The 72,089-nt window shown below is 41.6% G+C and overlaps 2 protein-coding genes across 2 annotated transcripts in view; both read left to right on the top strand.

The window, feature by feature from the left end:
- Window positions 1-32,186, top strand: part of dner (delta/notch-like EGF repeat containing) — a 38,484-nt gene extending 6,298 nt beyond the window's left edge. Inside the window, exons 2-13 of the mRNA XM_030765184.1 lie at window positions 15,186-15,509; window positions 15,632-15,726; window positions 16,779-16,942; window positions 19,009-19,157; window positions 19,596-19,749; window positions 20,478-20,591; window positions 26,408-26,638; window positions 27,575-27,697; window positions 27,806-27,919; window positions 29,060-29,191; window positions 29,548-29,794; window positions 32,075-32,186. Of these exons, the coding sequence (XP_030621044.1) occupies window positions 15,186-15,509; window positions 15,632-15,726; window positions 16,779-16,942; window positions 19,009-19,157; window positions 19,596-19,749; window positions 20,478-20,591; window positions 26,408-26,638; window positions 27,575-27,697; window positions 27,806-27,919; window positions 29,060-29,191; window positions 29,548-29,794; window positions 32,075-32,186 (1,959 nt within the window). The remainder of the gene's footprint in view (window positions 1-15,185; window positions 15,510-15,631; window positions 15,727-16,778; window positions 16,943-19,008; window positions 19,158-19,595; window positions 19,750-20,477; window positions 20,592-26,407; window positions 26,639-27,574; window positions 27,698-27,805; window positions 27,920-29,059; window positions 29,192-29,547; window positions 29,795-32,074) is intronic.
- A 5,686-nt stretch (window positions 32,187-37,872) lies between these two features.
- pid1 (phosphotyrosine interaction domain containing 1) lies at window positions 37,873-64,409 on the top strand. The gene is made up of 3 exons (XM_030766716.1): window positions 37,873-38,022; window positions 46,603-46,749; window positions 62,612-64,409. The coding sequence occupies exons 1-3, from the start codon at window positions 37,993-37,995 to the stop codon at window positions 63,089-63,091; spliced, it is 657 nt and encodes a 218-aa protein (XP_030622576.1). The 5' UTR covers window positions 37,873-37,992; the 3' UTR covers window positions 63,092-64,409.
- Window positions 64,410-72,089: the final 7,680 nt, after the last annotated feature.

Genomic DNA, 72,089 nt, shown 5'->3' with positions numbered 1-72,089 from the left:
GCATGATTTTATCTCACCTGGCTGGTCCTTGAACCTCCGTTTAATTAATAAAAATCACTGGGGGACTGGGCTGAACGCTACTGTGGCACTGTAACACATTATGGTGAGGAGCTGTTGCCATGGCGACGTATTCTCTGGTACTAAAATAGTGACATTAAGAAAGCCGGCAATGAAACGGCAACGTTTGGCTGATCCACGGGGCGCCACATCCTGTCAGTCTCTCCTTTTGTCCTCTGGTAAAAATGGAGAGGAGAGGAACATTCTGGAAGGGCCCTTGGGGAACTGACTGTGTACATCATTTTGTCACACAGCAGACACTTTTTACTGTTCTCTCTTCTCTTGTAGTCTGTTTATCTCTCTATTTTTTCTGTCTCCTCTTTATTCCCAGTGTCTCTTCTTTCCCAGTCACATCTCTTTCCTCTGAACAGCATATTTATTCTCTGAGCTTTATAGATTACTGTTTGATGTAGGTGTTTTTCTAAAAGACATCTGAGACTGACGTCATTATTTATGGCAACCTAAAATTTTTGCATTTTGCCTCTTTGTGCTTTTCAGAGCCCAAACAAACTCAAATCGATTCATGACTCATAATTTTTTCATAGTCCCAAGTGATCGTTGTTTGAGCGCAGATGTTTAATGCTTTGATAGTTGAGGCACCAAAGCTCTTCTGAGGGCAATAATTTCCACACAGAAGCCACGCTGGCTTTGAAATGACTCTCTGTATTCAAGGATATTAGCAAGCGTTTTGAGCAAAGGTAGCATCTGTTTCAAAATGAAAGACAGTCGATACTATTACCATGATAAACTGTCTGTTTGGTATTCACGATGATCACTTTGGCTTAATTTGGCATCTACTTGGGGAAAGGTAGAAGCTGCAGGCCATTCGGGAGACTCATTTCCATGTCAGTGTGCAGCTGCCCTTTCATGTCTGTGAAACAGTGTGTTAATACAGAGCTCTGGTATTAAAATAGCCCTGTCTGTGTTCCATTTATTCCTCTATCAAAGACAATCTCCACCAGCTAAAGCCTGGAATATATCCGTTGCCTTCATCCAATAGTTTGATCATGGTGGTGGTATTTCTGTGATCAGACTGTGAACGGTCTCTCTCAGCTCTGAGCTGTGAGCAGCTATTTTGGGGGCCAAATTCTGTGAGATTCACACACACACAGTCTGAGAGGAAAGAGGAGAAACAGATAGTCCTGATGAGATGTGGTCATGGAGGAATAGGAGAAAGGTTTAGGAATGGAGGGACTGATGAGGAAGATCTGAAAACTATAAAAAAGACAATGGAAAAATGTCAGTGAATCCAATGCTGATACCCCCATCGAAACAATGACTTGCTGTTAATGCAGGAGCTAAAATGTTGTAATCCATGTGGAAATATTCTAATTGCTACTCTGTAACAATAGCACAATAACACAGTTCATACTGTGAAACATCTTATACTGCTGAAATTCATTTAGATTAATTGTACCTCCTTATTCAGTTCAGTTTCAGCCTGTGCTCTGTGGTCAGTTTTGTTCCTGTTTTTTTGTGTTTATTTCTTACATGTGAGTTAAAGAATGGTGAAGAACTCATTTCTATTGTGGGACTTTATTCACTCGCCTACACCATCAAAAACTCAAGTACGATAATGAGCATATATTACACTAATTACTCTCTACTGACTTGTGTACCATTCTGGAGAATGTGGCTCTTTGTTTCCAGAGCTGTTACTTGACTAATAAGTATTTACGCCTTTAAAGGATCACTTTAAAAAGCTATCCAGACTGATGGATGTGTGCCTGGCCTGTTCTCTTTTCTCAGGGCTGTTTTTACATCTGTCCTAAATTTTATTTTTATCATTTTAGGGCCCCGGGGCTAAGGGGGCTGCATCAGCGTAGACACTAGAGATGAGGCACTGCAGTCTTCTCTCTTATTCAGCAGTGGTGCTGTCTGTTCTTCTGCCCTGCAGACAAAAGCTCTGAGTGCAGTCATTTTGTGTGCTAGCACTGCCATGCTGTGGGTGTGAAGCCCATGGAGAAACTGGTAGGATGTTCGGAGAATCATTAGTTTTTGTGAGATGGAGAGAAAACTGGAGGATGGTTCACATGTGTTCAACGTCAGAGGAGATTGAGTTTGTCTGTGTGAGTGTGAGTGTGTGTGTGTGTATGTGTATGTGTATGTGTGTGTTTGGTTATGATATTGTTAATAAATTAGGTCTAAAAAGTTCTGTCCCCATTATACACATACATTTGATTGTGTATGTGTGTGTGTATGAATGTGGGTGAGTATGTGTCTGTGTGTATGTTTACACATTAGATATAAATGAAGATCGTGTCTGTCTGGTTGCTAAGATACAATCTCTCCAGGGAGAGAAGTGAAGGGCAAAAGGACAAATGTGTTTAGTGCTGAACCTCTGACCTGATTCTAATCGTCTGCACATGTGCACAGGCACAGGCACATACACACTCACACTCACACACACATCCACACACACACACACACACACCTTCTGACTGGTGTAAAAAACCATAATCCGTGTGTGTAGGAGCCATTACTTTATCTTGATTTATAATAAGAACCCCTACCAAAATTAAGAAATTTATTTATTCTGTTCTACATTTAAGTTGAAATGATAATGGAATTTATCTTGCATTTATTGTTTATTGTTTAGTGTGTATTCATTATTTCATGAGTGGGTCTGTCTATCGGAGAAGCGGGAATAAAATTGATTTAAGATGGTGCGGTGACGCGGGCCAGGCGGAATAGACAGGTGCGAGCGGAAACGGTCTTTGACCATGTTTGCACAACCAAGTGGAACCTGTGAAACTTTTGGATGGAATTTATTTTTGCAGTTTTATCTTCATTCTATTTTGCAAATAAATTCAACAAGAGGAACAACAATAATGCATTTTTATTTTCATTATAACACACGTCAGACAATTGCACCCGACTCCCAATGAAGAGGATAAAAGTGGGAAAGTTTAATGGAACATAGGAAACAAAAGGAACAAACCTGTTTTTACCACTCTACAGTGTGAGTGTGTGTGAACTGCTGTAATTCAGCACATTGTGTTCTCTCTCTCTCTACTTCCTCACACACTCAGTGAGGTGTTACAGGGTATCTCAGAAGACACACTCAGTGAGGTGTTACAGGGTATCTCAGAAGACACACTCAGTGAGGTGTTACAGGGTATCTCAGAAGACACACTCAGTGAGGTGTTACAGGGTATCTCAGAAGACACACTCAGTGAGGTGTTACAGGGTATCTCAGAAGATACACTCAGTGAGGTGTTACAGGGTATCTCAGAAGATACACTCAGTGAGGTGTTACAGGGTATCTCAGAAGATACACTCAGTGAGGTGTTACAGGGTATCTCAGAAGACACACTCAGTGAGGTGTTACAGGGTATCTCAGAAGACACACAAGAAGTGAGGATGTGTCTTTCAGCCTTAAAAGTTACACTGGTCTTTTTCTCCACCTGCTTCTCTTTCTCTTTCTCACATCATCCTCTCTTCCAACACACACACATAGCACACAAATATATGCACTAATGTAGAGAGTAGGCGTAAATCACCTATAGAAAATATCTATCTTAATAATGTGTATGTGTTGTAAGAGTGGCTCCCTTCCCTTGGAAGTACAGTTTGATTTCCTTTTCTTTTCACCATTACATGCTATTTATATACTGTGTATAATTCATAGATCTACATGCGAGAGAGAGAGAGAGAGAGAGAGAGAGAGAGAGAGAGAGAGAGAGACCCGTTATGCACTTTTCTGCACTTTTCCTCATTGGAGTCATTAGAACATAAATTTCAAAATTGAAAATATTTAAAAATAATTAAAAAGAAAAAGAAGAAAAAACCCCCCAGCATAATCAGTCATGATCCACAGACACATGACAATCCCCTGTTCATCAATGCAGGTTCTGTCTGACATTTCCTTTCAAAACTGGTTAAGTGTTTTATGGACAACCAAAAATATATATCTGGACACGTTATGCATAAAGGACACTGTACAGAAATGAGCATGTGTAGACGCCCAGTTACTGTGGGTGACCAAATCTCTAGTCAATTCACACTCTGCCCCCCACCCCAGCACCCACTAGGACCACATATTATGAGTATTAACTGTGTGTGTTACTCAAAATAAACTCATTTGCGTAATGTGTCAGCATTAACCTGCTTACTCTTTAACACTGTACTCTGTCTAATACAAGGGTTTACTCTTTAACACTGTACTCTGTCTAATACAAGGGTTTACTCTTTAACACTGTACTCTGTCTAATACAAGGGTTTACTCTTTAACACTTTACTCTGTCTAATACAAGGGTTTACTCTTTAACACTGTACTCTGTCTAATACAAGGGTTTACTCTTTAACACTGTACTCTGTCTAATACAAGGGTTTACTCTTTAACACTGTACTCTGTCTAATACAAGGGTTTACTCTTTAACACTGTACTCTGTCTAATACAAGGGTTTACTCTTTAACATTTTACGCTGTCTAATACAAGGGTTTACTCTTTAACATTTTACTCTGTCTAATACAAGGGTTTACTCTTTAACATTTTACTCTGTCTAATACAAGGGTTTACTCTTTAAGACTGTACTCTGTCTAATATAAGGGTTTGCTCTTTAACATTGTACTCTGCCTAATACAAGGGTTTACTCTTTAACATTTTACTCTGTCTAATACAAGGGTTTACTCTTTAACATTTTACTCTGTCTAATACAAGGGTTTTAAGTCCATTAGTGTTCCTCTGGGTATTACACCTGCCACAGGGTTTTATTATTTCCCCATTTTTGTGAGTGCGTGAGCGTTTGAACGTGTGTGTGTGTGTATGTGTGTGTGCACGCACTGGTGCATGCGCCTATATGAACACTGGGTTAAAATTGGGAACAGAATGTTCTGGGGTGCGCGTTGCCATGACATCAAGCTGTTCTGTGTCAGAGCATTTTGGGAGCTTTAATCCTGCCATCCCATCTTCCCATCTCTCGCTTCTTTCTTTCTTTCTTTCTTTCTTACTCTCTCTCTCTCTCTCTCTCTTTCTTTCTCTGCAGACCTCACCTGGTACTGTAAGTGGGTCACATGTTGTGGGCACCTCATGTGTCATCAAACTGCACAAAATCAATCAACTCTGCTGTCCCTGAACATTCAGAGGCCTCTCTCTTTCTCACTCCCTTTTTCTCTCTCCCTCATGTGTGTACATGTGAGTCTGTGTGTGTGCGTGTGTTTGATGTAAGGGCCAGATCTTTGATGTGTTGGAGCAGTTCAGATTGGAGCCTGATGACTCTGCTCACTGGCCTTCATAAAACTACACTCATCTCTGTCCTCTCTGATCACACTCCTCAATGCTGCGCTTAACCTTGGACACCCTGTAAAACACACACACACACACACACACACACAGACACACACACACACACACAGAGACACAAATACGCACACACGCACTCATTCAAACAAAGAAGATGGGCCCTTGTGGGTGATTTGTGTTTGGACATGCATTAAAGATGATAGATGTCAGGACTAATCACAGTCACACTCTGATCTCTAAAACTGATCTCATGTCAGAGTTTTTTCTTTTTTAAAGTGAGAACCAAAATAACGCCTGAGCTAACATTTACAGAAGTCTCAAATGAAAAGGATACTCACCACTAATGGACAGTATCTGAGGGTTATAGCATTCACTTACTTTTATTTAATGTAAACTCTGTGTGTGTGTGTACCTGGACTAATACACCATGCTTATTAACCTATTAAAATCAACATGTCACACTGAAATATAGAAGGTCATTAGCGGTGCACTATCTGCTCACTGAAGCGATGTGACACCAGTAGGAGATGATTTTTCTCTCTTCAACACACACACTTCGCTGGCCAAGCTGTCCTGCCACAGATGAGAGTCAGTCGCTGTCCCCCTCCTCCCTACGGAGTAGGGAGATGAGAGGCTGTGGCTTTCAGAGCCTTCATGGTGGCTTTTCAGGCAGGCTTCTCTGACTGTAGGAGTGATGGACTGTGGTAATGAGCGGCTTGGCTCTGCTCTGCTGTCTACCTGACAGAGCCAATAAATCACATCATGTAACAACAGGCTCTCTCAGCACGCACACACACACACACACACACACACACACACACACACATGCACACGCATACATACATACACACACACACTGCCTCATCCCCCTCAGTTCTGGGAAATAAGTGATTTTATAACAGTCAGATTTGCTTCAGTCTACAGTTGATAGATCAGATGTCTAAACTATGGGTTCTGACACTGGGAATTAGCTAGCGCAAGGGGAGCTCATCTTAAAAGACAAATTAGTGCCTTTCTTTTAGCTCCCTGTACCCAGAAAGCTTTGAGCCAGTGGATTCAGAGCTCATGACCTTCACTTCATGTTTCTCTTAGGAAGGTTCACGGTCGCTTAAAACTTTCCGTTTGTCACATCAAATTTTAATGCGCATCAGTGGCCTGGCCAAGTACAGCTTAGGTTTGGTGGTCATGTTAGACAGAAAATGTAGTCAGAATTTGAGGTTGTTTCCTGCCCTTTTCAGCCTCAATGTTCCTCAGTAGCATTTGTGGTGCAATTCCATCCAGAGGCTGACTGCTAAACTTTCGGCAGAACTAAGGTAAGTCATTTATCAACTCCCCTTATATGAGGGGAAATGCTAGCAGGAGGTTTTAAACTTTTCTTTGGTTAGTTTCTTTTGTGAAGTCTCGTTGCAGACATTTTAAAGTTCTTTCACTTGACAGTGTAGCCAAGTAACACGTTATGAATGTGTCTTACTACATCTGTTTTCTTTCCCCTCTGTTGTCAGGTCTCTTTTCTATCACTGCCTCCTTCCCTTCCCTTCCCTTCCCTTCACACACACACACACACACACACACACACACACACACACACAGAGGCATCCTGTGTGCTAATGTTGATGTTTCTGTTTCCACAGCAGTCCTCAGACTGTTTTGATTGGCTTAGAGTGTGATGTGTTTTAATTGGCCAGGAGACGAATCATTAATCTGGCCCTGTGGTTCTGTGTGTTGACGCTAATATGCAAACCAAACAAGGCTGACCTGCCAGAGGAACAGAGTCGTGTGTGTGGAACGCATTCTAAATTAGTCTATTAAAGTTTCTCTCTCTCCCTCTTTCTCTCTCATATGGCTGCTATTTCCATTCAACATTTCCTGCATCACACAGTTTAAATTAAAAAGGAGAGAAGAAGCAGAAGACTCCACCTGCACACAGAAGAAACTCACGGTGTATGTGTGTGTTTGTGTGTGTGTGTGTGTGTGTGTGTGTGTGTGTGTGGAGGGAAGGAGGCAGTGATAGAAAAGAAAGCTGAGACCAGAGGCTAAAGAAAACAGGTGTAGTGTGTCTGTATTTGTTGGAGACCGTGCACACGTGTGTGTGTGTGTGTGTGTGTGTGTGTGTGTGTGTGTGTGCGCGCGTGCCTAGGCCTTTGTATGTCGTGCTGTGGTTCTAGAGAATGTTAAATGTATTACTGTACCCCTGTCACAAACATCTAATGTAAACAACAATGTGCGAAATGTTCTAGTTTGACTGAGTCATCCCTATTGTCATCCATCTCTTTATCCCTCTTTCTCTGCCTCTCACTGCCTGTTCAGCACCTCTGCACAGCTTAGGATTTGGGGAGGACACAAAAGGCTGAGCTGCTGGAGTGAGAGAGGTGTAATGTGTTGGGTAGTGCAGCACAGGGAGCGATACCAGTACATCAGTAAGCTTTCTTTAACATTGGTGGATCAGGATTGAACTTTCATACCTTAACATTCATCAGTGTAATTGTTGCTTTTCTTATAGACAGCCAGCAGGGATACCATAAGTGCATATAAGACAAGACAGATAAGAGTACATGCACAGCATAGCCAAAAACATGTTCAGTAGTACACTCATTCTGCTATCCGAAGCATGGCTCACCAAGCCATTTAGCTATTAGGAGACATTAGGGTAGGAATCGAAAATTGGCTTGAATATGTAGTAGACTGGACTCTTTTGTGAGTATTAGGGATGTGATGGAATGTATTTGTATGTGTGTGTGTGGGGGTGTGTGTGTCTGTGTGTGTGTGGGTGTCTTTTTGCACTCTTTTCTGTTCCTTTCCCTGCCTCCATTACAAATGTAAAGATTTGCTTTGTTTTCTTCTCTCCTCTCTCTCTCTCACTCTCTCTCTCTCTCTCTCTCTCTGTCCCTCAGCCCTTTCTTTTATCTCTACTCAAAAGGTAACAGAGACTGTCGTTTTCATCTGTAGATTTTTTTCCCAGACGTGTTTGATTTTCTTTTCTCTTTCTTCTTTCTCTGTCTTTCCACCTGTCTGTCCTTTGCCAGAATTTCCCCTCCCCTCAACTCCCTCACCTCTCAATTATTCCTCTTGTCTTTCCTCTTGTCTTCCCTCGCTCTTTTGAAAAAAGAACTCTACACCTTCTTTCACTTTCACATCTCTCTCACTGGTGCCAAAGCTGCTATTTCAACCATAGGTGTGTATGTGGGTTGGTGGAAAGCTGTACCTGTGCTCCACTCACACTCCAGCTCTTGTTTTCTCCTCTACAAAGCGTTTATCATTCCAGTAGGCAGTATTCTTAATTGTGACTCACTGTCTGTGACTCTGACTCTGACTCTGTGTTTGTAGGTCTCATCGTTTAGTTATGATTGTGGCAGTTTAAAATTAATTACATAACAAGCTTATGTGACAGTGGCCCAGGGTTCTGTTTGGATCCATATCCTGTTTATGAACAGACAACTCGGACTGTGTCAAACACATATTGAGCCCTGCCATCAGGAAAAGAATTTATAGATCTCATGATTAAACAGATACACAAACTGAACTGATACTAATTGGAAGGGGTTTTGCAGATGCTTAAAAAAACGAAAACCTAAATTTTGCAGATTTTACTTGACTAGAATGCCCTTTGACCCAGTTCCCGTGGTATATGATTAAAGCTGTCTCACTGAGACACTATATTTCTTCAGTGCTATGTGTGATTGGGAGATTTAAATGAAGCCAGGGTTATTATGCAAACTGCTTATACAACCTCATTATAAAAGGAAAGATTCATTTCTCTACCTATGCCATCCTCAGGAGGCTTTCTCTCTCTCTCTCTCTCTCTCTCTCTCTCTCTCTCTCTTTCTCTCTCTCTCTCTTTCTGTCTCTGTCCTACCGCATTCTCATTAATTTGCTGTAGAATTTGCTCTGTTCGTGATTGGAATAACCCCTCTTACACAAAAGGTATTGCTCCTCCATACTGATGCAGAGCCAAAAAGGATGTTCTGCTTTACACCTTCCGATGGTGAAAGCTTTTAATTGCCTTGCTGCATAAAGACATCAGTTAGACAGCTTTCCTCTCATTCTCTGTCTCTCTCTAAGACACAATAACATTCAAGCAGGCTTGTCATGTAGAGAATGGCCACGTATGGTGGCAACAGGTCCCAAAGCTTCAAACCACACTTTGCAGCATGTTTATAAGTTCAAAATTTAATAAAGACTAATGAAATATATGTGTTTACAATTATGTTATTGCATAATCTATGAGAAAAGGAATGAATCATGAAGATGTTATCCCAGGCAAAAGAAGAGATGTATTTTTTATATGATCAAAGAGTTCCTCTGTTGACTGAATGATTAAAAAGAGAGCATGCACGAGAAGGAAGGGTAGAGGAGAAAGGATGAGGGTCGTTATATCATCACTCCCTCTGCAGACTCGCGTAATAACATCTTATCAGCTCCAATGAATGCTTTAGTTCCCCTGACAAAACTTTCATTTGATGTTTCTCTTGGGAGAGTTATGTAAATAGAGGGTAATGTGATCTAACTCCTCCCACTCATTCCTTATATGGTCAGTGTAGCTTCTGGTGATACTGACATAAGCCTATATAAGCATTCCTTCAGGATCACTCTTCTTAAGATGAACTTAAAAGATGAAAGAATCTAGTGCAGTCCATCATAAGGGCCACTGGCAAAAAGATCTGAAAGGGGTCTCTCTCTAAAATATTTGTGATCCCAATTAATGCAGTGTGTGTGTGTGTGTTAGTACACATGTAGGTGTGTAGCAAGGAAGTACACACCTATTTCAGAATTTATACTCACACAAAGGAACCAATCTACTTACATGTGAGCAAAAAAGCACAAATAAATTTTGTGTCAACAATCATTCGCTTTTTCATCCATCACACCCACCTGTACAGTCACACACACACACACACACACACACACACACACACACACACACACACACACACACACACACACACACACACACATCATACAAATTCATCCACACACACAAACACACCCACATGGAAGGTTCCCTCAGTGCTGAGTAATTGCTTTAAAGTTAGCTAGCTATGGTAGCCATGGAAACACAGCTTTTCCAATCATTCTGAGATGGTTTCAGAGCCCCACAGTGACAGTAATGTCCTTCCAGCCTGAATCTCCCTTTGACGTTTGTCTAATGAAATAAAGTCAATCCATATCTCCCTGCAACGTTTCATATCTAATGAAATAAAATTTGCATGAGAACAAGCTCCTGGAGAAAGTCCAACAGGCTTAACCACAAAGGCATGGGAAAGCATTAGACGTCTTACTTTATCCGGCTACTCCTCCATTCCAGACCTGCGTACATTGGATCTGACCTGTACCACACTTCATGTTAGTGCATGTCAAAGTGCTGCCATTTGGAACAGTGTCCAATTCCCATCTTCCTGCTTAAGCTGGAGCCCTTTACTGTGGTCAAGCCGGTTGTCTTGAGTGTGTGTGTGTGTGTGTGGGTGAGTGTGTGTAGGTGGATGAATAAGTCACTCTCTCCCACCCATTTACCCAGAGGAATCATTTCCCATAAACCTTTACTGTGGAATAAACTGCCTCACTGGGCCTGGCACAATTATACACCATCACCAAGCTGCTGAGGCCACTGGATTTGGGCCAACGCACGACCCCACAACATCTGCCCCAGTGATGAGTCAATACATACACAGGCACCGTCACCATCCTTCTTTGTTCTGACGAGGATGGTTGGGTCCAGACGACAAACAGAAAGATGAATGCCACATTGATTTTCTACTGAATGTTAGCCTTGAACGTCTGCCCAGCGTGCATGTAATGGTGTTGTTGCAAGGTCTGATTTTTCCCTCTTTGTTGACAACAAACACTGTATAAACATCGAAAATGCAAAAAGACAGAAATGAATCCCTGGAGAAGCCTTAATGTTTGTTAACATAGTTATTGTAACAATATTTATAAGAGAGAATGATTATATCAGTATTAAAATTACTTCAGTCTTATGGTCCTACATTGCGACTGATACTGTAGACTAGGAGATACAGAAAGAAATGGAGGAGGGAGAAAAAAGGGGGTTCTAGAAGAGTAGAGCTGGACTCAGGCCAGATTCCCAGTCTGCTCACTCCAGTCTCACATTGATGGCTGTGATACATTTAATGGCATTCCAGACCCCCCTACCAATTCGGATCGATCCCTGTTCACTCCCGGAAAATTGCTCCAAATGAGTAAATGGATTATCTCAACTGTAAAATGCCATTTGTCAAACATCGAGAGCAGCCGCGTTTGAGAGATTTTGATCATACTACACATATATGCTGAATTAGCTCAGCACCTGTTGATTTTACAGAGTATTTCATTTTTTAAATCATCTGCTTTGCTGGTACTTTTGATTGGCTCTGATTTAGTCCGTACATCTGTCTCTGCTGTCTACTGCATTGAGAGTTGAACAGACAGGAGCCCATGTCCCTTTGCAATACCTGGTACATTACAACTGATTATTATACATAGTGATGCAATGCCTGTACGCATGCGAGGACTTCAGTCTGAACTCAGAATTATGTAAAAAATATCTAATTGCACTGTGTGTAGTGCGTGAAGTTTCACCCAGGGTATGTGTGTTTTTATTTCCACCATACTCCCTACTGTTGTGGGAATGGTTGGGAGTAGGTTGGTGCTGCACACTTAGAGAGAGAGAGAGAGAGAGAGAGAGAGAGAGAGAGAGAGAGAGAGAGAGAGTTAATGAACTGTGAATGGTTGAAGAGGGGAGTCATTTATGCTCTATTTAGACGCACTTCATTTGTTGTACTGTCATAGAAGGATTGCTAACCACACACACACGCACACACACACACACACACACACACACACACACACACACACACACACACTTACATATACTCATTCATACACTTGCAAAGTACAAAATCTGCAAGTACAATATTATTGCAGTTATTACAATTTCTTTTTCTTAGTGTAATATAAATACATTCACTGGCCACTTTAGAAGCACCTTCCTTGCAGTTAGAGGCTACGGTTAGGGGCTATGGCCCATCTGTTGCCATGCACAGTTTATATTAGCCATCCTCTAGCCCTTCATCAACAGTCAATTTCTGACCATAGGATTACTGTTGTCTAGATATGTTTGGGTAGAGGAACACTCTCAAACCAACAGTCACACTGAGAAAACAAAAAATCCAAAAAGTCAAAATAAAAGCCAATTCAGAAAAACATTTCATAATAAAAGATCTACTTTTTTGGGGGAAAAAGACATGCCTCTTCTTCAAAGCTGGCCACAGCTTTGTACGTTTTACCGGTAAGGTAGGTATAGGCCTACCCCATAAAGTGACCAGTGAGTAAAAAGTGGGCGGTGTATAATTTGATGTGTGTGTGAGGGTATGTGTTGATATCACTTCCAGTTTTGTCATTTGAATGAGTTTTTATATCTGCGTATTATTATTCTGCTTATCAATAATTGTAGATGGCAAACTGGCTATTTGTTTGGGCAACCCATTAGATAAGTATGCTGGAACAAGTCTGAAACAATTCAGCTGAGATGCTGATGCTGATATGCTCTTGGTGAGTTACTTTGACTTTATTTTGAGGTGAGTTAATTAACTTTCATTAAGCCAGTTCAGTTAGGCTATGTTCTGTTACATTATTAGCTTTTTGATTCCACTTAATACTAAGCTGTATGTAAACTTAAGTGTTGTCAATGTTGAGTGATCGCTAATCATATGCTGATTATCACTTTATATTTATATTGTTGTGTGTGAGTAAACTTTACTTTTGATAGAAGATGAGGTAATTGATCTTGCTTGTGGCATTATAATTTCCTGAATGTTGGTGCTGACTATGTAAGTCACAAGCCTCCTAGGTCATTTGTAATATTACAACTGTAGCTATTCATATCTGTAGTTATTGTATGTTGATGATCTGAACCATGATTACACATATAAATTTAAAAGAAAGAGGATCAATGTATGACAAGATGAAATTAATATTCACTGGAATCAACTCTGATGTAGTGTATATTTTTTGCTAAAGTTTCATAACTTTGCTGCTCTTAAAGTGGTAAAAGTGCATTTGCTGAGAATTGATTATTGTAAGCCTTGTTTTATAACAGAAGTTAGGTTCTTGTTTGTTTGTTTGTTTGTTTGTTTTGGTGTGATTGGATTTTCTGAGGAGATGGTGAACCACACAGACTAGGAAGGAAATTGCATGTCAAGAAGAAATGCTTCATTTAAGCATCCCTTGGAGCCACCAGCTGAACTTTGAACTGTGTTGTGTGTTATGCCTCTGTGGTCCACACACAGGACACACACACACATACACACAGGCATAGACACACACACACACACACACACACACACACATACACACACACACACACTCATGCATCTTAATGGTGCACCCAACATGTCAGCTGTCTACTGATATTTAAATTGTGCTGAACATTTGATTGTGATATGATACTTCATGTGTTTTGTTATTTGTCTTCGTGGAATAGTACTCTTATAAGTTTCATTATTTATCCATTTCATTTACTTATTTAATTTATTTGATAACCAAATTTCTCAATAACATTATTTAGCCAGTTAAACAAAACAACCCTTTCATTACAGAGCACTGGTGTCTGCTCCATTTCTTCCACTGGGCCAGGATGTGTAATTACTGTAGCGGGTTACATTTGCATGTTCAAAAATACAGACAGTGGAGTTGTATAGAGTCCAGGGATAACGAAAATAAACCAAAAAATTAAAAAAAAAACCCATCACTTATTAACAGTGATTTCTGTGTGTTTTAGGCAAAGCATGTGAGGATTTATGAGATACTGAGCAGAAAAAATATATGCGTGTGTGCATGGATGGATGGGTAGTGAGTTCATTGATGGTGTTTAACACAATGCTGTTAAATGAGAGATGGTGCAGGTGCTCACCTTGCTGTCCTTCATTTCGCTCTGAAAAATCTTCAAAATCTTTTCTCGACATATAAACAAATATCTGCCAGTACTCTCTCTCTCTCTCTCTCTCTCTCTCTTGCTCTCTTTCTGCCTTTTTCTCATACATGCACAAATATTCTGTCTCTCTCGTCTCTTATCACTCTAAGTCAGTCATTCAGTGTGTGTGTTATTGTGAAGGTCAGTAGAAACTGTGTTTGTGTAGAGTAGATTACCACAACATGAATGGTTTACACGTGTACTTCTTCTCAAGCCTTCTTTTTTCAATATGTGTTTACCTCAGTGTTGTGCTTGTACCATCTGAGGGTTTTTTCTTTTCTTTTTTTTGTTCATTTTCATTTGCATGTTTGTTATATTGTGGATCTTGTAGAATATGTCTGCAATTTGGTGGGAAGCCTAATAATTACAAAAGACAGTTCATTTTAAACATACTCACAACAAGATACCCTAAAAGAAAGTTGTTTATTTCCCTTTTTATGCGAAGAAAAAGAGAAGATAAATGCTAAAAGCATGAGAAGAAGATTGGGGAAGATGAAGTGAGGGCTGAAAACTTAAATTTAGCATTGGTCCACTGTTTAGGTCTGTGCAGTGTAAGCAGGTTGAGAGAATCTGAGAGGTAATAAAGAACAGAGGATGAGTAATGGCAGAGGCCAGAACAGCTCTTACCACAGGGGACTTTACCTCAACGCTCACCTGAACACCACTTCACCAGCTTCGGTCCCTCTCTCTGCTTGAGTCTACCCACAAGAGTCCTTTACTGTTCCCAATGCAAAAAAAAAGAAAAAAAACTGCCATTACTGTCCCCTAATTGGTGTGGAGACTGTGGGAGGACAGACTGACAGCAGTCTTTACTTTTTTTTTTTTTTTTTCCAAAGTAGTATTCTTGTCTGCACTCTGATTGGTGCAATAGAAGAGCCTTATTTACTCCACTTTTATATTTTGTTCTTTTGTTTTCAGTTCTTTGCAGATCCCTGTTCTAGCAGCCCCTGTCTCCATGGCAACTGTAGTCATAGTGATGAGGGTGAGGGCTTCATCTGTGAGTGCAGTGAGGGATTTGGAGGTGAGAGGTGTGACCAAGCCATTTTTGACCTCGCTGAGCCCAGCTGGGATCTAGCAGAGAGCCCTGCCCCTGAACATGCCACTCCAGCTACTCCTGCAACTGCCACTCAACCCTCTCAGCCAACCACCATCCCCACTACCACAGAAGCCCCACCCACACTGCAGCCATGGCAACCCAAACCTGGGCAGAGAGTTGCGGAGGTTGAGTGGGAGGAAGAACAGGTAAAGTTGTGTGGGCCTCTGTGTGTGTGTGTTTGTGTGTTTTTTGTGTGCATGAGTGTGTATGAGCTGTAGATAGTTGACTGTGTGTAACTGTATGAACCATTCCTTGGTGTGTATGTTAGGTCACTGAGGGATCAGACTGCGTGACTTCTGCTGGCAGTGAGACGTTCAGAATGATGACTGTTTCTATGGAGGTTGCTGAGGAAACTGCTGTCAAGTAAGACTCTCAGTCTTCTCGCTTCAGCCTCTTATCTCTGCACCTTTTCCAGCTCAGCTGTGTCTCACTCCAGTCTCTGCATCCTTACATGAGTCATCCCTCTTCTCAACCACAATACCAGTAGAGCAGATTACTGTGACGGAATAAATCCACACAAATAAAAAATGTACACCACAGTTCCCTTCCGGTACTCACTTATATTTCAGGTGCCTGGTACAAAAAATGAGATAAACGTTAACACTCATTTATTCCTGCCACTCTATAGTGTGTAATTATTCTGTTTGATTTGGCATTTGCCTTCATATAAACATTACCTTGTTAACACAATCATGATCATATGTGGACGGAAAAAAATATATTAAAGTTTAGTGCAGTAATTAAAGCTATATTTAAGCTGTGAGGATCACATAGTGTGTGTGTGTGTGTGTGTGTGTGTGTGTGTGTGTGTGTATGTGTGTGTGCATGTGCGTGCGCACATTGAAGTTCAAATGTGTCTCTAATGCCTCCTCTCTGCTTGTGTGCAGTTCCATTTCTAATTGACACACGCAGTCTGAGATGAGTAATGGATCAGCTCCATGTTCAACATGATTAATTTACCTGACCTATGATTTTAATGAGTTAGAGAGAGAGGGAGAAGGAATGAAAAAGGAAGAAAGAAAGTGAGGGGGGCAGAGGGAGGGAGCGGTGGGGAAGGAAGCAGAGAGACAGAGAAGGAGAGAGAGAGGGTGGAGTACAGTGGCAGGATGAAACACAAATATTAGACGGAGAATGTCAATAAGTACAGTCCCAGGTTAGGATCAGTTAAGGTTACTGTGACAGATGTTAATGAGTACAGTCCTAGGGTTAGGATCAGTTAATGTTACTGTGACAGGTGGATAATCCACTATCTCCACCGTCCCTCCTATTTGATCTTCTGCTTCCCCCGTTTGATCATCTCATCTTTCCCATAGTGCTCTGCCTCCATTTGGATCACCCATTTCTAATGCTCCCTACTCCTTCCATCTCTGCCTTTTTATCTGACTCTCTCTCTCTCTCTCTCTCTCTCTCTTCAGGCTACTGGTGAACGTGAGTGGGGCTCCAGTATTATGGCGTGTAGGTAATGCTGGCTTTCAGCAGTGCTCCGTGGCAGACGGCACCATCATCTGGTTCCAGCAGGCTGCAGACGGACTTGTCGTCCCTGACCAGTCCCTCCCTCTCGGTCACAACTACTTCATCAGTAAGCCACACTCACTACCCCCCCCCCCCCCACCCCCCCCCCCGTGTCTATGTGTGTGTGAGGACGGCCAGGATATACTACAGAAACACTGATAACATACTAAGAATAAGGTCAAAGCACTGAGGTTGTCTGTGGACGAGCTTGTTTCAGTTGTGTCCGCCGTGCCTATGTTGTGCTGCAGTGCTAATGCAGTTGGCTGATGTTAAAAACACCAACACCTGTGTCCTCATGGTAAGAGACATGAGAGAAAAAACAGCTATGTTTCAATTCATCAACTCCCCCATAACATCACATGAAACTACCCTCTATGTATTCAGCACAACTCTGTTACAAAGTTGTCACAAACATCTCACTGAAACAGTATCACAATACTGCATTGTTGCCATTTCCTGCCCGTGAACCGATTTCAAATGGCCTGCAAATCAGTGTTCTATTTTGTATTCACATCTTGAATTCCAGGTGAGCCACAGTCCTCAAACGATATTTCAACTCTGTTGATGAGTGAGACAGCAGTACCTGACTGTTAGGGTCCTGCTCCTGGCTGTCAGCCATTCAGTCAATGTGTTAGTTAGCAACAATGGCCAACAGAAAGCACAGTAAAGTAAATAACAAAAACTGGCTGTTCTATCCTAAATGAATGGAAAAAATGTGTAATTATTTGATAATTTACTATCATTACTGTGTAATTACAACTACTGGGCCTGGACCTCCTATTATTGTCCAGGAGTGGCCCTGGGCCTCAACACTCTGAGTATCGGTGCACTGCTCTGTCATAACACATAACACAAACAGATGAACAAGGGTGGCAGAGCAATGGAAGAGTATAGCTGCTCTGTGATTGGGGAGGCCTCCAGTTACACTGGTGTCAGGAGCTGACATGAATGTGAGTGACATGGAATTATATTCAATGTAATGCCCTGGGATATTGATGCATTTTGGCTGTACTATTTAAAGTATTAAGATTTTTTTTTTTTGAAGCTTAGAATTGTATGTCTAAAGCAAACCCACCAACTATCCTGTGGGAATGGAGATGAGGACACAAAGTGTTTTTAGTTTTCATCAGGAAAAAAAAGATTCTTTGCATCTTTGGATGTTTGTTTAAGCAGCTGTTTGGGGAGATGGGGAAAATAAAAATGCAGTAACACTCTACCCTATGAAAGAAGATGTGAAAACATAATTATAGAGATGCCAATCAAATGGTGCCATAATATTTAGGTTTAATGCACTCTTGATTTTCATATGCATGCAAACAAAATGAAAACTGTTTTACTAAGAAAAACATGTTTCTTGAGAACCATACATTTTAAAGTTATTTTAAATGCTGTGGAGATGGGCAATTTAGAAAAGAGGAGGAAAAAAAACCCCCAACAAAATGGTGTTACAGGCCATTTATAGTGCTGAGCAGAATCCTTCTGGTTTATGGCGCAGTGTGTGGATGGTGCTCTGTGCACTGCCTCCCCTGTCCAGTTCACACCTCATTGGCTCAGATCACAGCTCTGTTAGAAGCTGTTCATCTTCATTTGGGCCTGTTTCTATTTTTAGACCACAGAGACACACCAGCTGAATGATAATTATACACATAAATATGATCACAGCTGCATCAACACTTCACAATCAGTATCATTAATATCTTTACATGTTTTTCCCCTTAATGCTGTTTTTGCACAGTAGGTCATCTAAATACTAAATTACCACAGAGAGGAACCTCAGATGTGCATTGAGACCCCCTCAGAGATACAGTTACACTCTAGTATATCAGTCAGTGTGTCTTTCCCATTGTTCCATTTAGTCATTTACAATTGTCTTATGATGCCTCTCACAGAGGCTGAACATGCTTGATCTCTCTCGGGACTGTGTGATGCTGTGAGACTCCAGGAGCAGGGTTGGGAAACAGTGGATTACAACACAGTCTGTGATCCTGATGCAGGCTTTAATTTTTTCTCTTCTAATTATTCCAACACTATTTTATTTAGACATAGAGTCATGCACACAGAAAATGTTTTTATCAAGTGCTTTATCACATTAGTTTATTTAAAATGTTGTATCTTTATTTCTTCCTCTGTTAGGTGTGTTGCATTTTGGTGCCCCTGTTGGCCTGGAGGTCACATTGCGCCTTCATCTCACAGTGAAGGCCAGCAGCTGTGTGGAGCCGGGCAGTCGCTTCAGTGACCCACAGTGCTCTGGGAAAGGAAAATGCATCACTCAACCATCAGTGGTAAGGGGCCTCTCTCTCCCTCTCTCTCTCTGCTCTCTCTTGCTCCCTTGGGATTTTCAGTGCTGTGCTGCTCTGACAGATATGCAGGTGATTTTGCTTTGCCTCAAGAGCATCACTGAGAGAAGGAGAGAGAGAGAGATGGTCTAACAGTAGAGAATAAAATAGAGAGAGGCTATTAATCTGAGGAACAAATAAAGAGACAGGAAAAGCAGAAGCTACAGAGAGAAGAAAAAATCACATACCTATTGAGAAAGTATGAGGAGTGACTGTTTATTACAAGCTCTGAATGTAAAAAGTGTTTCTGAATAATTGCTAATTTTGTGGACTTCACAATGTAATAAATGTTAAAGCCTTTTTCTGAATACTAGCTTGCAAATAAACTTGATGAGTATGTGTTTGCCATGGTCCTGACTGTAACCCTCATGTTCTGAACTGTAGAGTACATTTTACTGCCAGTGTGAGGAGGGCTATTCTGGAATCTTCTGCGAGGAGTATGATGCATGCCACCTGAGACCCTGCGACAACAACGGCACCTGCAGTGATCTGAAACAGGGAGACGACGGTCGCAACTACACCTGTTCCTGCTTGCCAGGTGTGTGTGTGTGTGTGTTTCTCTGTGTGTTTGTGTGTGTGTGTTTGAGTGTTTGCATGTCTTTTTATGTGTTAAGGGTTAAGGAGACAGTGTTTGTAGTGATAACTGTGGAAGAATTGCAGTTTTGACCAAAGTTCACCGGATTTCAGTGGGATGTTCAGTCATTAAGATCAGTGGGCAGAGGAGGAAGATATATGGATAGACAGACAGACAGAGAGAGATGTAACACTTCCATTGTAATCTCACAGTAACTGAAACGAGGCAGTTTTGTTTCTTGTTTCCTCCAGGACATGTGGGAGCTCATTTTGTGGCACCAGTCTATCTTTCTCTCTCTCTCTCACACACACGCACACACACACACACACACACACACACACACACACACACACATACACACACATGCACACACTGCTACTTACTTATCAGCCTGTTTCTCTAATATGGTATGTGAAGGTGACAGAGACTAGAAATGATTGATGTCAGTGGGTTGGCTGAGGGCAGAGAATTGGATAGTGATTGGCTAGACTGCCTTCTTAGAGTGGTAGTGATTGTATTGTGCAGGAAGTGTGGATTTGTTTATATGTGTTTTTGTTTTCTGTGTTCAGTGAACTTTTAAACACATAAACAGACTGTTGTGTGTTGTACTGTTCAGATGTGTGCGTTTCTGTGCTCATACCTGTGTTTGTAATAAAGTATGTGTGTATAATAAGAACAATGTTGTGTGATAGGTTTTGAGGGAGATCGGTGCCAGACTCTGGTGGATCATTGTCTCTCTGAGCCCTGCAGGAATGGAGCCTCCTGTACCAGCACCCTGGACGGACCACACTGCTTCTGCCCAGAGGGTATGTGTACACACACACACACATGTTTCCATCTTTCTCTCCTTCTCTCTCCCACACATTTTTGTAAAATTATTTAGCATCATTATGCTACATATTGTCAAAGTCAAAAGACATTTTATTCCATTAATTTGGCATATTTTGACGTCATGACAAAGCAAAGTGATTTAGCAGGAAGAGGAAAAATATAAACATATTTTATGTAATGTGCATTTCTGCTCTCATAGACTGTGGTTTGTGAGATTAAAACAGGCTGTTTAACTGAGTTTTGAGTGATGTCCACTCTCTTACACTGTGACTGAGTAGAGTGATTAAGCGGAAGGAAAAACATACATTTTTCTTAAATATATGGGTACCAGAGTCTTTCAATCATTTTGAATCATATAGTTATTTTCTACATGTGCAAGAGCAGGAAAAACATTTTGTGTGAAAATGTATATAAATGAATTGACAGTAAGAACCAGTATGCCGGTACCTGAAACATTCAGCCTGAAACAGCTGATCCAGCCATCCCATAATAACATCCCTCAGTTTCTGCCTTTTTACTCTATATGGTTTTTAACAAGTTTGTACATAGTCAGAACTGTAACAATTCATCATAATTAATGTGTATGGTGTGGTTTTAACATATCTACAGAACCACAGTTATTGTGATCTCACTGTAAGTCACAAATCTTCACTGTTGAGTTATAATTACACCAAAACCCAGGATAAAGGGGTTTAGTGAATGTGGTCTGGACTCTGTGTAGGAGGGTCACTGTGTCAGAGACACTGTAGAGGGACAGAGTTCCTGCACTATAATCCACATAGACTCCTATTCTGGAGGTGCTGCAGACTGCAGGGATTTGAGTAGATTTATTATTGTGCCAGAAATAGTACTTGTTATTACAGTATTCCAGTGTCCAGGACTGGTCATTACACCGTCTCTTTACCTGTACCATTTCTCTCAATGTTTTTATATGAAACTGCTATGGAAACTCCAGACCCAGTCCATTCAACTTCCCAGTAACACTGATCAGACACACTCTGTCTGCACAGCACCTGTGCCCATGTTTCAAATCTCTCTGGGTGATCAGGATATGACTGAAACTGCCTAGTCGCTGTAGCCTTAGTGTTCCCCTCAGACAGCTGTAGTTTTCTGTGTGCTGTGCTGGGATCAAGTGTGAGTTGGCAGGATTCTGATGTGGTCAGACATTACTTACAAAGCATTCAAATGAAAAAATGCTAATTTCATGACTGTTGTCTGTAACATGATGAATTCACATGAGCTGAGTGTGATGTGGTAGAGTTTGGTTGGTTTAGAACAGGATGAGCTGTGAGTGCTCTAGGCTCAGACATTAAAACTGTATTGGCATTGTATAATTGCATAAATGTATTAAACAGACCCTAAAAACACATACCCAAAACAAACTCAGACAGGAATCTGATTCATATGTATATGATCATATGTATAATTATCATAGCCACATTCATAGCAAATACCACAGGTATGAGAGATCATGGCATTAGATGTATCAGTCTGGATTATTTACACATCAGCACTGAGACAATAGAGATGAACCACTATGTGTGAAGTGGAGACTGGTGTGTCATATTTGCGCTGATTTGCTTCTGATTTTAAGTGGAAACATGTTTATGAAATGAAGGATAACTGTACTGCTTTTGTATCTTATTACTGGAGTTGAATTACATCAGTGTGCATCAGTCTGATTTCTGTCTGATTGTCTTATTTTCTGTGATTGACTCTGAGTTCTGTTAGCAAGGATATTAATAGATGGTGACACACCTCTCCTATACATTTCAGTGTATTTGGGTATCCGTGTGTGTGTGCACGCACGCACATGTGTCTGTATAGGAACTCACATGTTAAGAAGTCTTCTCTGTTCATGGGTTGAATGGTAATGGTAATGGTTGAATGACATTAAGAGCTCGTACTGCAGAGATAAACACACAGAAGTTTTCCCCTAATTAGCATAGAACTTATAGAATCTCATGAAATACAGTATCCACAGTTTTACAAAAAAGGTAAAAAAAAAAAAAAAAGTGTGCTCCCATTTTCTCTTAATTTGCAATTCCCAGTTACCTTCTGTTAAGTCTGCCTTCTGTCAGCTGTTGCCTCAGTAAATGAGATTCACATTCTCTCCATCCATTGTGTTGGAAGCCAGTTACACATTTTCCCATATTGTGTCATGCAATGTAATATACTAATTTATAAGCCCTGTTTGTCTGATTCTGCCTGCAACAACAGAGAAGCCTCTGTCAGTGATCACGACTGAGTTAGAGAGGGACTCTGTGTCATATCTAATGAACATAGACAACTGTGTTCTCATAGACTCTGGACCACAACTGACAACTGTTGCGCAGGTGACCACACATATTTCACAAACCTTCTCCTTTTATCGTAATGATGTCCTGGTGGTAGAGATTATCCAGGTGTTCTTTCAGTTTAGCGATGTGATCGATGACTTTCTCATAAGTGAAGCGTGGATTAATGGTGATCCTGGACAAATCCTGACATTCAGTAGAACCAAAGACAGACTGGAAAGCCTGTACCAGAGGGGGCAAAAAACAGAGATGGAGCTCAAACACACAAGGACAGTTTAGAGCAGTCATGAAAACTTTTTGAGAGATGGCTCTTTTTAAAACATGGTCACAGAGACAATATTACCTGGATGGATGTGATCCTGGATGTGATCCTCTGTGTGTGAAAACTGCTCTAAATCTGTGTTTTTCTTCCTCAGATCAGCAATCTCCTGCTCCAGTTGCTTTAGGTATCTTTCAGTCTGATTCACTGCAGCCTTTTCCTGAGCTCTGATCAGCTCTGTCACCTCAGAGCGTTTCCTCTCAATAGAGGAGATCAGCTCAGTAAAGATCCTCTCACTGTCCTCCACTGCTGCTTGTGCAGACTTCTGTTCATAGACAATAAGAAAAGAGAGGGGTCCCTATGAGGCAGCTCACATACACACTCTTATGTGGAGTCCAGACAGAGCAAAGAGGGTAAACAAAGACTCCCAACGCAGTCCCTCTCAGAGCTTGAGTGGGGAACAGCCTTGACTGAACTCTGAAGATGTCTGAAACAGCTCTTCTAACCAGCTGTTCTCTTCTCCTCTAACTGATACTTACCTTGTGAGATACTAAAGCCTCTCTCAGTTCCTGAAGCTTCTTCTCTCCCTCCTGGATTCTCTGCCTGAGTTTGCGTTGTGTGTCCCCAAAACCTTTCTGAGAACAATTCATGAAATTTCATCCTTAGCAAAAACGCAATTTAGTGACAGAGTAGTTCAGTGTCAGTACAAAACAACTTAAACCTGGGGCAGATTTGATTATAAGGATGTAATATTTTACAGTTCTATGGTATCGGTGTTTACTGGTCAAAGTCTACCTTCGGTTGCATCTTTCTTTTCACTTTTAGATGAAGACTGTGTTACTTAGTGCATTTTCAATTTTTATTTTATTTTAAAGTGTTGTTGCAGTAGTTACTGTATGTGATTAACTAGTGTCCAGGTAGAACCCAACCTAACTATCATCCTAAAGTAGTCCAGACTGGACCCACTTATAGCCATGGGTAATCAAATGTTGTCTCCAAAGTATGTTTCAACTCTCTTTCTCTCTCTCTCTCTCTCTCTTTGTGTGCGCATATGTGTTTGCCTTTAGCCTGAATTAACTGCAGTCCCATATCTTAAACTGTGTCACTGTGTAGCCTATATTAAACTTCTCCTAGTTGTTCCAATTAATCCTGGGGACCTTGCAACCCTCTCTGCATCCCTGAGGACGCAACAACACCAAACACATATCTGTTTCATTATGATGACAACGTAGACACCAAAATCAGCTCAAACAAACCTAGGCATCGTACGTACTGAATTATTGAGAACAAAGGTGCTAATTTTGGACCAATTACGTCTTTCATAACCCTAGTTAGTATCATTATGTATAGCATAGACCAGCACTTTAACGCATAGATGCTCATACAAGTACATCTGAACCCGAGATTTATACCTCTCTTTGTTTCTTGTGGAATTCCCTTCAGGATTGAGTCAGGATGAAGTATGCTGTTAATAATTCTTGCCAAGTTGAATTTTTAATCTAGGTTAGTTGGACTCCCAATCTGCTGCTGTTGTCTATCACAGTGGGAATGAAATGTGGCAAGAATATGAGATGAAAGCTACTTTTGTGCTCTCCAATTAGTGTGGTGACATTGTAGATAATGGTTCTACGTTAAATATTTTATTAACCTCATTAGAAAGTCCCAAATTTCTCCGAGGTTACTGGAGAACTGGAGATGCACATACTCCAGATTATGAAAACTGGTTGCCAGCACTAAACAGGCTGGAGCACAAAAAGTCTTGCTACAAACTGTTAAAAAGAAAAAAAGAAAAAGAATACATTAAGGTGTCACACAGTTTAGCTTCAGAGGGAAAACAGATAGCAAAACCGCTTCATTGTTTGAGGTGGAAAAGTCAATTATAGCACTACAGCACCAAATAAAGTGACACAAAGATGTTCTTAGTGGACATCTCAAGATCAATAGTCAGTTATGACCAAGCATCCCATGATCTGCTATGCTGTTCTTCATACAGCCCCAGCACTTGGGTCTCCTCTGTCCGCTCCTTGAACCAGCCACTAAAGAAGCCAACCACATTTAAGTTAAGAAGGTGCAGAGTGCAGGTATATCACACAGCCTAGTACTGCCCCATAGAACACAGCAGGACCTGATCTCTGAAGATGTACGCATGCACGAGTACACACACATGCACACAGAATTTTTCACTGTGTTATAAAATGTAAGGACTGCTAACTTTACACTGTAATATTTCTCTTTGCTGATCAGTATTGCCAAGCAGAGCCCTCTTAATAAGCACAAAGAGTGAGAGGAGGAGAGAGAGTGACAAAAAAAGAGGAGGAATAGTGCTCAAGGAGAAAAAAACAGGATGAGGACAAACGAGAAAAGGAAGTGACCCATGCTCTTTGGAGAGGGGAGGAGTGTGGACAGAGATAATGAGGAAGTATTTAGTGTTTAGAAGTGTTTAGTTATGAAGAGACTGCTATATTTGAACACCCTCTAGTGGTGACTCCAGCACCCATTAATGTGTCTGTTAGATTAGCCAGTACAGTTTTTGACTGTCAGTCATGGAACATGTAGGAGCTTGATCACATACACATACAGACACATACATACATACATACATGTGTACATGTAAAAATACAGACCCACATTCTTTACTATGTGACAAGTACTCACCCGGCATGAAGCCTTGATCAGGTTCCTGAGGGCTGGAGTATTCTGATGGGCTCTGTCTGAACACTCAGCTGGACTCCTCCATCATGACTCGCAGTCACAGGAGGACAGAAACAGAGCAAGATAGCAAAAAAAAAAAAAAAAAAATACAGAGGGAGAGATGCTAAGAGCTATCTGTTATCTGTACATCCTCTTTGTTAATCATGAAATATAGCCATGTTGACTCTGGCAGCTTGTGTGAGTTTCATCTGGCTAATGCACAAAGGAGCTCCCAGAGGATAACTGGGATGGGTGGAGTCATGGGCAGAGTCTGTAATTCACCCTCAGTGACTGACATTTATAACGTGGCAAATGGGAAAACTGCGGGGGTCTGCTAGGTCCTGCATGTTTCTGAGAGAGGAGACTGTAACTCACAAACTTACACACACACACACACACTGCAATACACCAGAGAGACAGTGAAGGGTCTGACTGTGGTTATACTGTATCATTGTGAGGGACTGTTTCTGAATGGATTTTATAAATGAATGTAGGAGGTAAGAGCAAGTAGTAAATCCTCTCTCTCTCTCTCTCTCTCTCTCAGGGTACCAGGGCAGTTTGTGTGAACAGAAAGTGGATCCCTGTGCCTCCAGTCCATGTCAGAATAATGGGACCTGCTACCCTCAGGGTACAGGCCTCGGCTTTGGCTGCTCATGCACCTCTGGCTTCACCGGGCCAACCTGTGCCCAGCTAGTGGACTTCTGTGCCCTGAACCCGTGTGCCCATGGCATCTGCCGCAGTGTGGGCACCAGCTACAGGTGTCTCTGTGTGCCAGGTGAGAGCACTGCGTAATGTGGTTTGGTGTGTCTTCTGCTGTTGTAAATGTGAATATCTCCCTCTCTCCTGTATCATTATAAAGGAAAACCATGGAAATACAGTAATGCACAAGTGATATAAACACATACACACACACACACACAGATAAACACTCTTCTCTCATCATTTTTCATGCTTCTCTCCACTTCTGTCTGGTTGCTATGGCGACCATCCGTCTTGCCTTGTGTGATCAGACACATTTCTGTCTGTGAGCTGTGAATGCAGCAGCTGTGCGCTCTGATGATACTGTACAATAAGGTCACTGCATTCAGACGAACCTTATCCAAAAATGGTGTGTCTGTGTGTGTGTGTAAAAGCAAGTGATATTTCAGGTTTCACGCCTATTTTCTGTCCGCCTTGGGGAAAAGCCACTGCAGGCATATGCCTCTGAGAGCACTTGACATTTTAAACACACACACACACACACACACACACACACACACACACACACACACACACACACACACACACACAAACACACACACACACACACACACACACACACACACACAGATTTGTCCATTGCATGCCCTTGGTCTTCTAAATGGAAAAACCCACTGAGAAAAAGTGTAACCATCCAGAGGACCAGTCTTAATGTATTGCTGCCATCCAGTGGCTTGTGTAATGCACTGCACCCAATTAAAAAGAGACATAAACATGTAACATGTTCATACAATGGATACACCTTGGTTTTCTTTTACAGGTGAATAGTTGTCCTGGAATTTCTTTGTGTATGTAGATCTTCAGATTTGTCTGTCTTCTTATCCCTTGTGGGCGATGTTTTTGCATATGAGGGATTGAAAGAAATGAACAAAGCTGTCTCTTATACTTTCTCTCTCTCCCCCTCTCTCTCTCCCACTTCCTTTCTCTTTCTCTCTCTCTCTCTCTCTCTCAGGTTATCACGGTTTGTATTGTGAGGAGGAGTATAATGAGTGTCTTTCTGCTCCGTGTCAGAACTACGCCACCTGCAGGGACCTCATCAATGCCTATGAGTGTGTGTGCGCACCACAATATGAAGGTCTGTATGTGTTTCTGAATGTGTGTTTGAAATTAGAGATTTTGACGCCTTGACGGCCTCGACCCGTGCCGGCATTATGTTAATGAGGTGTGTATGTGTGTGTTCAAGGACGTCACTGTGAGATATATAAGGATCCATGTCTGAAGGTTCACTGTGAGAATGGTGGACGCTGTGAGAGTGGAGGGAGAAATGCATCCTGTGTGTGCCCACAGGGATATGTGGGTGAGTACACATACTGTGTGTGTGTGTGTAAATACACTCAACAAAAATATAAACGCAACACTTTTGTTCTCACTCCCATTTTTCATGAGTTGAAGTTACAGATCTAAGATTTCTTCTATGCACACAAAAGGCTTATTTCTCTCAAATTTTGTTCACTAATTTGTTAAAATTCGTGTTAGTGAGCACTTCACCTCTGCTAAGATAATCCATCCACCTGACAGGTGTGGCATATCAAGATGCTGATTAAACAGCATGATTATTGCACAGGTGTGCCTTGGACCAGCCTCACAACCGCAGACCACATGTAATCACGCCAGCCCAGGAGTGCCACATCCAGCTTCTTCACCTGAGAGATCGTCTGAGAACAGCCACCCAGACAGCCGATGCAATAGCTGGTGTGCACAACCGCAGAATCTCTGCACAAATGCTCAGAAACTTTCTCAGGGAAGCTCATCTGAGTGCTCGTCGGCCTCACCAGGGTCTTGACCTGACTGCAGAAGCTGGATGTGGTGGTCCTGGGCTGGCATGATTACACGTGGTCTGCGTTTGTGAGGCCGGTTGGATGTACTACCAAATTCTCGGAAACCACGTTGGAGACGGCTTTTGGTAGTGAAATGAACATTTGGTTCATGGGCAACATTCGGTTCATGGGTAGTGAACAATCGGTTCATGGGCAACAGCTCTGGTCGACGTTCCTGCAGTTAGCATGCCAATTGCACGCTCCCTCAAAACATCTGGCGTCTGTGGCATTGTGTTGTGTGATAAAACTGCACATTTTAGACTGGCCTTTTATTGTGACCAGTCCAAGGCACACCTGTGCAATAATCATGCTGTTTAATCAGCATCTTGATATGCCACACCTGTCAGGTGGATGGATTATCTTAGCAGAGGTGAAGTGCTCACTAACACGAATTTTAACAAATTTGAGAACAAAATCTGAGAGAAATAAGCCCTTTGTTTGCATAGAAGAAATCTCACATCTTTTTCTTCCATTCATGAAAATGGGAGTGAAAACAAGAGTTGCGTTTATATTTTTGTTGAGTGTAAATTACAAAGCATTATGGCTGACTCTTTTCCGGTCTCTTCTCCTGCACATAGCTAGAATGATTTTTTTTTTTTTTTACTCACAACTTTCCCAAGGTGAAAACTGCGAGGTTGATGTAAATGAATGTGAAAGCAACCCCTGTCATCATGGTGGCACCTGCATCGACCAATCAAATGGCTACACTTGTCACTGCCCACCTGGATGGGTAGGAGGGAGTTGTGAAATCCGTGAGTTCACCTTTGACCTTTTTGCCTTACCAGCTGCTACTCTACTCTACGCTGCTATTTAAAGACATTGTTTGATGTTTGTATGTGTGAAACGTGACTTAAAGAGAAAGAGGAAGTGTGTGTGAATGTGAAATAGAGACAGAGAGAAAACAGGTAAACTCAATGGCAAGCTATTGTTTTTCCTCCATGTGTTAGAACTACTTTGCTTGCTTTGTTATTGTTACTTTACTTGGTGACAGTGGCTTTGTGTTTGTGCTCCTTGCCTGAAGAAGCCAAGAACACAGTGTTTAATTTTTTCTTTCTCTTTCCCCTCTCTCTCCTCCCCTCATTTGACACGCTCTAATTTCCTCTCTCAGACCTTCAGTGGAAGATGGCTCACCCAGTGGACACTCTCACTAACATGCCGCGTCACTCCCTCTACATCATCATTGGAGCTCTGTGTGTGGCCTTTGTCCTTATGCTCATCATCCTCATCGTGGGAATCTGCCGCATCAGTCGGATTGAGTATCAGGGCTCATCTCGCCATGCCTACCAAGAGTTCTATAACTGCCGCAGCATAGACAGCGACTTCAGCAATGCCATAGCATCCATACGTCATGCTAGGTACCCACATCTGTGCACTGTCAATACACCTACAGTGCCCTCCAGAATTATTGGCACCCTTGCTAAAGATGGTTGAAAAGGCTTATAAAAAATTGACTCTATCAGTTATTCATATTATATTGAAAATAGGAAAAAGAGAAAAATCTTACCTTTATTTGAGGTAAGTTTAGTCTTAAAATTAAGCAACCATTAGTGAAAGAGAAATTTTTAAAACAAAATCACATTTACTGGTACCTCAGGAAATAGGAATTAAGGAAATGTACATGAAATATGATCCCATGCGTATTTAACTAATTTTAAGTTGGCCTAAGTGTTTAGGGAATTTTAGGCAGTCATCAATGATTTCCTGTTTCACTGGGGTATAAAAATGAGGTGACACAGGGCCCAAATCCCTTAGTCATCCATCACCACGGGAAAGATTCAAGAGCATTGCATTGCGAGAAGGCAAAAGTATGTTGACTTGCACAAATCAGGGAATGGATACAAGAAAATAGCTGCTCGACTTAAAATGCCCATATCAACAGTTAGGGCAATCATTAAGAAGTTTAATAAATTCAATCCTATCATGAACCCACCTGGAAGCGGACACAAGGCTAGTTTGTCAGCAGCCACAGTGAGGAGGATGGTCAAATAAGTAAAAAAAAATCTCCAAAGACCACAGTTTCAGAATTACAGAGTTTGGTAGCATTTTGGGGTCACCATGTCACCAGATCTACCATAAGATGTGATGCATTCTGTCAGCGCCAACAATTGGAGAAGGACCAGGGAGGCGAAATCAAGGACATGAAGTTTATTTCAGTGTACAACCTGTGCAGGGAGCCACCTCAAGCATAGGATCAAGAAGTGACTGCCTGACAGTCAAAAAGGCATTGTATGTATACCAGACAGACAGTACAGTCAGCATAAATCAGTAAGTCAAGATGTAGACAGAGATGAATAACTTCTACACAGATAGTTACATTGATGATGCCGGAAACTCTAATCTAAAACACAGAACAGACAGTGTTGGGTTGTTTTTACTTTATGGCTGTCCCCTTCCTGAGAACTAGATGAGCCCTTGTGACGTCATCCCCGGGACAGATGGGGATGCCTGTGGAGGTGATAAGGCAGCTGGAGAGGGCATTACTTCTGTACTTTGTAACAAGGGAAAGTATCTATGGCAAGAGGCTATTTTCTGGGGTACAACAAAGCACTTCAGTTTCACAGGTGGCATAAACAGGAAAACAGGGTTCCATCAGATGTCACCTCCATGCCAACAAACTGTTTGGAAGGTATGCCAGAAAGAATCCTTTCCTATCTTTTCGCCTCAAGCAAAAGCCCTTGGAGTTTGCCAGATGCCACTGGAACTTTAACTAGGACAAGGTGCTGTGCTCAGGCGAAACAAAAATTGAGATCTTTGACTCTACACGCTCAAGTTGGGTTTGGCATAGAAAGAAAGATGACTACAGAGAAAAGCACCTAGTACCAAAGGCCCTGGCAGTATTGTTCACATATATGGCATTATGAATTGCAGGAGATACCAGTTGATTTTAAATCAAAATTTGGCTGCCTCTGCCAAGAAGCTAAAACTTGGTTGTGGTTGAATCTTCCAGCAGGACAACGATCCAAAACACACATCAAAATCCACTCAAAAATGGTTCAATGAACACAAAATCAACCTTTTGCCATGGCCATCCCAGTCCCCTGACCTAAATCCAATTGAAAACCTGTGGGTTGAACTCAAGAAGAGAGTGCACAAGAGAAGAGAAGATTTTGCATTGAGGGATGGTTGAAAATCCCTTCCCTTCTGCTCTCAGGTCTTATAAAATGATCCTAGAGAAGATTCAGCACTGTTCTGTTGGCAAAAGGGGGTTGCACCAAATACTAAATGAGGGAGTGCCAATAATTGCGACACACGTTTTTCAGAATAAAATTTATTTTGTGAAATTTTATTCTGAAATTTTACCTGTGACTTTTTTCTTGGTAATGGGCTCATATGGAATTTATGTATTTTCTTTATTTGCTGAGTAAAGGTGTCATTTGATAAGTAGTAAGGGGAATTTTCATCAGCCTTATTCACTCATGTTAAATAAGGGTGCCAATAATTCTGGAGGACACTGTACATCCGAATCTACAGTTATACACTCATTCAGCCTGTCCACAGAGATTAGTACCACTATTTGGAGCAGGGAAACCCATTTAGTACAAAGTACTATGTTAGTTCTCACAGGCTGTCAGCAGTCTGACAAACTGGTTGTTGTTCAACACTCTGAAATGCTGTGTATTCCTGGTGTGTTTCAGGTTTGGGAAAAAATCCAGACCTGCCATGTACGATGCCACGCCAATCACCTACGAAGACTACAGCGCCGATGACAAGCCCCTCGTGACCCTCATCAAAACTAAAGATTTATAAAGCACAGGACGACAACACTCACACAATGTGTACATAAACACACTCATTCAACAGTATCAACAAACACACATCACTCACACAAACATTCTGCCTTTCCAGTTTATCAGTGTTGACCACTCAGTATATTTCTTTACATTAAATAGTGGGCAAAAACATCAAACTGTAAAAAGTAAACCAAAACTGAAAGAATGATAAAACGTTAATACAAAATAGGTTTATCTTAACATTAAAGTTCACAACAGTATTAATGGGCAGCCAGCTGTAGGAATTTCACAGTGAATATGCATTTTATTGATCACTGATGGGTTAAATTGCCTAGTCTGAAACCCCAACTATTTCTTTGGAATAGGAAACATCAGGAGAAGAGTGTATGGAGTATCCCAGTTTAACACTCCCTTGCTGGTAAAACCAGAGTTTTTAGTGTAAATCACAGTGCAGAGCTGATAGCCGTGCTAGCAGATGTTGTAGAAATAGAAACACTCACCATAGTGCAGTAATGATGCATAACTCTGTATTTAAGAAAAAAAAATTAAGATAATCTGCTGTAGGTTGCCTTAACTGGTGCATGGGTAGGTTTGATGGTTTCACCATTAATTTCAGAAACTCTCTGTACATTGATGTTTCTTTAGTGTTTGTCATAGGAGTTTTGTGCCATATTATTGGTGGTAGAAGAGTCTTAAAACGCCACTATATTGTGGAAGCAGTTTTAAAAAAGTGCATTTGAAAATAATATTTGGTTGTTTTGTTTCATTACGTTAATGCAAGTAACTACTGTAGAAGAAGCGATATAGGTTTCACAGTGTTACGTGGTCCTTTGTTAGGAGGACGCTCAACGTGTTCCAAAACTCACACACAGATCTCTCTCCTACTCTCCCTTCTTTTCAACAAAAGAATGCATCAAATAACGTAAGGATCGACTGAAAAAAAGCCAGAGTTAAGCTTGATCCGACTGGGAATAATTTCTTTAACAAAAATCTGAATTCTCACTTAACCCTATATCACAGCATCAGCTGACTTGTTTGGTGCGTAGTTTTTACAGTTAGTCTGTATTTGTTGGTGAGTGAGGAGCATGCAGGACTGGGTAAGGAGAGAAAGCTGTATTTGAGTATTGGAACTTTGCCCTTGTCTGTGCCAGGCCTAAGTGATGGGTGGTCCGGTCTGTCCGCTGTACAGTGCGTGTGCTTCTGTGTCCCGGTGTGGTGGTCTCTCAGGGTCAGCTCTTTCTTTCCATTTCCTGTCTGGGGGCTTGACCTCACCGACTACTTTCCTGGTCATGTTCCTTTTTTATGTGAAGGAGAATCCCCATGTGATTATCTATGTTCAAATGTGTATCAATAAAGGCTGAAGTGACCCTTCCTCATCGGAGTTATGTGTGATAATATTATCTGAAAGTTTCCTTTGTTTTCATGCTGTTTCCACTGTTTGATTTGTGTGCGTATTAAAATTGTACCACACAGAATACTGTGTTAGAATACTCACAGTATTCACTACTCAAAACACTGGGATTTGTACTAGAGTTGACTGACTCCATGAGGCCAGAAGGACTATACTGTTTTGTGAAATCTGATTTGAGGGTTTTCTTTTAAAGGCCATTAAAATTCTTTTTCTGTGAAATTAGGCTCACTTCAGTACCTGTGAAGCCAAAGACACATCTGTGCTAATTGCATATCTTTCCCTCTCTCACACATAATTCTTTATTTGAATCCCCCAATCACATTTTCCAACATAAAGGATTCAAATACCTCTAGAGATAGTATACACTCTTTGACAGTTAAGGGTACAAAAAACATCACCTGTGCCACACAGTTACAGCTGAGATAGAGCAAAATTTTGCCAGCTGTCTGGCCCTTTTCTCAGGTAGGCCTGTTAATCTAAGGCCAGTTACTGTCAGTTCCTGGACATGCCCAAGGCTGCCAAACATCAGGATCACCAGTCTCCATTTGAAACCTAGCTCACGGATATTTGAAACTACAGGCTTGTACTTGGCTAGCTTGTCAGAGAAGGCTATGTCCATATAGAGGTCAAAGACGCAACCTATCTCTAAGACTATCACTTCTTTTTGACTGTCATCTACAAAAACAACATCAGGCATGTTAGGGATATTACAAAACACATCATGAGAGCTGTTGAATCAATCAGGCATTATATGGGAATGTTTATGCACAGATACATCTCTTGGTAGCACATCACTAACAGCAGTGGTAATTAAGTCAACAATATGGTCATGACGTGCAGTATAAAGTGCTTTATACGCTCTACATCCATTCATAGTATGAGCAACTGATTGTAGGTGGCGTTCAGAGTCAGGGTGCATTAAACATTGTGGTTGGTGGTTATCAGGGTACCATAAAGCAAGGTTGTATTTGGTTGGTAACACCTGCAGTCTAGCCTTAACAGTGAAGCAGAGAATGTCTTCCCCCATCGCTGCCTTTCTGTACATGGAATGTGATACAGAGTGGTCGGCAAAATCAAAGGATGCAAGCATTCCCTGCATCCTCAGTCCAGCCCAGCGTTGTTTTGTTTCAGTCTGTTTTGCACTGAGGGGTACTCTGCGTAATGATGTCTTTTGGAGTGTGTGGTATGTTCTGCACAAGTCATTAAGGTCAGGCCAGTCTGACAGGACTCCAAAGCCTGCATCATGAGTGTCAAGTTTTCAGTTTGCTTTCCTCCTGAAGCCCAAGATGTTGTCCTGGTTGTCTGAGGCCAGTGGGACCTTTCTCCTGCGCAGATCCAGTAGGACGGAAGCCCTGGCTAGCTCTCGTACCGTGGTATCATCACTACTGAGCATGTAAATGAGATGGGTCAGCCTTGTGGCAGTATAAATCCACTCTAGATTCGGGACACCCAACCCCCTTCTTTGTGGTTCAGGAAAATAATGTCCTGTAGAGTGAGCGTTCAGATCCAGCCACTTCCTGACAACCTGAACAGTTGTATTGTTCATATCATGAGGTACATGCTGTGGGATGTGCACATTAGCAAAAAGGTGTTGAATCTTTGCTACGGCCACTTCTCTTATGGCCTCTAATTTCATGACTATAGGCAGGGGAGATGAGTTGATTAGATCGATTCTGTTTTTATATTCTTTGGTCAGTTCCGGTACCTGTTCCTCCCACTCACCAGCAATATTAAATTTGTGACCTAAATAGCAGTATGTCTCATGACGGGAGTAAACTCTGTATGGGTTTTTCATTCTTGAGAATGACGGCTTGTCAAATCTAGATTTATACCAGCTGTTGCCAACACTGCGTCTTTCGTACAAGACTGCGCATTTGGTGTGTCTAACTCCTAGGTTTGACCATCGTAGCAACTCATCTGTTCGGGTCAGCATGTTCTTTATAACACTCTCATCTCTAGAGGAGAACTGGACATCATCAGCATACCTCAAACAGGGTTTGGAGATCTTACATGTGGTGGGGCACACTGACAAAGCCATTTCAGCCACTGGTTGATTGCTAGAATGAAATTCATGGCACTCCAGGGGCAGCCTGTTCCGATGCCCTACTTTGAGTGGTACAGGTTCTGTAAGCTTATTCCCACAGATGACTTGGAGAAATGGAGATGAGCCACAACCTTATTTACTTAATCAGTACTGAAATCGTCAATGGATGGGTAATAGTCTGGTACTACTGCCTCAAAGCTGTTAAACCAAGGGGGCATGGTCAGAAGATCAGAGGAGGAGGCTTGACATTTAGCCAGGTAATATTTATGTACATTGCTGACATTATTAAGGCTGGGTGGGGGACAGGAAAAAAGCTGTTGTTTAGAATTATATCAATAGCCTTAGACTTATGATGTTGCCATAGGTAAGCTAGTTTTTCTCTGTGTACTCTTCTCCGCTGCCTGTGGTGCTCCTCCGCGCCGCTTGTGTCGAGTGAGGGTTGGATGTTGTCCCTCACAAACTGTAGTTGCTTCTCAATCCAGGAGGTAAGGGTGGCAGATGTAATCACATCTGGGTATTCCTCACTCAAAGGAGGCTTTTTTAAAACTCTCCATATGTATTTCAAGAGTGGTAATCCAAAGGGTTTCCCACTGGCGTGCGTTGCGTGGAATACTCCATTCTGATAAAAGGTTCCGATTAGGATAGGTGCAACTGTACTCCAACTCCAAAGATCCCCAGAGCAAACAAAACATGTGTTTTCTTGAAGAAGTTTGGTATCCAGTCTTTTCCTGAAGGCTCTCTCTTTTGGCACAGAGCTGCTGTACCCGTGCGTGCACACACACACACACACACACACACACACACACACACACACACATTTGAGGGTTTGGTTTGATTTGAGGGTTTTCTTTTAAAGGCCATTAAAATTCTTTTTCTATGAAATTAGGATCACTTCAGTACCTGTAAAGCAAAAGACACATCTGTGCTAATTCCATATCTTTCTCTCTCTCTCTCTCTCTCTCTCTCTCTCACACACACACACACGTACTGCACCGTACCACATTCCAGTCAGCACACAAGCAAACAACACGTCTGTAAAACCATTCAGAAAAAAGCTAACTCTGTTCTCAGAATGAGAAATGCACAAAAACAGTCCTGACTCTCTGGCAGGTTTTCTCAAACATTCTGGCAGAAGACAGACAGACAGAGAGACAGACAGAACTTCCACTCTCCTGTGGGAGAATCTGTTTTTCACACACAGGATGACTTTGAAGACTTGCACATGGAGTGCACCCCCCCTCCTCAACCCACCCAACCCCCCACCCCCCAAGATGGCTATGCCCATATAAGGAGTCTAAATGCAGTGTTGAAACCTACAATGACCTTGTGTGGAATCCAGATGTTCAGAGCATAAACATCTGTATACAGGGCAGACTGTGACGGCAGGCTGATCCATGTGCCGTCACTACAGGCAAGCAGAAGGTTGTTGATAACTTTGACCTTGAGGGTAAGATGGGAGACTGATAGAGAGGAAAAAGACTGGTAGTTTACATGGAGAATGAAAGAGTGAGACCGGAGAGGGTTAAATGACCAAAAGTGACATTTGAGGGTGAAAGACAGAGGGTTCAAGCGGCCAACAGTTCGACCTTTGCTCTCTGTTAAGTTCCAGAGGATCAGCATCCGCTGTTTGGCCTCTGTAGCACTTTCAGTCACACCTCTGTTGTACTCCGTGCAGAGAGAGAGAGGGAGAGACAGATAGATGACAAAACAACAAAAAGCAAAATACAAGACTGTCTGGCTAAACAATTTTTGGTTTATGTTCATATAGGCTTCCTGATAAAACAAAAAACAAACTGACAGATTCATCTAAACTTATTACAGTCTTTGGAAAATCTGAGGGGCTTATCAGAGTGGGCTTTGTCTCAGGCCCTATGTACTGGCCATGACACCAGTGTTATTCCGAAATTCTCAACGTTATATATTAGACGAAGGAGATTTCTCATGACTCATTTGTTGTAATACATTTGTTATGATACCACCACATGTTTTATAGGAAAGCATAAGCTGCATAATGTCAGACGCCCTTAACTTCAAAGGTTCGAGGCACACAGACGATATTTCAAGTGGTGCCGATTTTTCAGTGCACATCTGTTTCGCCAACTCCCTCTACAGGCCGGTGCCGTAAAGGAGGAGGAGGAGGAGGAGAGGACAGCAGGAGAGAGGAGGAGGGAAAAAGAGGTCCGTGTGTTCTTCCAGGCGGAGCTTCGTCCTCGCGCACCATTGGAATTCACTGTCTGTTTTCTCGGGATTGCTGGAGGAGAGACGAAGAAGCGAAAAGCGCCGTTAGCGAGCAGATGTTAGCGGGACTACACATTATCGAATACCCAGCTGTTCAACTCACTTGGCAAACCTTACCATTTTTCTAAAATGTGGCAGCCTGCGACAGAAAGATTGCAGGTAATATAAGTAATGTTGTTCTTTGCCCTGGCTCTATTATACTCATTTGCTAAATGTTTTGAGAATCGGTTGTTCAATTTGTCACAATCTTTGCGAACGTACGTAGGTTAACCTTGCAAACAGATGGATGCTAGTGCTAGCTAGTTAGCTGGTTACCTTGCTAACGTTACCTTCTCCGGCTTTCCGTTATAAATCAAAGATATTTGTTTTCACGCTTTCTGACCGCTATCCTTCTCATAGTCATTGGGAACTTATTCACAGTCTGTGATACAAAGCCAGATAAGTGAGTTATGGATGGCTTTTGTCCAATCTCCAAATTTGCTGCCACCCTCTAGCCCCTTACCCAACTGGTGCTACGTTTTACAGCGCACTTTTGCGTTACGCAAGCGTAGGTAGTACTTTATCACCAGATGATACTGTGTGCTTCGGTATGATCTACAGAGATGGCCTTCAGACCGTTGAAGCCGACTGTCCATGAACAAACGCCTCTTGTGTGGAGAACTCGCCTTTGACCTGCTTTTGGGGCTCTATCCCAGTTTGCGGCATTGTACTAACGTTAAAGAAACTGATACCACATCTGTTGACAAGCTGTGTGTGTCTCGGGTTAGGGGAAGACTGCATTCTTTGGAGAGGTTCATATTTGTCACCGTTTTTCCATTGAGTTTAATCGCCATTATTCTAGGCAAACTGCGGTCAAGATAATCTCCCAAGGGGACAGTCATTTACCTGCTTTTCTTACCACTTTGGAAGTGGGAAAAATTGTTAATGACACGTATTTTGATCTCTAGGGGTGCAGGGCAAGCCGCGCAACGGAGCTGGCTTCACGTCTCCACCGTTCGTAATGCTCTCCAGATGTCGAGTACACGGCTTGCCAAATGAACTTGCACAATCCCTCTTGCAGCGCTTTGGCAAAGCGATTGAAAGACTGAGTCGCGTAGTAAACTTTTGGAACGATGATTTTAGATTTGATCCAACCACATACTTTGCCGCGAAATACCATTATTTGAAGAAATAACTTAAGTTTCAAAGCCAAACCATTTTGTTGAATCTTAATCCACAGTATCAATCAGTTGCATTCTACATTCCATAATACGCATATTTACATGCAATACTCATAATGTTGTAATATTTTATTGGCATGAATTATAGTACTAGTAAAGGACACAAGTTATGGACCTGTATAAGACATGTATTATTAAGTTTGTCATTAGTGGAATACGTCATTTTTTCTGCGTTATGGGTCAAAGTGTTTGCATATTCAAACACATTTTGTCACCATCAAAAGTTAATCAAATGAAAAAACCAACCAAGCTGTGAATGAGCTCTCTTGAATTAGCGTCTCCCTATTCACTCTTTAAGGATCTCAGGTCACAGACCATGCAGGTTTAGCTTTATGATTAGCTGATGCGTTGATTTCATCGAAGCAGCGCTGATATAACTGAATTCTCCTCAAGTACAGAGAAGCAGTCAAACTGGCTGAGGGGCACAACTAAAAACTAACCAGTTAGCAGGGTTGGACTGCACTGATGTCTCATGTACAGCAGCAGGTTAGTCTCACTGTGAGAAACAACCAGACGGATGAGTACGATTAGGAACAGTTTTTCCTACTTGTTGTACATTTCCAGGCCAAAGCCTCCATGTTCTGAATGATTGTGGATGTACCTTTTTCTCACAAGCCCCCCCCCACATATTTCAGACAGGCATGAGAGAGTAATGTAATAGTAGATGTAATAGAACTGTTATAGAACACTGTGTTATAACCAGCATCTCTTTTTATCATTAGCAGTGACACAAAGGACTCCTTTCCTGCTTTTCATTGATCTGTGGCCGGTCAAGTTTTTGGTATTCTGTCTTTTAATTATCCCAGATTAGGTTTGGTTCACACTGTGTTCAGTTCAGTAGAACATGGATGGGTTAAAAGTATGTGTAAGTTGTGAGGATTTGTTAAAGAGCTCTTGGTTGATGGAGTTCTAGCTCTGAACTCGTCTGTGCTGGATTTGGATCTTTCTGGTTCTGTCACAGATACGCAGAAACTGTGTAAATTCCCTGGCTCTTTTGAGCATCTGTACACATGCTCTGTCTGATGTCTCAGGACTTCAGTCACAAGGCTGCCTGTACGTGTTACTGTGAGGCTATATGTAATTCTGTGAGCGTTTTTGAGCGCCCCCCAGATGATTTCTCTCTCCGAGGGCCGTTTATCATGCCATAATAAAGGCAGTTCCGTGTTAGTGCAGTTTAAAGTAATGGTAGGAATGTGAACCATCAACTCTGTGTGTGTGTGTGTGTGTATGTGTGTGTGTGTGTGTGTGTGTGTGTTTAGAGAACACTGAAAGTAGAGGAAACACCAGCGTTAAATGTTCTAATCAGGGTGTAGGGCATCATGAGCGGCCAGAGCAGTATCAGTGAGAGCCATAGTGTATATTCTGCATGTGTCTGGGACTCTTTCAGAAGAATGTGACACTGCTCTTGAAAGAGAAATTCCATCACTTGCTGTTTTGTTGTTGGTGGAGGAAAGTGCTGCCTTGGACACTGCTCCCGATTCTACCCGGCATTGTTCCGAGAAACCGACATCCGGTGATGGATATGGCCAGGGAATATGGTTTACTCTTCTCAGTGACCACTCATGCCCTGTGCATGGACTTGTTTTCATCCCAGAAGAGACCAGTCCCAGAAAGATAGAAATGTTCCACCACAGCATGGAACGAAACGGGTTTGTGTTTACTGATGTTTATTTTGTAGTCTAACGCATTGAGTGAAGCCAGATCGTGCCAGGAAAATGCAATCCCACACCATAACAGAGGTGCCAGAATGCTTCACAGAAGGAAGCAAGCAGTCAGGCCCATAGTATTATTTAGTTGTGCATCACACATACACTTGTCTTGCATATTGAGAACTGGGTGAACGATGACTCATCTGACCATATGACTTTTTTTTTCCACTGCTGAGTAGACTAGAGCCTGTTCTTTACAGCGGTTTATTTGCAAACGTGCATTTTTAGGTGTAAAAATGAGTTTATGCACTTTGGTCTTACCACAGCATTCCTCTCTTTGATGTTGTTGATGAAGGTGTCTGCTTACACTCCTAGATTCATATTTACTCTTGGTCGTTTCAGATTTGCTTGTCTGTAGAATGAACCAGTGTATAGACTTCATGACTGAGGAGTATGCAATATCGCCCTCCTTGATGTTTTTCCCCCAGCCGTCCATGTCGCTGTCACAGTAACCGCTGTTCCTACTGAAACATTACCGAATTGAGCTGTCTTCATCACAGAAGCTACTGCCAAACGCAGCCCAACAATCACTCCTCTTTCAGAGGCTTTTGAGATCTCTTCCTTTAGCTATGATGGCTGAAATCTTTGCCAGCTGCCCATGTCTAGCATTCTCTTATGTAACACTACAGAAGATAGGATTGTTAACTGAGTATAGGAACTATAACCATGTAGAAAGGACCTGCTCTCAGTATGTTTCATATTCCTCATTTATGAAAATGGTTAATTTATTATATAATTTATCTCTGTGTTTTATTAAATGCTGTAATCATCCAGTGAAATGGAGGCCTAGTCTGTCCTCATCGCTCGGATACATTGACTCTCAGTTGTTCTGCTTTCGTACCGCACTGGCGCATGTTCGCTTTCCTCGCTGCACCGTAACCATGGTGATCATCAGTCTCTTTCTGTTCTGTAACCATGGTAACAGGTGGTGCAGTTTCACTTCTTTGGCTGTGTTGATGTCCGTTCTCTGTGTTCCGGAACCTTGTGGATGCACCTTTTTCTTTGTTCCCGTGGACTGTGTTTACAGTAACCGCATGTAGCCACGGGGATATTTTAGTGCTGTTGCTATGGTGTTATTGAAAGTGTCTAGTAGATTGGAAATGACGGAGAACTACAGCAAAAGTAAATTGTGTTTGAGAGAAAGATGAATTTGTTTTGTGTAAGTGTTTGAAAGCCTAGATTCACATAAATGGCTGGTACTTCAGTTCTTTACAAAATATACTTACCTGCTACATGTAGACTATCTGTCACATCTGTTTAGACGCTCTTGTCCAAAAGTAAACTACTTGTCTGTCACAATGGCAAGTTCCACACAGTCCATCTCCTCCATCCCTCCCCTTTCCTGCCCTCTCTTAACCACATCCTCTCATTTTCTTTTTATATTCTGTTCTCCCTGATTCCACGCAGGCAAATCAGCAATTTTAACAGATTTCACAACAGAGCTGTGGCTCACTCACATGAAGCAGTTTTACCCACGAACATCTCTCTCTCTGTCTCTCTCTCTCTCTCTCTGCCCATGCTTCTGCTTTTTTGCTCTCTCTGTTTGTTCAGAAAAATCTCGCTTCAGCAATTTTTGCACATGCACTTCCCTAAACGAGTATTTCAGTTTCTCCAAAACAACACAAATTAAGAAACACCAGGAAAACAAAACAAAACAAAAAAAAACCCCTTGACTGAGCCAAATTTTCTGTCTGCAAGGGGAAAAAAATCTGACCTGCACAACTACGCGTTTGGGCACTCAGGCCAGAGTAATGTTGGAGCAGATGGGACAGTGGCTAGAAATAGCTTGAACTATGAGTAATAATGTTGACTGCATCTGTTTTATAGTTTTAATTTCTCACACAGGCCTAGTTTTGAGCCACAAACCATGGACAAATATTGTGCCTCTATCTCCCTTATTCATTCATTTTTTCGCATTCATTCGCAGTTCATTCTCAACCTGCTATAAGTGCATTGCTGCCTCAGGAAGTCCTCAGGAAAAAAAGTCCTGCCAAACGATGCTTTTTATGCTCTACACCTTATTTGGAGTTAAAGCACAGCAGGATCTACATCAGAGCAGCATAAACTGTGGAAGGGAAGTGATCCTGACTGACACATTTGTATAATACCAACCATTCACACCAACCCACTTAACAGAGGATGTTTCAGTGTAATTTCTGACTTCTGAAAAGTAACATAAGTGAAACTGTTGGACTGACCAGAGAGAGAGAGAGCGTTCAGAAGGCCAGGGGTTGAGGGATGGGGAATGGGTTTACGGTCATACCAACAGTTGGGTGTTCAGGGCTTTGGTTGTGCAAATGCTTAGTTCAGTGACTTTTCAGTGTCAGTGCAGTTGAGGAATATAATTGTACAAGTGATTTTTGTCTAACTCATGTTTCCAAGTGCATTCATTACAGCTTCAATTTCCAAACCTTAAAGTGCAGTCGGTGTAGATGGGAAGTGGAGTTGAACCTTTGGTGAGAAGAGATGGTGGAGGGATTTGGCACACAATGGCCCATTGAAACATTCAGATGGTGGAGTATCTGCTGCTGAACTTCCATGAAAAGATTAATTCCCATGACCACAAATGTGTGTTTGGTTACATATCCAGTCTTCCAAGAATGATGCTATATATCAGCTGTTTTTGATGGCAGAGAGAGTTGAGTTTAGCACAGATATACACCAGTGGTCAGCGTGATTGGACCACAACTCAATAACACTGTCCAACAGGGCTAATGGAATGAACTACTACTTGTTCTCTCTGCCTCTCTCTCTCTCTCTCTCTCTCTCTCTCTCTCTCTCTTTCTCTCTCCCTCTGTGTGCGTGTGTGTCCCGTGCGCCAGAGTTCTGTGGAATCAAGCCTGACTTCACCCAGTATAATCAGATTGGAGAGTAAGTGTGGCTACATTTGACCTTAATGAGAGTAAGTAATTGTGTGGATGCTGTGCACCAGGACTAAGTTCTTTGGTGTGATTGGCTGTGGTTGTGTTTATTTATGTGCGAGTGTGTTTGGGGGAGAGGGGGGTGTGGGGGTGGGCCTTAACTATGTGGTCTTTTGCGTCAGCGTCGCCTGTTTTTCACTGAAGTTTTCCAGAGAGCCTGGACATGCCACCCTCGCCTTTTGAGGTTTGGTATTGTCTCTGACAACATCCTACACCATCTCTCCACCAATCAGAAGACTGACTGCCGTATTCCCTGTGGACATCTCAACCAATCAAAGCACAGGACCTCCTACACATCTGCCCTGATCTGCCCTCCCCAAGTCTGGGTCTTGTGAAATACATTGTGGCTTCTTGTAAAGTTTCAGGCAGGGGCTGTGTCTGTGTCCGGCCTACCCCCGGAGTCATATGACTGATGTGTACTAAGTCTGTGAGTGGCTGAGTATTCTCTCTGCTCTGGATTAGAGCGTGCAGTTGTGCTGGATAAGATGGATAATGGCATGAGATTCTATATGCCCTACCTGTTGGATAAGGGCATGAGAGTTTGTATGCCCTACCTTTTGAAATCTGGCAGCTGGGCTGTCTGTCTCAGGGTGAACCGCAGACAGAGAAAGTGTGAGTGTGTGTGTATGTGTGTGTGTGTGTGCGTGCCAGACAGAGATGAGTTGATAGCAGTCACAGACCACTTTCTCCTACCCTGCTTGCAAACACCACCTATTCAACTCCACTCTGGGCTTTCATCTTCTCTGAAGCTGTGTGTGTGTGTGTGTGTGTGTGTGTGTGTGTAAATAAGCTGGAGAATTTCACCTAGTTTCAGCAAGGCTCAATGAATTCCTAAGTCTCTCTCTCTCTCTCTCTCTCTCTCTCGTCAACATCCCGGGAGACTCTTGTTATGCTTTCCTTGTGGACTGTTAAACACATCACTGACACACACACTCAAAATCCGTTCTCACACACACACATATTCAGTCTCACCCTGTCTGTGTACTCAGACTGAATGACTTCCACAGAAACCCTCAAACTGAATTTTTCTCTGTCCTGGAAGCACAGAACATACAGTAGTCCTCTGTTTATGTGTGTAAGTATGTCTGTGTGTTGGGATATTTGTGTGTATTTATTCTCCACTTGAGGAGACTAACCTTCTATTACTGCCCTCCATTGCAAGTATAGATTCTCAAGACATAAGGCCTAAGTTGTTTCCCTCCAACTCTCTCTCTCTCTTTCTCTCTCTCTTTCTCTCTCTCTCTCTCTCTCTCTGTCTCTCTCTCTCTCTCTTCTTTCTACCAGAAGTGTGGACTCCTCTCTGTTCGCTGAGCTCTGGTTAAAGTGTGTGCTCGTCACGAGTGAAATATGCCACTGCATTAACAGGATGCTCTCGGGCCGTCAGGCTGACTCAGAGCGGCAGGCTCCATCGGAGAATGAAATTTATCTCCCGACGCTGAAGGGGGAAAAAAGTTGTGTCATTTTTCGGAGAACAGACTGTGCCATTCCCAGGACTATAAGTCCAAGCAGCGTGTACTTGTCCTGAGCATGGTCTCAGGCGTCAGCGTTGGGAGCAACGTGTTGTTGGGACAATGCAGTATTGTAGAAAAAATGTGAATCGAGCCAAATTTTACACCCCCCTCCCCTCGCCCCCATAGCTCTTTCATGGAAAAAGCCCCCTTTCCTCTTCAGACGAAGACATAAATAGAATCAATAACAGAGGTAACTGGAGTCCTTGATGTTTTTTTAACATCCTGACTGTGGAATAAAGTCAAATGCAATGAAAATATTGTGAATAGAATTCCAGCTTTATTCCACGGTGTTGCTGCCCCTCCTGTGGAGCGTAAGACAGACACTCCCCCCCATTTCTCTTTCTTTCTTTCTTTCTTTCTTTCTTTCTTTCTCTCTTTCTTTAACCACAGGAATGTAGTTCTTGTTCATGAAGCCCTAAAGTGCTGATGAAGGGTCAGTGTAGGTTTATGCACATGTGGCCCTGGCCCTCAGCTTTTGCTTCCTTTCTTTCCTTTCACTCTGCTTCCTCTTATTCCTGTTCTTTACCTCCTGAGCCATCTCTCTCTCTCTCTCTCTCTCTCTTTTCCATCCTCCCGCCCCTTCTTTTTTTATGAGTCTTTCTGTCCCTGTCTCCTCTCACCGCTCTCTAAACAAACGTTTAATGAAATCTCTGACTTCAGCATTCCTGAAAAGATATGGAAAAGATATTAATCACTGATGCGTCTGTGTCATTTAAAGCTGCTCACCCCCGCTGTGAACAAATCAAAGTCATATGATGTGTGGCATGGCCAGCAGGTCTTATGGGTGCATTCTTTTAGGGACACAATGTCTATTAGTGCGTCAGCGTTTATGTGCCCGTGGGTATATGGGTGGAGGATTAGATGCGCATCTTCACTAAGCTTTTCTCGATGAAACTTCTCCCCTGGACCAGGCTCTGGAATGTCCTCAAACGCCAAGCATTCCAATATGTCTTCAGTGATTTGAGGAAGTTTTGTTCAGTCCCCCCCAACAACCCCTCACTCTCCTCTAAAAAAAAAAGCAGCCATCTCTGGGTTTCGCAAGACTGAGCAGAAACACGTGTGAGGGCTGGTGTTTGGCACTCTCCCACTCTCTTTCTTTCTTTCTTTCTTTCTCTCTCGCTCTTTCTCTGTCTCTCTCGTCGTTCTGCTCTTTAGAACCTCAGGTCAGGCAGATTTGGTAAGGCCTGCTGTCGTGCTTCGGGAGAGAGAGACAGACATGAAGGGAAAGCAAGAGAGAGAATGTGTGTAGCTAGGATTGTGGCTCATTCTGATCCCAAATTCTGCTCCAGATCAAAGGAAGCAGGACTGACACACACAATCAGATCCTGATGCGTTTGTTACTCCGACTGACCCAAGCCTCCTTTTCTCTTCTTCGCAGCATTTCCAGACAATGCTGAAAACTAAACTCAACGTTCTGACGCTCCGCAAAGAGCCCCTGCCCACGGTAATATTCCATGAGCCAGAAGCCATTGAGCTGTGTTCCACCACGACGCTGTTGAAGAACCGAACACACATGGGATACAAGGTATGCAACTCTCAAAGACCTAGAACTGTTCTTTTATCACCACGTTCCGCTATAAGTTAGAAAAATAAGGCATAAGGCTTGCTGGAATCACACCACCGATGTTTAATGGTGTGACAGAAACATTGGAAAGTCTTCAAAAGTGTGACCACTGTTATGTAATTCAGTGTACAATCTTAGTGGGGCATTATAAGCAGATTAGTTCAGAGTTTATGTATATGACCCTAACAAAATAACATTGTCATGATAAGACCTTTCAAGGCTAATGTTTTGTGTGTTTGTATTTGATATGCAAAACTCTTCTTATGAAACCAGAATTGCTATGGTTACAGGGTTTGTAGTGTTAAATAGATGTATACTGCGAGGGTTGTGTGTGTGTGTGTGTTTGTCTGTTTGTCTGTCTATGAGTGAGGTATATGTGTTTGCTTCAGTGTTAATGTCTCACTCTGTTATTATCTTTGCACTACACTTGTACACACGCACTCCCACTCACATACACCCACACACACTCCTCAAATACTGCTCCTTCCAAGGTAACAGAGCCTGAGTGGAGCTTTGTTGCCATGGATACTTTAACATGCATTTAGTGGTGAATACTGGCCAAAAGTGAATGGAACGGGCATAAAGAAACAAAAATGTTCTCTCATTTTTTGTTTTCAGAAGCTCTATAGCGGTATTGGGTATTTAACTCACATCCAACCTAATACCTCAGTGTCTGTGTGTATGTGTGTGTGTGTGTGTGTGTGTGTATGTCCATGCATGCATGAGATTATTTATATGTGCTAGGCTGTCCATACTACTGCTGAGGCAGGAACGTGAAATATTTTTTATACTCTTACTTTTGACAGTGATCCTTTTGGTAAACAATGGCTGTATTTTGAGCTCTTTGCCCCTGTATACCCACCCACATCTCCACTAGCACCACCATCACTGTGCCTCTGCCAAAAGCAGCCCTGCACTAACACACACACACACACACACAGAGGGTCTAAAGTGTGCCACAACCTAGACCACATTCTTGGCATTCTCTCATTAAGACAGGAACTGATTTGAAGATTTGGCTGGTCTGGGTTTCGGTTCGGTCCAGTTCTATAATAGCCTTTATTATGATGGGTAATTAGCCATGACTAAACTGGGAGGGAGAAAAAAAGCATTAATTTGAAAGCGTGTATGTAAAAGTAAAATAGGAATTGTCCTTTGAATTAGAGAAAATTTAAGCAATGTGTAAAATGCAAGTTGTCTTTTCTTGTTTGTTTGTTTTATTTTGTTAAAATGTCTTATTAGATTGTGCTTTTCAACAGTATGGCGGGAGATAGATAGTTGGCATTTGGGAGACTGATGTAACAAAGGCTTTTTGACAGAATAACAAAGACAATGACATTACATATAGTCAAAGTGAAGCACAAATCTGGTCACCTACTGAGGTTTCACCAGTACTCAGTGCTTCTACAAAGCCTGTCGGTACGGCGTTGCCATGGACACTCATCATGCTGTGTGGGTGAGTAAAGGAGCGGGTGTGCTGCTCTTAGAGAACACTGATAATAAAACCATCTGGATAACACCACTGTTACACGTAGACCATCTGTGTGTGTGTGTGTGTGTTTGTGTTTGAAACGCTGGCCTGTGTGTTTTTCAGACTGTGCATTGGACTGTGTTCCATACCTACAGTTCAAAAAGCTTTTTTTTTTGTTGTTGTATTCACCCTTCCCTGTAATCAGCAAACATCTCGTTGTTTGGAGGGAGGGAGGGAGGCAGGCAGGGAGGGAGGGAGAGAGAGAGAGCTAGAGAGTGTGTGTGTGTGTATGTGAGAGAGAGAGAGGGAGCCATCATTTCATCAGTGGTTTCCAGATGAAGACGGATGTGAGTGAAGCTTGAAGGATACTGCCAGCAATTTTTGGTTAACTGATTGCATGTGTGTATGTGTGTGTGCGTGTGTTAGAGTGGTTTATACATTAATCTCTGCAGAGCCGCATGGCCTTCTCCACAGTTGGCCTTTCTTTGATCTGGAGTAGACTTTGGTTAGAGTGTATACCGCAATCCCAGCTACTCTTTCTTCTCTCTGACTCTCTCTCTCTCTCTCTGCCTTGTCACTCTAACTCTTCTGTCAGTTCTGACAGCCAGGTGCCTTAGACCATTTAGACTTGCTGAGGTGTGTGGTAGATGCATGTGTGTACATATCCTAGTTATGAATGCCTTCATTATAGAGCCCAGAAATAAGCTCACAGCTTATACACACTCTGCTCTGTGTGTCACCATTACATGAATACACATACTCTTTCTTCCTCACCAAACGCAGCCTCCCCACACACACACACGCACACACCTCAAATGTCATCAATGCTGACATCCCATTTCCACCCTCTACCTGTCCACATGTTCTTTTGTTACGTGACCACTGAGCAAAGCTTTTCAGTAAATGGTAATAATGTTAAGAAGCTCCTGTGGAATGCCCAGCCTGCTGGGAATTCACTTGTGGAGTTATGCGGATATGGGATTTCCAACCTGGCATTGCCGACTGCTCAGCTTGGCTGGTTGCTCCCTAGTGGTCAGTAGAAAAAGAAAAAAAAAACTGCTAATGTCACCAGTCTGGAAAAGAATGCTCTAATGAGAGGGGACATACCATAAAGAACCTCTGTCTTTCTCTTCGTCTCTGTGCTCTGGCTACTGACTGCAAAGTCAAAACGCAGAAATGTTGAAGCAAAAAAAAAAAAAAAAAACAGATGAGAGAGCCAAAGACAGAGAGAGAGACTCTTTATTGTTGTTAACACTTGTAGTCGTGGTCACATGTTTGTCATTACACACAAGAGGCTCCGTGCATGCGTGAGTGCCTGTGTGCTTGTTTGTGAGAATACCTGGCATTGGTCCTCAAGTCTGAGCGATTGCGAAATTCCGCTTTGTGTCAAAACTTGACCAGTCGTCTGCTGTGATAAGTCCTACCTTAAATGGCCTGGCTGTAGCTGAGTATTTTCCTGCCACTGTGGCTCTTTCTGCCACTGTCTCTCTCTCTCTTTCCCCTCTCTCTCTTTCTCGCTCTCTCTCTCTCTGCTTTCTTTCTTTCTTCTTTTACTCTATGAAGCTCCATTCACACGGAACCAATATGCTCCCATTCATCCTCAGTGACCACAGCACACTGTTAGCAATTAGCAGGGAAAGGGAGAGGGAGAAAGAGAAAGGGGCTTTGAGGACAGACAAGAAAAATCAAATAGGTCTGTGGTTCTGGTAGTAGTTACAGCCAAACTCGATAGAGACACGCTATAGAAGAGACTATAGGGAGACTTAGTGTTTGTCTTTAGATAAAGATGCTGTCAGTAGTGTGAGTTTTGTTCAGGTCTATAGGTTGGGTATAGAGTAGATGTTAAAGTGTGTGAGAGAGAGAGTGTGTGTGTGTGTGTGTGTACCATGTATTTGTATCTTTCTGGGAACCAAAATTCCCCAGTAAGATAGCATAATCTGACAAAATTGCCTTGTGGGGACCAAAATGCATGTCCCCACTAGGAGAACAACATTTTTCTAAACTATATTGTTGTTATTCATAAAACAAAAAGTGTCAAAACATTTCCTTGATTAAGGTTAGGGTTATGGATAGGTTAGTATTCTTTAGTTACAGGATAATGGGAGTCAATGGCAATTCCCCACTAGGATATGAATAAAGGCTTGTGTGCACGTGCGTGTGTGTGTGTGTGTGTTTGTGCTTGAGAGAGAGAGAGAGAGAGAGAGAGAGAGCATGCTCTGGAAAAGTAACTGTGGTGCTGGGTTGGACTCTCCACATTCTCTCCTGTGTGATATGTGGCGTACGCCTGGATGGCGTCTGGGTGCTGTGGAGACAGAGAGAACAGTCTGTCTGTAGGAGTTCCTCTGAGAGATATTCATAATCTGGTCTCAGACACACACGCACACGCATGCGCGCGCACACACACATTCTCTGTCTTATTCCTCTACTTGTATTTTGATAGGTTTGGAACATTAGTAATGCCAATATTTTAGCATATTAAATTAAAATCACAGATCCACTGTCTGATTATGGAGGCTTTGTACAATACATCCCTTCGCCGGCCACTTATATGTGTATGACTAAGCCATGGATACCTTCAGATTATGATTTACACAGATTTTTTTTTTTTCTGATCCAGGACAGAGGATCAAGGCCAGTCTCCCTGTTTAGCTCCATGTGTTTCAACATTCCAGTCTCCAGAACTCCTTCTCTCTCTCTCTTTTTCTCTTTCTCTCTGAAGTAAATCATCTTCAGAGGAGAACAGACATTACTGGCATTTCCTCTATCTGCACACAGTCATGATTCATCTCAGAGAGAGAGAGAGAGAGAGAGAGAGAGAGTGTTTAGCTCTCTACAACTTTGTGCTCAGTGTATGCCACGTGTTCAGCAACTGCTATGATAAGTGCACCTGGGACACTTCATGTGTACCATATTTTACCCATGTACTCACACTGACACAAACCATTGTGCGGTTTCTCAACTCTGTGAGCATGGGACACAGCGATTTGAAATTTGCATGAGTAAGAGCTAGTAGCAGGTTGAGCTCTACGTCAGTATGTGCCAAGAGAGGCCTTCATACATTGACAACACAGGTCCAACAAGTGCCAACATCTCAGGGTTATTTGTTCAATAGCTATGGAATATTCTGATGAATAACTCATGGCCTTAATAATTCCTGGTCAGCTATTTGTTCATTTAGTCGTACTGTTTCTTCATTTAATTGTTGTATAAAAATGAGTGACCATTTTTCATTTCTTGTATGTAATTTTAGATTTGGGCATCCCCTCTTTCAGTTTGTAATACATATTAACAGTAATTGGAGACGGACTGGGTATGTGCTTGGGTGGCATTTTCCCCCTACTTCAGTTTTTCCTTTGTTTTTTTTTTTGTTGTTGTTGTGTTTGGTGGAGAACAAATCTGTGTTGGGGGCAGTAATTAGTTTATCACGATGGAATCTTTGTAGTCAAATGGTACTGGAAAACTACTTTTGGCATACTGACATTTAGAGATGTAACGGCTTACCCTTTTCACGGTTTGGTTCGACCTCAGTTTTTGGGCCTTGGTTCAGTTTGTATCATGGTTTGGGTTGAAAGAAACTTGAACCAACTCATAACTTTACAGAAGTTTTTCTTTTTTTTTAAAGATAAACTAATTTCACACAAAAATTAATATTAATACAAACAGCAACAAAACTCTTCAAAAAAAGGAATAAAAACAAAAAAATTTCAGTATCTTTTAAGTCTCTCCTTTTAGAAAATGAGTGTAAGAAAATAAAACTTGAGCAAGAGTTATTTTAAGGCTCTTCTCTGTGACAGTGAGTCGAAGAAATATAAACATCAGTATCTTTCAAGGTTCTTCATCAAGAAATTGACTACAAGATTTCTGTTGTTGTATATGACAGCAAATCAAAGTACTGCCACAATGGCAGGGTTTGAAGAAAGCAGGAAGGTCCTCAGTTTCCAGACTGTCACTTGAACATGCTGTTTCAGCAGAAAAAGAACCACATGACAACTGCAAAATGACAACAAACTGCTCTGACCTTTTTTAGATCAACACCCAAGCACTTCGATATAAGAAAAACAGGTTCTCATTCAGGGAGGACTAGAGGCCTAGATTAGACCCACTTGATTTGTTTACCTGGATCCATAAGTTCCTGTATATTATTTATGGTCTGAGTATGGACTCCTCAATTGCTTTGTGGTTATATAAAATAGTTACTCAGTTCATGATATCATTAAAGCTGTTACAATCATCTGCTCAGTTAAAGCATACATGCACATTACAATAAAAAGAAAATTATAATTAACGTTATTGTAAATGATCAGAGGCGCAAATAGTGAGGAATTTCACTCAGAATACATATTCCATAGGGGGGGAGGGGCTTTTTACTTACCAGAGCTGAGGTTAAAAAAAAATCTGCTATTCACTACACAGTTGCTGTAAGCTGGACTGACTGTAGAACAGTGGTTTTAACTTTTACTCCCCTCCTAACATTACCTCATATTGCCCCTACACTTCTGGGTATTGTCATTAGCACTACTTAGGAGATTAGAGGTTTCATTTTAGAGAAATTAGTCATCCATGTTTGTGAATTAGACATTCTGAACTTCAGTGCTCAGGAACCATAATATCTACAGAGATGTGCTCAATCCATGAACCATATAATTTTTGCATAACCACACAACATACAGAACTAAAGAGGGTATCTAATTAGTGAAGTCAGGTGGGTTAATGCATGGTCAAGTCAAAAACCAATAGAGGCTGTGATCCTAGAGGACTGGAGTTACATTAGAGGATGCACTAGAGCACACACATACTCATCCTTGTTTAACACGTGATTGATGCACACACACGCAGAGTTTATATTGTTAGACTGTTAGATGTGTGTTCACATGCCATTTCCAAAGTATACAGATTTACCTGTGACTTGCCTAGGTTTCCCCCTCTGCCCCTTACCACCTAACCACCCCACCACCACCTCAGTGGTCTGCTAACACCAAGAACCCACACCCTACATCCTAGAAATGTATTTGTATGGGCCCCTGAAACATTAATGTTTGTGGTCATGTTCTGTTGTATTAGACCAAAATAGCTGGTTTTTGAACAGATAGGGGTGGCGTTTAACCAGAGAGGAGACCAGAAATGTTCTGCATTTGCCTTGTGGTTTATCGCAGCTTGACTCATGACTGTCTCGACATTATAATTTCTTCACCTCTTCCACTTCCTAAAAGAAAAATTATACTGTAAGGCCTGTTATAGTGTTTCAGAAGTGCATTTCTGCGGAACAGAAAATGGATTCTGATTTGTGGACCAGGAGTAGCCTCACTAAAGCTGAGTAGAGTAAGAGTTGAACGGAGCATGAGAAGAGAGGAGAACAGACATGCCATATTTAGCTCTTGTGGTTTCAGACTAAACAAAGCCTTTGCAAGACAAAAACAAAAAGACTGACAGTGTTTTTTTGTATTCACAATTTTTCTCTTGAAAACAACACCAGCTGCCCCTTCTTACTCTCTCGGTGTGTTTTACACTGTCTCAGTGCTCAGTGTGTTTTACACTGTCTCAGTGCTCAGTCTCGTTCCCATCCAGTCTGATCTGTCTCTTTGTGTCTTACTGTGTCTTAATTTTCACCCTTTTTTCTGGTTTCTGAGCTGGCGGTGGTGCTAACAGAAGAACATTTTTGAATCAGACAGTAGACCACGACATTCAGGACAGTCACAGAACTGTTGATTAAAGGGCTAAAACTCACACATGGTCATTATATGAAACATATAATGAAACAGGCTAGAACACTAGGGCTGTATTTCATTAGATGGTTGATAGATTGCACTCTCCCTTTCCAGGTCTTTCTCTCTCTCTCTGATATACAGAAAAATACCATGGTACTGGACACATGTAGCATTATTAGACCCTGCTACAGTATTACAAGGTAAGTAGCACAATAATACTACCATAGCAGTTTACTGTGCTCCACAAAGAGGCCAAAAAGAAGACATGGTGAAGCTGTCAGGGGTGCACTCTTGAGAAAAATGCAAAATGCATGCCTTATTACACTATCTACCAGATCAAGCCTCCTCTATACATCCATTTTACATCAGTCTGGATGAAATTCCTATGTTAAACATTCCTCAGCCTCTGGAGTTTAGACGTGTAGCAAACAAGTACAGGTAACATGGAGAAAAGGGTTAAATTTTGAAAAAAATTATTTATATCAAAAAGAACTGATTTGATTTGTGTTGGGTCTTGACAGCTGTTGAAGGTTCTGGTTCCTTGCTCGCTGATTAAAACTGGCTCAGGAACCGTATGTATGGGTCCTCCAGCTCCCTCAGCTTGTCGGACAGGATGGTACAGTCCAGACCCATCTTTGTGACCCTGGCTCTCTGCTCCCGCTCTCTCTGAGCCTTCCTCTTTAGGGCCTCCCTTTCTTCCCTCTGCCCAGGACAGATGGGTGTGGACACTGTCGGGCAGGTGGAAGGGCCACGCGTCGGGAGGTAGGGATGGTATTTAGGGGGAGAATGTGGCTGGTGATGTTTTGTGTGGAACCCCTCAGCAGCTCTCCAAGATGGACAGTGAACGTCCTCAGCGCTTCTCTTAAGAACATTCTTGGAGAGCCGTGGACGCACACCGCTGCCCTGGTGTGACATCACTGGAGGGATTCTGGTTCTCCCCTGTGGAGCAGAGTTGGCTTTATGGGAGATTGAGGTTTTCCCACACGTTGCTCTCCCTTGTTGGCATTGCACTTTTGCAGTCTTGGCACCAAGCGGGTGGAAGACCTGGATGGACTGCATAAAGTGCTGATAAAGTTGACATTTGGTCCGGCACAATGGCAGAACTGTGCCCAGGTCCTCTCCTGTCTGGTGCTGGGCCACTGAGCAGGTATTGAGTGGGCAGCTTGGCTCATCTGTTGAAATGATCGACTGATTTGGTAAAACTAGCTAAAAAGGGGTAAGAAATACTCATCTACTCTATAATTTTCAGTCTCTGCCACTGTTTTTTTTATTGTAGCAATGAGAGATGTGCAGATTAAGATAATTCAAAAATAAATGTATAATTTAGGTCTGCAAGAATTGATAGAAATAATAGCTCATGAAGTGTTTCATAAATATTTTTTTCATCCTGTGGCAAACAAGTGACTTCTTTAACTTCAAATGTTAGTTAGTTATAAATCTTACAAATGATCTTTTAGAACTGATAGTAAACTGATGGTAAAATCAATATTCTCAGTAGTAATAACAGGAAATACCTGCAGCTGTGAATGGCTGATACGCAGGATTTGTGATCTTGTATAAGAGATCCATTCCTTTCCAGGCACGATTAAGCTACTAAAAATAACAACATTCTTCATGAGTTCAGAAAATAAAATTTTGTGTTTAAATTGAAGTAGTATTATCAGTCAACTAAGTTACTTAAATACTTTCTTTACCTTGATGCTGGAGAATAGTTTGGTATGTAGGTTATCTTCTGATTTAAATCACAGTCTTCGTGACAACTCGCAGAAAACGTTGGACGCTCTCGGTGTGTAGTTTGATACGACATGGTACAAATGTTGTATGGAATATTTATGGACATTATTAATGAGGTCATAGTAGGGTGCGAACAGGCGTTCTTTCGCGTGATGTCATAATGTTCTGGAAACCCCCAATGGAGATGACTCTGGACAGAGGAAAACAACATTCATGAAATGAGCATAAATCAAATGTGCAACATGAAATATATTGTTTTCGGCTGAATACTTTTAGTGAATCTGTCGTAAGGTCGCGTGCTTTGACAACGAACATCAGTGTCGTCAAACCGTTTGCATATTTTAGATCTTGTGTAACAGAAGCTCAGCTGTTCACTTTGTCAAATCGTGTGTTTTACGAAGTCCGAACGGAGATAAAAACAAAAAAGCAAATTAACTCTAAGACATCGTGCAGTAAGACATCGACTTTTGTGTACGGAATCCATGTAGACACAAGGTTTCTTCTATCAGTGGATCACATATCGGCCTACACTGCAAGCGTATTCATTATTGTGTCTGAACTCGAACTGGTACCGTGTGTAGCAAGGGTTCACCCGTACAACAGGGAGTTGGGACGGCAGTTGAACCATAAAATGACAATGTCGATTTATAAAATAGGTATAATTTCAGGACTATCAATTTATCAGTATCAATTGATTTAGATACAGCTGGTAGCTGCCTCTCTTAATAGGCAAAGTGCCTGACTAAGGCGCGCTTTAGGAGCTAGCATAATACAGTTTCAGTGGTACAAGAGAATTAACGTTGGCAATTGCGTTAACGCAACAGGGACTTGAACCTTAAAATGAAAATGCCGGTTTATAAAACAGATATAATTTCGGGGTTATCAATTAATCAGTTTAGGAAACATTAAGAACTTGAGAGAAATTTAAGCTGGGGGGTTCTAGCTTGCACATCAGTGATATGCCTCTATATTGAACTTTTTGCCCATTGTTACAAAACATCGCTGATTGAATGTGCCAGACTTTTGTTTTGGCAGACTGCTGTGTAAATTTAAGAACAGATACTGCTGGTAGCTGCCTCTCAACGACAAAGTACCTGACTAAGGCGCGCTTAGGAGCTAGCATAATACAGTTTTAGTGGTACAAGAGAAATAACGTCGGCAACGTGTATTTTGTTAAGTATGGAAGCCCTAAGATGCCACGAATTTACATTTAACTAGGCTCTGTTTTCGCGTGATAACATGTTACATCTTGTGACTGACCTGCACCTTTCTAGTGAGGTTCTCTTCGAATGAATTATGTCGTTATCTCGTCTCGTTATTTCTTGATAATGACATAAATTAAGTCGAGATCTCGAGAAAACAAAGGGAAAATAACACGATATCACGAGAAAATGGAATCTAAATTAAATGTAAATTCCTGGTATCTTAGGCTTCCATACATAACATTTTTTTCTTTATAAAATACAAAGACAGTTTTCTTTGATCATGGTTGAGAAATAAATATTTAGATGGAAAAATGTACGCTCACAGTACCATACTGCTTTTACGGTAATTTCTCAGTCAACGTAAACGGTGCAAATAAAATTATGGCAGTTGCATCATATACGGTCTCAAGACACTGCATACACTTGCCATGTTGGATTTTTGTAAGGGTGAGCAAGGGGTGGACTCAAGATGGCTAATTTGTGCAGTTATGCTTGTAGGCATCGCGTAACTAGCCTCCTTTTTTTCTTCAAATGTTCTAATATGACAGAGATTGTGATAAGCCATACCAAGTCTTCACAGTGACCATAATACAGAGGTTTTGGATTTTCAGTAAACGCGCTCTTTTTACGATGTGTGTAGCCCCCCCTTCCAAGCCGACATCTGTACTATTAGCTTGAACCTAGCCAAGTAGCTCTTGTTAGCGTAAGGAGGGTTCCATCATAACAACAGCAAATGTGCAACGTAGAAATGTCAGATAAATAAGTGAAAGTCTATTCATCATGACAGTTATACCACCTAATTATTTTATATAAATGGTTTCTTGCTTCATATATCCTCACTTCTCACTTGAAACCGAAGCACTCAGTACTACCTGGAATGGAGCTTTAACATGCATAGCCTAAAGCCAGGTTAGGTTTTCAGCATTATCTATGAATTTTTTTAACCATTCACTCCTGTCAAACCTCCTTCAATTTGATTAGCCTCTGTCACAGTCTTTAAAAGCTTCACTTTTCATGTTCTGTAATGTCCACAAGTTTCATAAACCTCGAGAACTACCAAGAAGCTGGGAAACATGCAGTCACAAGAAAAACTTTGGGCATATTGGTTGTGTAAGTTGATTTAAAATACAGCACTAATATTGTATGTTATGTGCAGACATCACTGATGAAGTCATAGTAGGGTCCAGAAACCATGCTAGTTGGTCTCACAAGCTACTTTGAGGTGGACAGTGGCTGTGCCTCACAGCTTTGTGGTCTGGTGTTGTTTGTCGTTTTTTTTATCCCTTCATTGTGCAAGAACATTAGTTGGTTCTGTTTGTGCGCCTCTTTGGAAGCCTCTGTGTCTGTGAGTTTGTGTCTTTCACTGCACACCAGGCAATACCTACCACCCTCCTTCAGTTGATATAATTGAGGGGCCATGACTTAGTCTTCAAACTGTTTGAGACTGAGCCATGCTTGATCTTATGTATCCATACATCCAGTAGCCTATATATCAGTATAGACTAAGTTCTGAGTTTTAAACTTTTCAATCGCTGACCCTCAGGGGTGCTGAAAACCAACACAGACAAAATAGACAAAAAGGTTCATTTTTGACAATTTATTTCTCTCAAAAAGAATTGATTTCTGTCAGATCTCAACACATAGCTGTTGAAGGTTGCAGTTCCTGGCCCGCTGATTAAAACCGGCTCAGGGACCGTATGTATGGGTCCTCCAGCTCCCTCAGCTTGTCGGACAGGATGGTACAGTCCAGACCCATCTTTGTGACCCTGGCTCTCTGCTCCCGCTCTCTCTGAGCCTTCCTCTTTAGGGCCTCCCTTTCTTCCCTCTGCCCAGGACAGATGGGTGTGGACACTGTCGGGCAGGTGGAAGGGCCACGCGTCGGGAGGTAGGGATGGTATTTAGGGGGAGAACGTGGCTGGTGATGTTTTGTGTGGAACCCCTCAGCAGCTCTCCAAGATGGACAGTGAACGTCCTCAGCGCTTCTCTTAAGAACATTCTTGGAGAGCCGTGGACGCACACCGCTGCCCTGGTGTGACATCACTGGAGGGATTCTGGTTCTCCCCTGTGGAGCAGAGTTGGCTTTATGGGAGATTGAGGTTTTCCCACACGTTGCTCTCCCTTGTTGGCGTTGGACTGTTGCAGTCTTGGCACCAAGCGGGTGGAAGACCTGGATGGACTGCATAAAGTGCTGATAAAGTTGACATTTGGTCCGGCACGATGGCAGAACTGTGCCCAGGTCCTCTCCTGTCTGGTGGTGGGCCACTGAGCAGGTGTTGAGTGGGCAGCTTGGCTCATCTGTTGAAATGGGTAGACTGATTTGGTCAGACCTCTTTAAATCTAGCCCAAAAGGTTAGGAGATACTTTTAAGTTCAACAATTTGCAGTATTTGCAACTCTTTTTATTTTTGCAAGGCGCGATGTACAGATCAAGATAATTTGAAAATACACATGTAATATCATTTTTTGAAAGAACTGATAGAAATAGTATCTCAGAATAGAGTTGTTTCAGTAATGATATATCTCATTATTTGGCAAACAAGTGACTTGCTTAAATGTTAGAATTTGAGATTTATTAGTAATTATGTTTAGTAATAATAATGAAAAATACCTCCAGCTGTGAGTGGCTGACAAGCAGAAATAGCAAACTTGTACAAGGAATCCATTCTATTCCAGATGCGACGAAACTATTAAAAGTAACGGTATTTTTATGAGTTTAAAATTTGAATTTTGTGTTTAAATTGAAGTAGTATTATCATTCCATTAAGTGGATTGCATGCTCCCCTTACCTTAATTCCGGCGTGATTGTTGCGGTATGCAGGTGATTGAAAATTCAGAGTTCGTATTACTCGCAGAAAACGTTGGACGCTCTCGTTGTATTGGTTGATATGAGATAATACAAATGTTGTATGGAATATGTATGGACATTATTGGTGAGGTCATAATAGGGTCAGAAATGGGTTCCTTCAGGTGATGTCACAATATTCTGGAAAATGGAGATGACTCTGGACTGGGCAGGACTTTATATTAAAAATATGAAATGAGCATAAATGAAATGTCTATCACATTTTAAACCTTGTATAAGAAATAAAAACTCAACTGTTCACTTTGTCAAAGCACCAAAAATTATACTCCGACAAGTCAAGTGTGTCACCTGTTTCACACCAACCCGACGTCGTGGTTTATGTGTGTTGTACGAAGTGCAATGGAGATTAAAGTTGAACAAAAAAAGTCAACAACAACTCGCGTACATTGTGCACTATGACATTGCCTTTTGCTTGTCAAATATGTGCTATTTTTTTTCTATCAGTGAATTACGGCCAGGTATACACTTTCACCGCATTTACATTAGGTTTTGTGGACCTGAACAATGCCGTGTATAGGAAGGTTTCAAATGTTATTACATGTTTGAAATGTTACTACTTGCAGAGGTGGACAGTCCCGAAGTATTTACTTGAGTACTGTACTTAGGTACATTTTTTGAGTATCTGTACTTTACTTGAGTATCAATTTTTCTGGAAACTTCTGACTTTTACTCCACTACATTTGAAATACAAATATTGTACTTTTGACTCCACTACATTTCTATGAAAGTTCTTGTTACTCATTACTTTGAAGCACAGCTTTGAAGTCAGCGAACAAATTTTCTTTTCTTTTCTAAAATGCAATAGGCCATATTGTGTTTGTCACCGGAGAAAAACCAACCACAGTAAACTACTCCTACGCTGTCGGTCAAGTTCAAAATGCGTGCTGCACTGGATTTTTATGTATTATGTATTTTTACGTGTTTTTTTACATATTGGGACCGATGTGATGTCTCAACTGGTTTTCAAGCTAACTGGTTCCTGTACACGTTCATGCGCTGTGTTTGCCTAACTTTTTTTGAAGGTGGATGTGATGTGGTGCTCACTGCTCACTTAAACAATTAAATCTTGTTCGCCACAGTAGATATGAGATGCGACTTGAAAATCGTGAATAATATGTTTGTGAATGTGTGACGAATCTGGTGACAGAGGCAGACTACAACTGCTGATGTTGAGACAGTGCGTGAAAGCGTATGGGTTCCAGTTAGCTTGGAAAACAGCTGGAAACACCGGGTCCTGTGTTAATCCACTGCTGACGCATACTAATAGCTAGCGAAAATGCCGAGTTAACGTTACTGACTAAAGTCCTTTCAGAAATATATGTAAAAACTATCACTAAATGTTTCATGGTCAGTTTCTCATTTCTACTTTTTTAACCACTGAACTTGTATACTTGCTTAATCATGATGATGATGATGAAAGAGATAATAATGATAAAAAAAAACTATAATTATTTCTGATTAACAGAACACACACACACACACACACACACTGCCAGAGCTGTGTCAGAACACTGCCTTAAATAAATAAAAAAATCGAAACGATAGTGGCTGTCCTTTTGTCAATTCAGCTGGGTTTCTATAGGCTTTGTAGCATGTTCCACAAGCTTTTTATTCTACAGGTTCTACAAGCAAGTCAGTGCATTCAGTAGGTTGTTTCAGAGTCATTAGGCTCTGTAAATGCATTGTGGCAACTATACAACAATGTGTTGACATTAAAAAGTACTTTTGAATACCTAAGTATTTTTAAAAGCAAGTGCTCCGCAAGTACTTTAACTCAAGTAAAATTTGACTGAAAAACTTTCACTTGTATTGGAGTTATATTTGACCAGGAGTATCTGTACTTTTACTCAAGTAATGGAGTTGTTTACTTTGTTCACCTCTGACTACTAGTTGTGTATCTTTAGTAGCTAGCATAATACGGTTGAGTTGTACTACAAACATACCATAGTAAGGTGTTCGTACATTGGCAAAATAGTTGTTCTTTTTAAGATATTTTCCCTTAATCCAGAAAATGACCATGGAATAAATTAAAATATTGGTATCATACTAGTGGAATGATATAGCATCACAGTACCCTAGTCATTTCAGTTCATTTTACAGTTCACAGTAGAAACTAAAATCCCATGATAGTTGTAACATGTACCACCTTTACCCCACTTCAGAGTACCACAGTGCACTGTGTAATACAATATTACTACCATAGTAATATCATGTTATCTGTTTGTCATAATGAGCGATGGATGCACTTCTGATGGCTAACTTGCATTGTGTTTTAGTGATGCGAGCATCCAGTTTTGTCCCAGGATGATTTTGTTGAAATGTTCTGACATAGTGAACATGATGCAGAGGGGTTTGGATTTTAATTGGAAGTTAAGGAGCCCTTACTTGTATATAATTTGGGTTCCATTGAGAGAACAGAAAATTTATAGCTCAGTGATGTCAGATAATTTAGTGAAGAGTCATTCATCTAGTAGATTTGAATGGAGACTGATGCACTCTGGCACTTTGACTCTTAGAGCTGAACAGTGGATGTGCCTCATGGCTTTGTGATTGGGTGTTTTTTTTTGTTTTTTTTTATCCCTTCAGTATGCAAGATCATTAGATGTGTCTACTTGTGTGCCTCTTGAGAAGCCTCTGTGTTATGGATTTTACTTCTGTTGTTTAGTGTAGTATCTCATCACGTTTTATTACAGATGACTGGACAAACTGAGCTTTGTGTTCTGTATGGGGGCAAGAGGCAGCTGTTTTAGTCATGTGTAACAAAGGAAGAGACACTGTTCCCCTCTTACCCTTGTTCCTTTTACCAGCACTAATCCTCTGGTTTTGTTTGTGTGACCTCTCTTTAGGTGACGTACCTTGGAAAAGTCACTATCCCTGGCACACAGTTCCTGTCAGGTTGCACAGAGTCTGCCGTGGTGGGATTATGGGACATGCGGCGAGCCTCTGCCCAGAGTGATGCCAGTGCTAGCAACGCCATCCTGGAAATCCGTCCGTTCCAGGTAAGGTTGCACCACCTGGATGGACGAGGGGAAACGACAGTCTCCATGGACACCTACCAGGTGGCACGCATTGCGTACTGCACGGCTGACCACGAGGTGAGCCCCAACGTGTTCGCCTGGATCTACCGTCAGATCAACGACGACCTCACCTTCCAGATGGACTGCCATGCCGTGGAGTGTGAGAGTAAACTGGAGGCCAAAAAGCTGGCTCATTCCATGATGGAGGCCTTTAAGAAGACCTTCCACAGTATGCGAAGTGACGGACGCATTCACAAGAGTGGCTCCTCCGACGAGTTCCCCGAAGACTCCACACCTGATGACGGCTGATTTGGCCTGCTCCTGGGTGTGACCTCTCTCCTATGGACGAGAGGGGAAGAGGTGGGGGAGGGGACTGGGATTTATCACACTCCTCTCTCTCTTTCTCTCTCTCTCTCTCTCTTTGGAGCCATCATGGAAGAAAAAAAACAAACAAAAAAAACCTGACTGACACGAAACCCGATAACCCGAACATGGAAGGTTGGTGTGCTATTTTCAAAGGGAACATACAACAAATTTATATAAAAAAAAAAAAAACACACACACAAACACAACTAAAAATGTAAAGAAATACAACAGCAGACCAAGAGCCGAAAAACAAGAAAGCTAATTTTCTTTCTTTCTTTTTTTTTTTTTTTTGAAGATGGCCTCTAAACAGTTGTATCGTTGCCCTTTCTCTAAGCACCTAAATATCTAAATTGCAACGATGTCACTGAGGAACTTCTTGTAAAAAAACGTTGTTAGAACATTTACACTCCCACCTGAAGCTGCTGTATGTCTTTGAGGCATTCTGTCCCTCTTTAGCCAAACAAACCCATGGATTTACCCGCCACTGTTATGACCCCCTTCCCTTGAACCCTAACCTCGGACCTTAACCTTGCTGGCTAGGGTCCACTGTTAATGTTAGCCTTACTCTGCCCCTTTCTGATTGGTGGAATAGTGGAGCAGGGATCTCTGGGATGTGGAATTGGCCTGTAACTGAGGGGTACATTTAGGGTGACGGTAATGGCAAACAGCCAGACCCAGGGCATTCCCCAATTTTTTATTAGGCCATAGAAACGTCACCCGTTCTGCCTATGTTTTAAGTTTTATATTTTTGAAGAATACCAAAAGTCAGTGCGTTTGTAGCTGTGTTTGTACAGCACTCTATGAGCCTCTATAACTTTTTATGGAACGGGTTCTATGTAACAAGCTTATCGAGTATGAGTGAGAGTGAGTGTGTGTAGGTACGAGTAGGGGTATGTGTGTGTGTGGTCGTGCGTGCGTTTGTGTGCCTGCACACTTGTGTTTTTGTCTAATAGTGAAATTTGATTTGATTTTTTTTACCAGAGGGATAACCTTAACCAATTTCATTTGAAGTGAGATATCACACAGGGTTCATCAATTGAGGCTCAGCATCTTTTTAGTTTGTACTGCTTTTTGGGGTTTTTTTTGTTTTTTTTTAAGAGATAAAATTTTGTTGCCCTGCCCCCACAAATTCTGTAGGTAGAAGACCAGAAATACTGTATCGGAGGGCAACAGAGGGTCTCTCTACAGTTTTTCTGTCTGGGGAGGGTTTTGTAAGAAGTTTGGTGTACCCTGAATGCCCCCCCGCCCCCCCCCCCCCCCCCCCCCCTCCTGGACGTAGTCGTCCGTTAGTGTGCCTGTATCTTCTCCCCTTAAGCTGAATGTATGAGAAGTCTTATCGTGCTGCAAGCTCTTTACATCTTTAGGTACACAAAAGTCTTAAAGTATTTGATTTGTTCTGTCTGTGTGTTTTGTCTTGTACACGTAACTGCAGGTTATTTTGAGCTTTCGCAGTTGCAGTGTGACCTCTCGTGCAGATCAGAGGGGCCATTCGTGGTTTTTATTGGTGTGTTTGGGCCCCGTGCACGCACACACGCACACACTCACACACACACTCTCTCTCACACACACACACACACACACACACAGAGCTCTGTTCATCTGTGACATCCTTTCCAGTATGGAAGCGAGAGATGATGGAGCTTTTGAATGAGACTGTGGGGGTTGACTGGACGCTGGCTCGGGGAGAAGGAGAGAAAGATGACGAACTGGACTGAACATTAAGGATGTTTTGGGAGGTGCCAGCCAGCACACATATCTCTATATAAAGAAGTATATATAAAGAAATATATGTATACACAGTGTATTTGAAACTCATTCAATAAGCTCATGTAAATACAAATGTATCCATTTTTCAAATATCACCGTATGAAATCGATAGGTATTTTGAATAAAAACAACAACGATTACAATGAAAAAGAAAAAACAAACAGTGTTTTATGGCCAACTGTGAAGTTATATGCTTGCTGGAGAATAATGCAACAGCTGAAGAAGAGAGTGAATGAGAGAGAGAAAGTGAGAGAGAGTGAGTGTGTGCTTTTGATTATAATTCTCATGTTTGTTGTAATGTCTTGGACTGGCTTTAAATGTTTGGTATGTGTTTTCTATAATGTATTTGCAAAGACAAAGAATCAATCTCATATAAACTACTTACTAAGGTGAGAGTTTTGTGTCTTTTGTGAAAGTTCTATCTGCTTTCAGTAGCTCTTTTAAGGTCAGATGACCTGACCTCAGTCTTTATCCTTTCTCATTTCGTGTAAGGCACCAAGCTGACCCAGGATCAGATGTTAATGGGAAAAAGTAACAGTTCTGAGTCTGTATTGCTGACTGATGTGTTGAGTGACTCCTCCTATGTTTGACCCAGTTCTGAAACTAGTATGTTAGTCCCAGTTCTCACAGACTTCAGAATGAGGCCACGTCAGTCAACTCCATATACACTCCTCTCCACTCAGTCTCCTCCTCCTCCTCATCCCGTTCTGTTTTTTTTTTTTTCCTTTCTTCTTTTTCTCTTGGCTGAGTTGTGGTTCTCTTAGAGCCAGAGGTTTAGCACACTGTCCAAACAGGGAAGACCTCTCCAAAAAAGCATCAGAAGGAGAAAGATGTGTGTTGGGGACAAATCAAGCGTAGCAGCCAGTCAGGCCACAGTGATCTAGAGCACATTCAACTTCTTTCCACTCTCACCCCTAACAGGGGCCATGGGCAGTGCACAGGGAGAGGGAGAGAGGGAGGGAAAAACACGAGGGGAGTAAAAAGTAAAGGGAAGACTGGGATAGATTATGGAAAGACTGAAAGGCAGAGGCAAATTCGTCAGTGTTAAATTAACTCTTAGAGTGTTAGTAGTGGTGCATGTGGGACATCCTTAGAGTTCATTTAATGCTGGAAAACTGGCTGTGGGGGATATAAAGGAATGGTAGCGTCGGGAACAGAAGAGGAACAGTGGATATTTGGAGGGCAATTGAGAGAAAGAAGGAAGGCTGAAAGAAAGGTATACAGCAGTGGCTCCGTCAGATTACACTATACTGAGCCTTCTGCAGCAGAGCACAGGCAACCTTTCGAACGAGAAGAGCCAACTACAATGAAATTATTAGGATCAAACTCAAGAGGAGCAAGGGTGAGGGTTTGCATTCATGGTTTACATTAAAAAAAACTCAGAAATGTGTGCAAAATTTGATGCAGTAACAATAAAACTGTAAGACTTGCACTGGCCACGAAGCCTATTTTATACTTTGACACCCACAGATCACACAAGAACAAATCAAGACCCACTAGGGTTTTCTGTTGCTTAAACCTCCTGAGCACAACACAGGCCTAACGCGCTTCCATTAAAATACAAGTCTTTAAATCAATATAAAAAAAACAAAAAACAAAGATACTTTATTTTACTTTGTAGCTGCACAAACATTACACATACACCTTCAATGTGTATCAAATTACATTCAGTTCTAATAATGTTGAACATATATTTTTGATAAACTGTTTAATATTAGAGACCCATATAACATGATGGAAAGACCCATGTATTGCTGGGGAGGTCTCTGGACCATGACCATTGAGGATAATACATTTAGAGCGATTAGCTGTAGACAAAATACAGTAGACAAATACAGAGTGACCTCAAAGTCTCAAGCCGTATCTGTCACTTATTGGGAAAGACATGTTCAGGCTGACAGTGCTAGTCTCTGTGCTGACTCAGGAGAAAAGATTAACAGAGACAGAAGCCAAGGAAGCAGAAAGAGAGAGAGAGAAAGAGAGGAACTGTGAAGAAGACGTTTCAAGATGGAATGGAAGGAAATGAATGGAAATGGTCCATGGGCCGTCCAGAGAGCTACAGTCCTAAAAAGTTGAGAGAGAAAGAGACGGGGGGGGGGGGGGGGGGGGGGGCAAGTGTTGGTGAAGGTGTGATAAAAAAAAACATTTTTTACAGTCTTGTTTTATGTTCTTGATTCAAGGTCAGTTTAGTCTTCTGAATCTACCCTAACAGAACATTTCCCACGTCATTGTCATGCTTTGTAACCATGCTTATCCACACTGAGAGACTAGCTCACTATCACTAAAGATCCTCTGAGATTTAGTTCACTATCGTAGTGAAATGTAGTTAGAAACGGTGAAAATGTTTGCTGTATATCTGTGTCCTACTTAGCCCCAGATAGCTGTGTCTGTGTATCCCTTACCTTACATGACACTCCACCAGACTCGAGTGGAATGCACAGAGACAGAATTCAGCTGGTTCAGCCTGTCTCTCTCAATCTTTTCCTGTCTCAGATACTCTCCCTTTTACTCCCTTTGAATTTTATGTCATAAAATACAGAATAATTTCAGTAATTGTTTACTGCTGTGTCTCTCTGTGGGGATATATAGAGAGAGCAAGAGATAAACATTAATAAAACTGATCTGAAAAACTGTGTGTGTGTCTATGTTGTGTGACTAGACTCAGAATGTGAGCAGTAATTGCTTCTCTCTGGAGGAGCTGTGTGTCTGTAAAGGCAGAATTCTGTGGTTTTGTGGGTGCCAGCTTCATGGGCATGCCAGCTGTCTCAAAGACTGATGCTGAACAGGAATGTCAACTCGTGCTGTGACGTCATTTCCTGCTGTTTTGATTGGATCACAAGACTTTGCTGGAACATGGTGTGAATAAACATGGAAAGAAGAGAAACTTGTGTGAAACTAGATACACACAAACACACGTTTTAGAGATAAGCACAAGCCTGATCTTTAACATTGAGCGACATATTTAAGAACAGAGCTTCCGCAGTAAGATGTAATTCTATATGCCTTCACAGTGTTGAACTGAGGAAGTATTCTCTATATTCAGCCATTCATTGTAGAGGCTGTACTTCCATATTTGTCCACATGATGTCGCTAAAGTCCCACAATTGTACAAATTGATTTTGCTCCATTTGCACTAAAAGTAGAAGGGACTGAAGTCAAGAGAGAAATTACATTTCCACTGATACTTAACAGCGGCGTACCTGAAGCATTTTAATGTTTAGCCATAGAGTTGTAGTCTATACACCTTTAGGACAATCACAGGGCTCAGTGGACTCTTACCAAAGCACTGTGACATTAAAAGCAGTAACTTTCATTACACCTTCCAAGAGCATGCATGCATAATCGCAGTTATAACTAGCCTGACCACACCAACAGAGTTTGTAGTAATGTAAAGGAGTTAGTGACAGTCCGCGGCTCTGGGTGATATGACAGAATTTCTGGTTCTGGATGCTGCTGGTCCCACCATTCACAAATGGTCAAACATGGCATTATGACTCTTAATGAAGTCCTTATAAATGATCTTAATTAACACTGAAGCCCAGCAGAAACTCTCAAGGAAAAAACATTGTAGTGGGTTTGTATTGACTCAACACTTGCTCCCCCAACAGTATCTGTCTGCAGAGCCACAGTTTTATACCTAACATCAGTTTCACACCAGCAGTTTCAGGCCAGTGGCATTCAGCGCATGCGCTGATACTTTATGGTTAGGGTTAGATGACCGGCCATAGGCCAGAAACTGTTGGTGTGAAACTGCTGTTAGGCATAAATCTGCGGCTCTGCAGACAGACTCTTCTCAATATTTTACAGACAGATATGTTTGATGAAGAGCTGACTCAGCCAATGCTATGTTACGGTAACGCAGCATGGACAACCCTAGTGGGTGACTGCAGAGGATGCTCTGATCCCACCCCTGACCCAAACTCTTTTTGTTTTGGACTTTTGTTTGTGCTTACTGTAAACTCAAATAGTGGCTGGGGCCTTTATTTACCCCAACTGAAGAAAGAACCAGGCCTTTATTTGAGGCAGGTGATTATTAGAGACATGCCGTATGATTTGTCCCCTTTGGTAATCATTTACTATATTTACGTCAATTCGTGTTGATTTTCTGTGAATTATTTGTTTTATTGTTAATCAAGGAGGATAAGTGGGAACAGGTTGAAATAATGACAGGTTTAAACGTAAAAGCTGTTCCTCTGTTTCCAGCTCACTGGCCAACATGTCCCTGCTGTATCTATGCCATCTAAAATTATTTTTATTATCTAAAATATTAATTAGACATATTTTCCCTGCCTTGACTTTTTCCAAGTACTGTTAAGTCGTGCTTTTATATGAAATAACTCATAGAAATAATGAAATAATGAATAGGAAATAGGAAGGAGAGAGTTTTGGCAGTGATGTCCCTGAATGCTAATAATGGGCCAGTAACACACACAGTACTACAGTGACCACAATCCATGTGAGTTAGAACACTATCGGTATGGTATTTCTGTTAAAAAGTGAATCTGATCGCAACAGAGTGGTGATCATAATTATCGTATGTTGTTGTACTGATATAAATAATGCTGTGGAAAGATGATGAATTAACCACCTGTGCCTTTCTGTAATTTATGTTTTTTTGTTTTGTTTTGTTTTGTTTTGTTTTTCTTGTTCTTTTTTAACCCAGCCTGTATTTGAAACCTGCCCATTGCTTGAGACCCGTTTTTTATTTGAGAATTTATGGTATATCAGCTGTGTCCAAACTCTAGAGGGCGCCAATATATCCAGCGTAAATATGCCAGTAAAATAACTTGTATTACTCATCTAGTTCTAATGTGCAGTTCCAGGTAGTACTAGTAGCAGGTAATACACAGTTTAAGTCATATGAGCTCTCAAAATGAGTTACCTTACTACAATGCTCTAACTGGGGTCACTCCCAGCCAGGCTGTGGCTGATGTCTGTGGTCACGAGTCCCGGAGAACGGATCTGTCTTTAAGTCTTTCATGTCAGTGAGGTGCCGCCTCAGTCACGTGTGTGTTGAACTGTGTTGCTGAGTGGTTATCTTTAAGATGCACAGCGTCTCTTGATCACATCGTGTCTTTGCATGTAGCAGGAGAAATAAGTTCTAGCCTTCACCAGCATAGACAGTTTATGCTGTTGGTAGAAAGGAGGACGGCTTAGGAGTATTGGCAGAGATGAGCACAAATACCTTAAAAGGTATCCTCTCCCAATTTACAAAGGCCCTCTCAAAAAATATATCAAAGTAACCAACAGTATGTTGGTGACAATATATTTAGTGTGGCAAATAAAAACAGTACAAAAACCTAAAATCTATATGTTATTCCATAACTTGGCTCTTGTTAATTATTAAAAAAAAAAAATCTCAGCTGAACTGAAAAGATAGGACATCATAGTGCTGAACAACAAACCTTAAAAACAAGCAGTAACAATAATAACAAATAAGTGAGATCTACTCACTTTCAAGAATGCAAAAGTGCCATCATCTGCCTATTCCAGCCCTGCTGGTCACCATGAGCAGTATAAGCAGCTCTTTCAAATGGGCAAGTGTGTCTTATTTGAAATGAACTAAATTAAAAATGCATAAATAAATACACTGATTCGAAAACAAAAACAAAAAACAAAAGCAACTCAATTAACCAACATGCATCCCTGAGGGACTCTTGCGAATAAATGTTTTAAAAAAAAAAAAAATAGTGGTGCTTGTTCTGCTTTTTTTTTTTTTGGCACTTGGAAGTAGTTCTCCTCTGCTCCAGTCTAAAAACACTGTGGTTGTTTACTCACTGGCCTGGTAGGTCAATGCTAATGTGGAACAGAGAAGAACACATGATCTCATTTTACTGAAATTGGTTGTTTATTGATCTGTTTAATGGTCTGAAGACCTAGTCCTGATGAAACCACTGTAAGTGACAGTGCACAGGTACAAGAAGAGTGGAACTCAAACAATACACTGTATTTTGACCAGTTTTATGTTTAAGTCACATTTAATTAACACTAAGCGTGACATTTGAAATTGGACCCCTCCAAAGCAGTCTTCAAGAGTGATGCCCACAGCCCAATTCACGACAATGCTTTCCCATAGAGAAACACAGAATGAGCGTAAGACTTCATTACCTGAGTACAAGACCTACGATCTAGCTCTAGTTATCTCACAAAGCTCTCAGTTCTTTTGTCAGGTGAAAAGGCTTTTGTACCACAAAGAGCATAATTACCATTTCAGAACAATTACTACCTTTGTGCAACTGGCTTTTTTTTTTTTTTTTTGGCTTGATTTCCTTCCAGCATGAAGAAAGGCTTTTTTTCTTAAGAAAGAGTCTTAAAAGAGGTGATTCTAGATTATTGAGAGACAGTGAGCACTCTAATGCATTCATGTGGATTCAGGGATTCATGCTTGGTGGGACAACTTGCGCTGAAATGATTGACTTTGATGGAGATTCACTGTGCCAGATGAGCAGCAGCCACCTGCATCTTCAAAAAAAAAAAAAAGGTTCAGGTGTGTATTAACATAGTCAGTACAACTGATCAGAGAGAAGTCAACGTTTAATCAGAGTGTGCGATTAACTAAAAGCACAAATCCTCAGTGACATAAGAGACAGCTCAGATAACCTTTAGAGCACATTTTTTGATTGAACGCTCATATCATTGTGAACTGGGGGCATCAGTAAGTCCTCTTCCCAGCCTATCAGTCTTTATCAGCAGGGTAACCAAGCCTGGCCTAGAACCAGCAGGAGACCGTTTTATCAGCAGCTCTGGTTCAGAGTTAATGGGTCCAAAGGCCTGGTCTGGGACCAGCAGTGGGTCACTTTATCACATCAAATGGAAGAACTGTGAGTCTGCACCTGGTCTCAGAGCCTTAATCCCCATGGCAACATGCCGAGAAGGGGGATATGGAAAATGAAAATGGCCTAGAGTAGCATTTTCATCAAAGATAGCATCTTGCTAAGCCATGGCTTTCAAAAGTTTGCCTTCGCATGTCCTTCAAAACATCCAAGGATTAACAGATTCCCCCCCCCCACCTTCTCTGCAGTAACCCTCAAGTAAATTATTGTGTTTTTGTAACGTCATTGTTTTTGTTTCGTTGTCATGCTCGGAGGCTTATCAGACTAATCGATTTTGTTGTCAGAGTGGGCAGAAGCACAACTCTTCAGAGGCTTGTGTTGACGTGAAGTACTGTGGCTGT

The sequence above is a fragment of the Chanos chanos genome, chromosome 2, assembly GCF_902362185.1.
Source record: "Chanos chanos chromosome 2, fChaCha1.1, whole genome shotgun sequence".
Taxonomy (NCBI): domain Eukaryota; kingdom Metazoa; phylum Chordata; class Actinopteri; order Gonorynchiformes; family Chanidae; genus Chanos; species Chanos chanos.
Note: the sequence above shows the minus strand (reverse complement) of the source record. Positions and strands in the feature narration are given on the sequence as shown.

What these genes read in the sequence shown, in the direction of transcription:
- pid1 (XM_030766716.1), top strand. Translation starts at nt 37,993, where the DNA reads ATGTGGCAGCCTGCGACAGAAAGATTGCAG. An exon ending in CTGCGACAGAAAGATTGCAG is followed by an intron (nt 38,023 to 46,602) that starts GTAATATAAGTA and finishes TCTTCTTCGCAG; the next exon opens with CATTTCCAGACAATGCTGAA. An exon ending in GAACACACATGGGATACAAG is followed by an intron (nt 46,750 to 62,611) that starts GTATGCAACTCT and finishes ACCTCTCTTTAG; the next exon opens with GTGACGTACCTTGGAAAAGT.